This window comes from Amaranthus tricolor, chromosome 1 (genome assembly GCF_026212465.1).
Source record: "Amaranthus tricolor cultivar Red isolate AtriRed21 chromosome 1, ASM2621246v1, whole genome shotgun sequence".
Classification (NCBI taxonomy): Eukaryota; Viridiplantae; Streptophyta; class Magnoliopsida; order Caryophyllales; family Amaranthaceae; genus Amaranthus; species Amaranthus tricolor.
In genome coordinates this window covers 37,162,503-37,234,591 of record NC_080047.1, presented here as the reverse complement: position 1 = coordinate 37,234,591, position 72,089 = coordinate 37,162,503, and the positions used below count along the sequence as shown (strand labels likewise).

Here is a 72,089-nt window from a genome sequence, read left to right as displayed (position 1 = left end):
ATGAGCGAGATACGCTAGTTACGATAACATACTAATTTTATAAAGCAAGGGGAATATATATATTTGCATCTCCATTGTTGATCCATTGACCAAAACTTCATCATCATTTATCAAAACATTATATACTACTCCTTCCAACTCAATTTAATTGTCCCTTTTGGTTTATTAAGAAAATAAGGAAACCACCTAGACTCATGTACAATATTAAATATTTTTAATATATTAAGAGAATAAGGGGATAATCTATAAATATAGATTTAAAATGAAATTGGAATTATAAAAATGAACTACTAAAATAAGAAAAAAAAACAGCTAAAAAATGGAAGAAGTATCAAAAGTGAATCATATATTATATGTAAAATAACAACCTTACAAATATAATAATGTAGACATCATAACATCATGAGAAGTAATCGTTGATTTACTCAAATATTATACCCGTTTTGTTTTTGATTGGTTGGTTAATTGGTTTTACCGCTGAGAAACTGACATGTGGTGATGATGGATATGTTGTGGAATAACGATTGAGATTAATACACCAAGTGGTGGGTAGATCAATTCATCATGAGGTAGGAGAAAAAAGCTTCTCTACATTTCTCACACTTGCTAATGACATGGCATCCTGCATGATTCAGCGACTCACGCCGACTGCGCAGAAACGACGCTTTTGGAGTCGACGGTTGTTTAACTACTCCTGCCACATCAGCATTATAAGACTTTTGTGGGACCGACGTTGAAGGAATAAAATTCTTTCTTAAGAGCTTTTCACTGTTATTGAAGTTGTAGCCGCCACGTGGTGTTCTGTCATTAGGTGATGCAAATGAGAAGGAACGAGGATGATGACATGGAGTTTGTTTTTCGACTCAGATACCAAGGTTTGACGGAATCAAAGTGGTGAGAAACTGTGAAAGAGAATCGAGAAGATGCACTTGAACCGAGTTTGACGGTTGATGGGTCGGACCGGAGAGAAGCGGCTCGAGGGTAGACCAAGAAGTCTTTGTATTCTAGGGAGATTGAACTTTCGAAGTCTGATGAGGTTACTATTGTGGTTACGCTTGACAGCTCCACAAATGGACGTAATCCCTGTAAAAATAATCTATGTTAAATGTAAATATTTAATTGGTATAATTTATAATTTTATCCAAGCACAAATAGTACATATATAGAATTAAAATAATATAAGTAACTATTGAGAAGAAACTTCTTTTATACTATATGTTTAGAAATTAATAAATAATAAATTGATATAGTTAATGATATATTTTCTTATCCCATTGACATTGCATAATTAATCTCAATTATGTGAGAGCTTTTACATTACAAAAAAAATTGAGATGGACACATTCTGACGCCAAGGTCGGCTACGGGCTTTTTCCGTCTCCATCCCGTAGCCATCCTGTCCAAAACATTGGCTACGAGCGATTTTCATCTCCATCTCATCACCATTATGTCCCCAAAAGTGGCTACGGACATTTTTCGTCTCCATCCCGTCGCCATTAAAATTCAAATTCAAAGTAAGAAAATGAACGTTGGTCTATAAATTCTGATGCAATCATTTGGTTTTGTATTCGAAGTAAATTGTTTGTTCATCGGTTTAGTTTCAGTGCACATATATTTCTATTTCCACAAAAAAATTGTTCTTTTTTGATTTGAAAAATAATACTGCAACAAATTCCAGGTATAATTTTTTACTATTTAATTACTTTAATTTTTCATGTTTATTATTGTTTAAATTTAATTTGTTTTCCTACTTAGGTACATAAATATTGTTTAAATTTATTAAATAATATTTATTGATTATTATAGGTTATTTGTTATAATGGCGGATGATGACGAATATTTTTTATACAATTGAAGTTGGATGTATAAAAGACAATTTGATGATAGGGCATATAATATAAAATTCTTGTGAGGAGTAGAAGCTCTTTTGAATTTCGCTATCTATAACACCCCGTTAAATTATCAATTAAAAACAATTTTAATTATTAATAAATAATTAGTCGATTAAATATATTAAATAATTATTCGTGTATACCTTTTTTCTACACGTGTTTTGTCGCGTAAAAAGTTTATCGCGTAAAGATAACAACTAAACCGAACAATAAAGTAATTAAATAATTTTTTTTTTAAAAAAAAGGAAAATTTCAGAAAGTGGCCGGTTGCTTGGGATGAATTGAGGGGAATTGTAACTCCTCCCTAAATGCCCAATTAAGTGGTATTAAGGCTAACTAATTAAGGGAAGATTTAAGTGTGCTTAATTAGGCTTTGAAGGGTCAAAAGACATTTAAAATTCACTAAAAATATTCAGAAATCTTCTTCTCTATTTTAGATCCATTTTTTTTTTACCATTTTAAAGAAAAAGAGAAAAGTGAGAAAAAAATCTTGAGTGTTGTTTTGGGTGTTCGATTGGGCAATTTAATCCTTAATCCTTGAAAATTGTAAGTCCATGATTATTTTACAAAATTTAAATTTGTTAAAAAAATGTTGTTCATGATTTAATTATTTAACAAAATTTAATTTGTTAGAAGAATTATAATCATGTGTTAAGTTTATACAGTTTTTTTTTATGATTTATAACTCTTTAACAAAATTTAATTTGTTAGAAGAATTATATTCATGTGTTAAGTTTATACAGTTTTTTTTATGATTTATAATTCTTTAACAAAATTTAATTTATTATAAGAATTATATTCATGTGTTAAGTTTATACAGTTTTTTTTATGATTTATAATTCTTTAACAAAATTTAATTTGTTAGAAGAATTATATTATATATATATATATATATATATATATATATATATATATATATATATATATATATATATATATATATATATATATATATATATATATGATTTATAATTTAACAAAATTTAATTTGTTGGAAGAATTATATTCATGTGTTACCTTTAGATGGTTTATTATGATCCATATTCATGTTTAGTTTTCCGTGAGTTCATAACCTTTTAACAAAATTTAATTGTTAGAAGGGTTGTGTTCTTACCTTTAGATTGATAAAGTTATATATATATATATATATATATATATATATATATATATATATATATATATATATATATATATATATATATATATATATATATATATATATAATCCTAATTTTTTAACAAAATCTTAATTTGTTAGACGAGTTATGGATGAAATTAAAATTAAGTGGGGAACCATTAACCGAAAATAAAAATAATGTAAGACATACCAAAATAAAAAATGTTACATATTCAAAGTGACGTAAAAAGTAAATAAATATTGAGAGTGTAGTACAAACACCAAGTAAATAAATATTGAGTGTATTACTAACACCATTGTAGAGATTGAGGCAAAAGGACACTTATGCGACAACAAACACTTTGAAGTTTTAGAAAAAGAGTTAATAAGTCAAACTTTGGTTTTTATAGAGTTTAAAGTAAATTATTACAAATTACAAGTGATTTGAGAAGCAGCATGATTAGAACTTAGAAGTCTAACTCCGTTCCTACTAAGCCGTGGACCCTAAATAATACTCTCTCTGTTCTTTTAAGTTTGTCCAATTTAAATTTTCTACAAATTTTAGCTTGATATTATGCTGAAATGACTTATAAGATGTGTTTGGCAAATGGGAATAGAAAAGTTCAGCCTTTTAATTGAGTTGAAGCTAAAAATACTCTCCTTACTTATTACTTTCTCCATTTTTACGCAATTTAATGTGTTTGTCGAATCGTTTATATTTAAAGTTATACATAACTAAAAATTATAAAAATTTGATACTATGTTTTTGTCCAATAAAATAAGATCTCACATGACTATGTTTTTGTCGTATAATAGCCGAAATACGTAAATTAACATAAAATGATAAATAGTGCAAAAGTGAGTTTGGTGTAAGTAATATGAGACGGAGAAAGTATGTTAAGATTAAAAGGTTTAAGTCTTATAATTGAGAATTAGATCTTATCTCAGTCGAAAAAAGTATTATATTTTTTATAAAAAATCATGAAATCAAATCTCACCCTTCTCCTAGTCCTCAACCTATCTATAGTCCAAAAAAAGGCTTATATCTTAAACCTTCTTATGGACTGTAACAAAAAATTAAGGAAAGTTATCGATGGTAACTCTAAGTTTTTGCACTTTATTATGGCACTTCTAAGTTTTTTCGATTATCAATGGTATCTTCGTGTTATTGAGCGTTTTACAATCATATCCTTTTCTAATTTTTTCCGTCCAAGAACTTTTTTTTCTTTTTCATTTATTTTTCAATTTAAAACAATAAAAAAATAAAAGAAAAAGAAAAAAATTAAACGGTTTTGAACAATTCTGGACGTAAAAAATTAGAAAATGATACGGTTGTAAAACGCTCAATAACACGAGAATACCATTGATAATCGAAAAAACTTAGGGGTACCATTGATAAAGTGCAAAAATTCAAAGAAATTAATAATTTTCCAAAAATTAAATTCTTTATTCAACTAAAAAAAGGGAGAAAGCAACCCATAAGGACACCAAAGCCATAACACCAGTTACAAGTTACAACCAAGATTTTTCCAACTACTAAATCAGAAAATGGATTTTAGGACTGCCCAAAACCCAGCCCTCTTTCTGTAACAAACCAAACATGAAAATTTGACATAAATTTGTTTCATCTGAGATGCCCAAAGCCTCATTGTGGAGACTGGAGAGGGTATGTAATTTCAATAGGAACATACTTTTTTACAATTATTGTACTTCAAACAATTAGATGTTTTCATTTTTGATAGACAACAAACAATTTACACGATAAAGCTCATGCACGCTACAACGCCAGATATCATGTTTAATAGCGGGTTTTGATGATACATGAATGACTGGTTGCGGACTTACTAATCATAACGCTGAAAAACTGCGCTCCGAGACACTAGGAAGCCAATTTTTGAAGTATGCCTGGCAATCTGCTTCAGCCGGAGAGATTGCACCAAGGGGAGTAACTGATATCTGAAAACAAGCATAAACATCATTAATATAGAGAATGATAATGGAACATTGAAGAAAATGCTCACGTACGTATCCTTCTTGCAGAGATCGTATGTCCTTATCTGATTCATCAATCGAATGTTCTAACGCCTACAATAGGAACACTCTCAGTTAGCAAGTTATATAAACTTCTGAAAATTCAATAGATGATTCAAGGCAATAAGTATGAATTTGTGATGAAATTAGATGATTTTAGGTGATATGCAACACGCCTCAGCATTAACTTGCAGATATTGCATCGATAAAGGAAAGGATATCAGATTCAATTTTGTGAATTTCTCAATTATGCAAATAACGTCATGAAACACCATTAGTACATTACATCACCCCCAATATCAAGTGTCTCCTGGAATATGAAATGGTAAAATGTATGCAACATACCTTTAATCTCTCAAATATGCAACATTAGTACATGACTAGCCATGTCGCCAACTGAGCTAATGTTCTGGATGAAACTAGTGCTTAAAATTCAGCTCAGCGAATGAAATAACTATGGTTTGTTGACCCCTAAGATCATTGACCCCGAAAGTCATGTGCCATGCACCAACTTGGTGTTGAGAGAAGATGAAGAAGAGATATGAACACTCTTTGACATGGTAAGTTTTCTCTCATTTAAGAAATGAAGACAAGATAAGGAAACATACCACCCTCCTGAACAACAATTGATCCTGAGACATTGCCGATGAATTATCGTCCTGTGTTGAATCCATGTCCATTTCCATTGCTGATGTCATTTTTCCTCGTTCACCGGATGTAACTTGCTTCCACCCCATTCTGTAAATACTTTTACCCTGCGATGTCAATCTGTAACCCTGCCCAAACAAATAATGATTCATACATTGATCAAATTATTAGGCAAGTTCAATTCTCAATGAAAGCTGTAATATTCCATATTGAAGAAACTGAACAATACTGGTATTTTGTGCCATGCTAAGAAATCAGTTCCAGTGCCCTGAAGAAATAATGATTCATGTCCGACATATAACAATCAACTGATAGAATCATGGAAGTGTAAGAATCTTTCATAAACTATTGTGCAGCTAATTTAACAGTAGCAATGACCAATGTTGATCATCACTCACCACAATAACAAGTTTTGAAACGCAACACCATTTATAGACTAGTAAGATTCCTGTTTGATTTCTCAGAGAAAAATATTTTCAGATAAAGGGAAGCACAAGGAAAAGTACCGATGTAGTATAGGTAGTAGAAGAGTTTTTGCAACCACAAGCAAAGGGTATAAATTCATGGTATAAGCTGAAATAATCACATTAATTCTCGAAGAGTACTCCAGGCTGAAGTGGATGGGGGAGGGGTAGAGGGTTGTGAGCTATTCAATTGATTCCTAAACTACGGAAAAAAACTTCGTCTTGAGACAGCTATGATGCAGGGATAACAGTACGGAATACTACTTGTCTGTGCGCAATGAGAGAACCGTCACATTGCTCGATATTCTTATTGCACTTGCAAGTTACAATGCTAACTTCTGGGACAAAGTACAAACAACGAATCATCAATATTCATGAGCATATAGCATCGACAAACTCAAAATGAAACTATATACTCCCTCCGTCCCTTCTTTGTCTGTAGCCACGCATCAACGAGAATGAGATGTTGATGATGTAATTTTAATAAAGTCAACTAAAGGGTAAAGAGAGATGCAACAATGCCAAAAAAACAACAAAAACAACAATGCCAAAGCTTTAATCCTAATATGGAGTCAGGATATAAATAAAAGCAAAACAATGAGGGAAGCCGTCACTGACAAAGATTATAACTTTAACCGACCCCATCTAACACAATAAATTTCAATGATCATCAACATATATTCTCCTCCATTTATTCCTATATATTTATCATACGCTCCTAGATATCCCAATCGAAGGTCTCATTCTTCACTCATGCTATCTAGATCATCTTCGCTTACCTTTTCCTCTTATAATCTCCTTTAAATTGTTCAGATCATTGTGAAAAAAACAAGGCCACATTGCATCCCACCAGTAGTGTTACAAAGGTTTTCAAAAAACAACAAACGTATTCCGCGTTGTAAAGGTCTGAAAAAACCGTGTTTTGGTCCGTATCAAGAGATATCTCATGCTTTTGATCCATATTTAGGCGTTGTGATAACCGCATCGCTACCGCTACCGCATCACCATTTCGTTGCCACGATGGCAAACATACGACATTTTTGCACTATGCTTTGAAACACATAATTTTTCAATCTTTGCAAATGAAAAAAACAACATAGACATTTTACTCTCGAGGATGAATAAAGAATAAATGATGGTGAGATAGAAAGTGAGGGTTGATGAGACTAAGGTACAAAAAGTTCCAAATAAAGACGGAGTATTAAAAAATCAGTAAGAAATATAGAACATTGGAGCTCAGAAGACTTAAAAGAGGACGACGAAGACTGAAGAAGACTAAGAGGACAGGAGTGGAAACCAATATGAAGCATCTAGACTTACAAATTGAGATGGTAAAAAATTATAATGAATAGAGACTTGGAATCCATGTGGACAACCATCAAAACTGATATATTGTTTCACATAGCATCTTTTGTGATTAAAGTTTTGCCATTATTGTTGATAATGTTGATATAGATGGTAAAGTATTAAAATTAAAATTCTCTAAATACCAACAAAAAGTTATTTCGTATTATATGATTTTAAATATCATTTATGAAATTAGGAACTTCGATATTAATTTTGATTTCAGCTTTCCACAACTAAATGTTGGCAACAATAACGCCAAAACCTTAATTTTTGGGGTCGGCTAATTAAAGAAAAAGATCAATTCTATTGACCACCCACATGAATTATTCTTCTCTATTCATTATGATTTTATACCATCTCCACCTGTAAGTCTAAATCCTCTATATGCTTTTCTACTTCCACCCTCGAGGTCATCTTTGGTCTTCCTCACCATTTTTTCCACTACTAAATGGATTGGATCTATTATACAATCAGATTATTTTCAAATAAAATACGACAAATTAGCAGCACAAAAAAGGAATATAGAGGGATGAAAACAGTGAAACTCAAATAACAAAGATTTGGACACAATTCATTAGTTACCAGTGGTATTCTGACGAAGAAATTTTATTAGTTGGATTTCCACAAATGCACATGCATACACACACACACAAGTAATTAATAAAGAGGATTTATACAAAAAGTCTAATAAATGCGTATTGATTAGTCAATTTCCTATGTAATAGAAAACAAGTTACATAAGTCTTTGTAATGCAGAAGCAAGAAAACACAAATTCTAAGGGAAAGTAAAAAACAAAGCATTACAAATTTCCAACATAAATATGCATTTTTATCACTAAAATACATAACATCCACGTTAAGTTCTAAAGAACATGATTGCAATTTCTAGAAATATAATAGAGATTGGAAAGTATCGATAGAAAGGTTCAATGAAAAAATCATCTACTCTCCATGATAAATCCAACGTCGTTTATTAACCATTAGTTACATTAAGTACCTTGTGACACCGGATATTTGTTGGCAGATCTATATTCAAAAAGCATCTTTGTGGATAGGTTTTACTTTTTATCTCAGCTAACACAGCATTTATGATTGGTAAACACGCCTGAGCAGCTAAAGTATAATCATCAATATTACTCACACCACCAACCCTATACATAGATTGGTAAACAAATCATCAATACAAATCATACTTTTCACCGCCTATGATAAAACATGTACATATTGTCAACAAAATAAGCACATAATGTCAAGAAAATGAGAGCAAGAACCAAATACAAATAAATTTTAAATTGTTTTACTCTAGAATATGCTTCCTACTTGTATTTAAGCAACATGTGACACGGGAAGAGGGAGAAAAGGTCAATCCTTTTGTTCGAAAAGTACTAGTTACTTGTATAAGAAAGAATATATAAAGCCAAAGCATACAGTAACATAATATTGAAACCAGAATTTAAATTGTAATCAACTTATCTTCGTTATAATTTTCATTATGAGAAATCCACAAAAGCATATCTTTGATATAATTATGTTGGTGAAATGTATGTAGGATAGAAAATGGACTGCGGTCTAGTACAAATGTTGAGTATGACTCCATGGTCAGAAAATTGGATAATAGAACCAACCATGTTGAAGAAAGAATCCTCATTTCTCATTGTCTGCAAACAAAGGGCACTTACTAATGATTCAGGTTTGAATACAATTTTCCACAACAAACATGTCCTAGCAACTGAGATTCTAGACTATTGAAATTAACAATTCAACATGGATGAGTTTCCTCACAGTATAGTTCTCATATATCATTTGTCTAAGAAAAACAAGATTCATTAGATGTCATTGTATTTGTTTGATGCATATCGATTTGAAATTTTACACAAAGCTATTACTAATGCGAGACATAGTGCATATTGTGGATGGTGTAATAACACTTAACCAAACACAGATAAGTCAATACTCATAATTAATGAGTTAATAAGCTTTCTCTATTAGTACGAGAAAATTTTCACATAACACAAGAAACAAGAGTGCGATATTTCAAGTACTCACCAATCATATGAGATCGATATTGCTGGTATATTATTGAAGAATGCTTCTCGAGCCCCAGCGACCGTCCCAGAGTAAACACTGATGGTAAATTATGAGGTCAGAAAATATGATCATTACTAGGATATCAAATGGTTTAGAATTATTCCAGCCACCATTCAGTTATATCACGACAAAGATAAATTTTGGGTTTTGGGTTTAATCCAACTAATTTACCATGTCCAATCAAAGAGTCTCCTCATAAAGCATACGACAAAATCATATATTGCATCATAAACACAAATGAGAAGATGTCCAACACATTGAATCATCAAACTATAAGAAAAAAAACGTATTTCAAACTAAAGGCTTCACCTCATGTAACAAAAACAAAGACATGTAAACTAATTCTCACTGTCCAAGTCAAAACAGGATCAAAGGATATACTGAAATGGAAGGTCAACATGACATCTCGGTCTATCATAGAACAACCAATGAAAATATTATGAATATTTTGATAAATCCCTAAATTAGTAGTAGGATGTAGAAGGAAAAACCAAGTGATGGTGAAAACTGATAAGTGAAATCAATCTTCAATGGAGTGAATAAAGAACTTCATGAGCTTGTACCCATAGGACACCATCACATCAGTCACAAAAAGTGGCAATTAAAAGAATATAAGCACTAAGAAAGAAAGAGCATGTAACTAAGATTTTCACAAGCTGAAAGTGCATGTAGATTATTAATAGGTCTCTTTTAGGATTTCTAATCCCTAACTTGTACTTTTGACAGTTGCCTCTTAATAAAATTTTCTTTATATATTTTTCAGAATAAAGGTGTTCCAAAACATAACTAAAAAAAATGATGGGTCGATGGCCTATTGTTGAAAAGCATGTGGAAGAAAACACCCATGAAATCCATAATTGTGATTACAAAACACTGTCAATTCTGAGATATTATTTCTAAAGTTGGATAGAACTCACTATCATACTATAGTCTATAGGTGTATAATGTATAACCATTTCAATTTGGTTCATTTAGATTGGAGCTCATCATCATTCATACTTTCTTACTAATAATATATAACTACAAGTCTTATGTAACTTCAAAAGTGTTGGTCAATACGCCTAATAATATTCCACATAGTTTGCACAACATTTATCCCTGGTTTAGTTTTAAATAAACTATTCCCTCAGTCCTACTCATTTTGCATTAATTATCATTTTGGTTCGTCCCACTCATTTTGCATTATTTCTATTTTTGGATAATGGTCCATCACTTTCTTTTAATCTCATCCACACATTTTTACTCTCTTTTAATTACATCTACACAATTCATTGTCTCTCTTCATTTATTACCAACATACATTATTTTCTTTAATATCACTATATTTCTCTTTGATGCAGATTAAAGGAACGAAGTAGTATATGCGTGAATGATTTTCATTACTAATGTAAATTAAACTAGTCATCTGTTCTCCACTAATCTACTCAAGCCTAAATTACAAAAAATAAGATTGCAAATAATACAATAAAAGACCTCCAACTAGGGACATACTTAAAGAGTTGTCAAGATAAAGTAGAAATCAGATGGAAGAAAGAAAAAGACCAATAATATAACGAGAATTCTTCAAAAGAAACTAAGGAGTACAAAGAGCCATTGATGTTGGCCCAACATCCTCATTTTCGCTCTCTTTCGGATAAAAATGGAATGATGAGATTAGAAGATATCAACTATTAACCATGCCTATTGTGCCGACTCATGGACCAAACATGTGAGTGTTCAAGCCACTACTTAGCTTTAGGCCATGTCATGCCACCTGTTTAGAAGGATAGGCTACACGAAATGTAGATAACTCAAAATAACATAAAGGATAAAGAATATTAGATTGTATAGCCTAAAAATCCTTCAAAATGAGAAAACACTCTAACACTTTGATGTAAAAAACATGCTAGGTTCCCAACCAAACAAATAAGTAATTAAAATCTTATACTCTAATGACACCCTATATACTTGTAAAAAATAAAACAAAAATGCCAACCGAAAAAATCATTAGAACTTTCATCTTCCTTTTTAGTGACATACGCATATTCCCTAAGCCTTTCCTTATCTCCCTTCTAGATTGTATCTATGATAAATTAGAGCCTTAACTCCAATGCGTCATTGTGAAAAAATATGTTTACAATCACGTAACAATCGCAAAGAAACTTTCGCAGTCAATTCGAATGGTTTCACAAATGTCTCACAGTCATGATAAACTCAAAAACCTTTGCAACATAAATCGCAATGTTGGATGTATTTTGCACTATGCATTTAGTGTTCAAGGGTAGAGATGCACAGATTTTTCCTATCTTACCTATGTTTTCCTATAATTGTGTCCTTTTCAGTCTTGCATGTTATCTAGACAACTCTACAACCTCAAGGGTAATCTTCAATCTCTTTCACTTGAAAATTTATCTCTTAAATAAGACTATCCATGTTACTAAATATCGTGATAGTTTTCAAGGTGTTACTATGGGTACTTATATACCATTATACTCTTGCATTTACTATTTCCAAGGCAACAAAAAAATTTAAAAAGAGACTTCTTTGATCTAAGGCATAGTCCATCACTGGACCAATAACATATAGGAGAGTTATTTGGGTATGTTTCAAAAGGTTGTTAAATTAACAATTTCCAGTGATATGACTTGATAAGATAAATTCACTTAATCAGGGGTATCAATGTCGAAAAAATCAAACCTATTAATTCTAATGTGTTTATCAAATTGATAAAATTGTATTCAAATAAAAACCAACCTAGAAACATAGAGTTAATAACACAGATCTCACAAGTTTTCTCAATAAGGAAACTCCAAGCTCAAAAGGAAAAAACAAAACTCTTAAAAATAAAGTTAAAACCTAAAGCTTCGTAGAAACAAATTCTTATAACTTAACTCAAGAAACACAAAGCAATTTTTTTTATTATAAAGCCAGATAGGAAAACTAAGCATTATAAATTTTACTAAACTAATTTGACTTGTCAACTATTTTAATAGATAAAGATAAAAATTAACCCCTAAAAGAATAGTGACTCATCCTTAAGATTTTGAACTCTCTACCAAGTAGTAATAATAAACACTAAAACAGACAAAATGCATAAGTGCTTCTGGTGTCACTCAAAAAAAATCAAAACAAGGCATAATAAATCCCAACACTCGTTGAGTGATGTATAGCATCACCCACTCATTTCCATCACAAAAAAATTTAATGAGCCCTAACATCTAATGTTGATTGAAAAGTTCAATAAGTCCACTAAAAATAACCCCCTAAGGACGTTTTCAATCTTTATATTAATGTTGTTGACTTGAGACAGAAATTTAAGCCCAGTCATAAAGCACAAAGAGAAAAGTATTGTAGTACACTAAAAGATAAACCTGACACCATACACTAGAGAAGTGATTCCTCTTGATTCGTTAGGTTTCAAAATTTGATGTGGTTTAAACTTTAATATTTTGAACATAATATTGAATATTTGAAACACAACTCACATATGATAACCACAGTTACTTCCCATATTTATACCACTTAATACCTACAAGAAAACAAAAGGTAGTTAGCAATTAGTAGTATATGCAATGTATGACTAGAGCACAAAAAACATGTCAGGATAAAATGTAAAAATATATAGGCCTTCTAAGAAGTACCTGCTAAATTTATATACTTTTATTTGTGCTGCCTAGATCAGATCCCAGATAGCTTATTACATAATACTCGTTACTAGCAAGAAATTCAATAGTCCTCTAAATCATTCACTTTATATGTTTGACTCCTGTTAGGTTGTAACTCTTTCTACCTCAAAAGTCCTTTAAACTTAAGCTAGTAGAGAATTCTCCACTATCTTATAAGTCATAACAGTATTCAACCTTACCTTCCACGTTGTTTCGCTTAGTTCAAATGTTTCTGGCATCTAAAGATCCTATAAGCTTAGTCACATAGACTATTAGAATTGAGCCCTTATTTCAATCTTGGTTTTTAATCAGTTAATCTCTTTACCTTCTATGAAAATGATTCTTGTTCATGTAGATTTAGTAGTTAGGAGCGTCAAATGAAAACTTGACCCATAGCCACCACACGTTAATTTGTTTTGGTTCATATAGGTAGTAGCAGCCAACCCCATACATTAGAATTGATTGTTATGATCCTTTTACCTTCTCAATATTTTTAGCTTCTAAAATTGCCTGTCTACAAATTCTTATTGACAAACCGAGAAAGTTATTATCAAAATTTGGGAGGTCAGATCAAACAAAAAGAAGATAGAGATATAGAAATTACATTTTAGACATTCAATTCAATCAATATCAAATGATACATAAGCTAAAGAAGTCAAATTTATATGAAGATTGCTTCAAATGCAACTTACCCACCAATCAATAAAGCAATAACATCATTATACTGTAAAATTTGAACACTAGTTAGGCTCAAAAGTGAAAATTAGAGGTTGTTTGTTTGACATAGAAAGTAAATTCCCATGGGAATTGTTACCTCCTAGGAATTCATTTTCTTTAGGAAAGTTGTTTGTCTGACAAAAGGAATTTTCAATACCATAGAAATTCCAAATAACCATGGGGTGGGTATGGAAAGTTAATTCTCATGGTTATAGTATATTTTGTCACACAACAACATTCAAATTGTCAACATCATGGTTATCAAAATCGCGATCTGGATCGTAGGATCGTACGATCCTACGACCCAGATCGATGCTAGCGACTAGAATCGTGCATAGGATCGAAATCAGTCAGGATTGTGCACAGGATCGGTCAGGATCGTTGGTGGGATCGATTAGGATCGTGGGCAGGATCGTTAGGATCGACTAGGATCGTTCGTAGGATCGGTCAAAACTACTAATTTAAATTTCTTAGGGTAGTATCTTTGTTCTTTTTTGCTTACTATAGTTTATTATTATATCCTTGTCATTTCATCAAGAATAGAGAAAAAAACAACATTAAAAAAGTAAGGTATGTATGTATTTTAAAATTAAAGCAAAATTTTAAGAAAATGTATGGGTTCTTAAATGCTTTTTGAAATTGAAAATGATCAAATAATAAACATACACATAATACAACTAGTTACAAATTTGTAGGATCGTCCAATCCTACAATCCAATCCTACGATCCAATCCCACCAGTTGATTTCGATCCTACGTAGAATCCCGATCCTGACAACCTTGGTCAACATTCTAGGAATTCTAAATTCTTATAGGACTTATGTGCAAACATACGACACCTTGTTTAAATTAAAATTGATAATCCTACCAAGTTTGGAATTGATGTAAACAGAGCATCAGAGACTCCCAAAGACGAACAATCTGCTGGAGTGCCTGAATGAAATATGCACCATGATCACGAATATTTAAACTGGCTATGGGAAAATATGTTTAGTAAGCATAAAATCCTACTATGGTCTATGAATGGTGAAGCAAGAAACATGACACATGAAACTATCAAAAGAGTAGAGCAAAAATAAACTCCATCAAAATTCATATCCACTTACAATCAGCTTCAATATAATATATTCCCTTTGTCCTATGAGATTGCAACTATTTTTATCCTTACTTTGCACTCTTTCTTTTTGGCAATAATCTAGATCCTTTACTTTTAATCTCATTTTACAAACTTATTCTCTCACTATGTCTACAAATTAACACCACACCTAATAAAAAAAGAGGTGGTTTTTATGGGAACAAAGGGAGTAACTGAGTAAGTATTTTACTTTCCTCTCATCATGGACCACAAACCATTACAATTACATTCCCTCCACCTTGTCCTCCCACACCTCCAGCTTTCTTTCTCCGCCACTTCTCTCTTAGATTCATGGCATGCAGGTATGACTTTTATAATGTTGATGGTGACATTGATGAGTCAAGATTGCAACTGCGGTAAGAAGAAAATCTAGTAGTGGCAATAAGGCGAAAAATAGTCATATGGTGGTTGATGGCAGTAACAAAGGGTGAATTGGTCTAGCCTTACAACTTTGAAAGGAAAAGAATCTTTGCGTTTTTCACTTGATGGCAATATCAAGCAAATTAAAACTTGACATCAACATCAAGATTTTTTAATAATTATATAAAAATGAAACAAAATTTTTTTTTAGTTTTTAGAAAACTCACAATTATATTGAACGTGACCTAAGAAATATTTTTGAATATGGTAGTTACATGAAAAATAATATGGCGTGAAGAACTGGTAACTGAGTGAAACAAAAGAAATAAACAAACCAGAAACAGAAAAAGCTGTTGTTCCCTCAATCTCCACTTTCTTGGCAAGAATAGGATGACGCCATGTGATCCCATGGCTAACAGCCGATTTTTCCCTGTAAGTGATTTACCAGTATTACATGCACATTCAAATTCAGTAGAACACTTCTCAAACTTTACCAAATATATAATTAAGCACCACAGTAGTATTCTTTAGTCCATCCAAATCAATAGTCAAAAGATCATAACCACGAACGCCAACCAGAGGTAAAAGGTAATAAATGAGCAAATTTGTGACCTCAAAGTTGTATCAAAGTGTAAAAGACCCTTTTTTGTACCATGAAGGTAACAAAGGATGCTCATAAGCTCTACCCAATGAGGAAGTATGGAATTACTTTGGCAACAACTTACGCACCAACCACAACACAAATGCCACTCGTGACCCCATGCACTAAACATGGAAGTAAGCTTACCTCAACCTTTTTTACCAGACTAATATAAGACCCATTGATCATACTTTCTATTATATGTTTTTTAGGCACTGATAAAGTCAAAAACATAGACCATTGTTAACTCAATACAATATTAAAAGTTGTAACAACTACCTTCATTTGACTAAACAGTAGAGATTAATAGATAAGTCCCAAAAATAAACTATCAGTGTGGATCTCTGACAATTGGATAAAACAAGGAGGGACGATGGGTCGGAGAATTAAGAAAAGGAAAGGTAAACATGCCCTTAATTTTCTTAGAGGCAATTTGGTAGGCTATTTTTTCAATTCAATTTCTTCTCTTTCCTTTACCTAATTTTACTACTCAAATCCATGTCCCAAGGGACTCGAGCATTCCCTTGAACTCCTTTGTATCTTTGACCACCTTAACACTACCCCAAACATCATTTACGCCACCATTTGTAACCTTTACTGCCGCTACCCATATCACCATTCTCTTGTATGACTTTGCGAACCAATTTGGAGTTCAATTTTCTATTATTATTTCTGTTAGGAAATTAGTCCGAAATACTCTTATGTAACTGCTTTAGTTGGTTAGTCCTTTGTTTTAGCTAGTAGTGTTGTTAGAGGGTAATTTCTTCCTGTAATTAAGGGAGTCCAAAACTGTTTTCTTTAGTATAAATATTTGTTAGGTTGTAACCAGATTTTAATATACAGTAATACAAAACAAAAAAGTTTACTGTTTATCTTGGTATCAGAGCCCCATCAAAGATTCCGGTGACTGGAAAAGACAAAAAGGGGTTTCATCATTTACCCAACACTTACCTGCAATGGCAAACACAGACCAACAAATCTCAAACCCCACTGAACAACCAGTATCCATGGGTCAATCACTAGAGTTGTTTCAACAACTAAATACCCGACCTATGGAAAACTCTAATACCTCTTCCACAGTTACCATAACCGAAAAATTAAATCAAACGAATTATACGAAGTGGTCAAGGCTTATGCATTTGGCCATTAGCGGAAGAGGAAAGCTCAAACACATTGCTGCAAATCCACCAGCCACTGATGATCTAAACTTTAGCAAATAGGCCCAGAACGACTTTATAGTAATATCTTGGATTGTTGAAAATATAGAAGCGGATTTGATAAATCAATACTTGGATTATCCGACGGCTAGGGATTTGTGGAAGGGCATTGAGTCGATGTATAATAGCGGACGAGATGGGCTGCAAATTTTTGACCTAACGGTCAAAGCCAATAACATCCAGCAAGGACAAGAGCCAATTGAGAATTATTATAGCAAGCTACTATCAATTTGGAAAGAGATAGATAGAAGGATGCCTAATCCCATGAAAGATCCGTAAGATATAACCATATATAATCAAATTATACAACAAAATCGATTATACCAGTTTCTCGCCGGGATTCATGAAACCTTGGACAAAGATCGCAGAGATTTACTCAATCAAGACCCCCTTCCCATTGTTGAAATGGCGTATGCAGCAATCGACGAGAGATTGCACGACGGGGCATAATGCAATCATCTTCAAACCCTTCATCAGAGGTTGAGTCCTCAGGAATTGGACAAGGCCTTGCGTCAAAAGGGCAAGGACAAACGAGCAAACCCTTCAATCGAAAAGGTGATGCCAAATCACAACTCCTGTGCACTCACTGTGGAGGCTCACGCCATACGAAAGAGGGATGCAACAAGCTTGTTGGATACCTAAAGTGGTGACCAGATTCTCGAAAAAGAGGGACTAGAGGTGAAGCTAAGGACTTCAGTGAAACAGATTTGAGCCGAAATCATCAAAGAAAGACTAGGAGTGCAGCAGTGGGGGAGATAAAGAAAGAAGAAATGGAGGACGTGCCTACTGAAGCTTCTGGAGAAGCTTTAATGGGAGTGCAAAACTTAGACCAAGGTGATATAGAGAGTTATAATGCCGGTTCCACTAACCTAAACAGGGGGAATTATGATGGCATTATCTCTCCTTATAATGGCATCTGCTCCACTAATCAAAAAAGAAAGACAAGTTTTTCAGAAATGCTTTGTAAATCCTAATAGTGCAACCTACCATACTAACCAAATCAAAGGAAATTTTTTGGTGAAAAGTTTGATAATCGTGCCCCACTTAGCTTTGCAAATCGTGCCCCACTATTTCCGAACCCAAAATCATTATGTGCTTTATCTCTTAGTTTAGCCCAGCAAACTACTTACTCTCCACATAGATATTATCCTAATTCGAATGGGTGGATCTTCGATTGTGGAGCAACTGACACCATGACAAATAAAAAATCTGATTTCGTAACCTCGACTAAACCCCTAAAAGCATTAATTAAAACAGCTAATGGGGAAGTTGAGAGTGTCGAAGGGACAGGGACTGTTAAAATTTCTCATTATTTGTCATTCTGAAATTGTCTTTTCATACCTAATTTGTCCTACAAATTATTGTCTGTTAGCCAAATGACTAAAGAACTTAATTGCAAGATTCTTGTGTTGTGTAGGATGCTCAAATAGGAAAGATTATTGCCCGTGGTACTGAGAAAGATGGTCTCTATCATTTGGACGAGGATATTCAAAAAGGCAATACAACTCTTGCTCATGGATCATTAGAAAGTCAGGCATGGACTTGGCAATGTCGTCTAGGTCATCCTTCGTTGGCAAAAAGTCACAAACATTCATATCCTAGTAGTTTTAATAAGATTGCTAAACCTTTTGTGCTTTTTCATTCTGATGTTTGGGGTCCTGCTCCTCAATCTGCGTCTAATTAATTCTCTTATTATGTTTTGTTTATTGATGATTGTACAAGGATGTGTTGGGTCTACTTTCTTAAGCACAAATCTGAGGTATTCAGTATTTTTGTTAATTTTTACAACATGATTTGTACTCAATTTCAAACTAAGCCTCGAATTCTTTTGTCCGATAATGGTATAGAATATGTTAATACTAACATAAAATCTTTTTTCTCTCAAAATGGCCTTATACATCAAACCACTTGCCCTTACACACCCCAACAAAACGAACTTGTTGAGAGGAAAAATCGAACTTTGCTTCAAATGACTAGGGCAATGATCCTCGAATCCTCTGTACCAGATTATTTGTGGCCTAAAGCAATTGCTACGGCTACTTACTTGACCAATAGGTTGCCCACAAAGAAACTTGAGTATCAAACACCTCTTGATTCTCTTGGAGCTCATAAACTTATACTTTCTTCTCATTATCTACCAACTCGAATCTTTGGGTGTACAGTTTATATTCATTTACCTAAACAATCTAGAGATAAACTTGCGCCTCGGGCACTCAAATGTGTATTTGTAGGGCATGGAGTCCATCAGAAAGGATATAGGTGCTATGATCCTATCCACAAACGAGTCTACACCACCATGGATTGTGAGTTTGTTGAAACCGAATACTTCTATAACCACCTTAGATATCAGGGGGCGAGACCAATTGACGATCTAAGTTGGTTAACTAGTCCATTTTTGACTAATTCTGAAGATCCTCCAGAGCAAGTGGGCAATACCACTGAAGGTCCCATCGTCCGAGAACCTGATCTTTCTCATACTATTTCTGAAGGGCTGTCTGAGCATCCTGAGCCTGAGATGCCTGAAACTATACTTCCTACGGCTGAGGTGCGTAACCAGTTTGAAGATATGGTTGAAACTAACTCTAAGATACAGGTACAAGAGGAAGAATTAGTCGTTCCAGCGGCACAAAGAACAACTACCAGGTAACGAAACATGAGGATCATAAATCAAGATATCCAATAAAGTGTCCTGCTAATTCTGATCAACTCTCCTTGAATGCTAAAATCTTCAACATTGCTCTTTATTCCTTTGCAGTTCCAAACTCTGTTGAACAAGCTCTTAAAAACAAGCAATGGAAGAAAGCCTTGGAAGGGGAGATCGAAGCTCTTCAAAAAAAATGGTACGTGGGAAAGGTGCAGATTACCATCTAGAAAAAGTGTTAAAGGATGTAGATGGGTGTATACAATCAAGTATAGAGTAGATGGGACGATTGAAAGATACAAGGCTCGACTTGTTGCAACTACCTAGACATATGGGATTGATTATTCAGAAACCTTTTCCCCAGTGGCAAAAATCGATACTATAAGAGTTTTGTTCTCGGTTGCTGCTAATAGAGAGTGGCCTCTCCATCAGTTCGATGTTAAAAATGCCTTTTTACATGGTGAACTCACTAAAGAAGTCTACATGGAAGCTCCACCTGGTTTCTCTCAGGATTTTCTAGAGGGAGAAGGATGCAGATTAAAGAAAGCTTTGTATGGCTTAAAACAGTCTCTGAGAGTTTGGTTTGGAAGGTTTACATTAGCTATGAAGAAATTTGGCGACAAACAGAGTAACTCTGATCTCACTCTCTTTCTGAAACGACGAGTTAAATTAATTACATGTCTTATCATTTATGTAGATGATATGATTATTACTGGAGATGACAGAGAGGAAATTAGTCAATTGCGAGGAAGGTTGTTCCAGGAATTTGAAATGAAGGATCTTAGAGAACTTAAATATTTCTTGGGAATAGAGGTATTTTGATCAAAATTAGGTATCTTTATCTCCCAGAAAAAATATGTTCTTGACCTATTGACAGAGACTAGAATGTTAAACTGTAAGCCCATTAAGACTCCTATGATGGTAAACCACAGGTTGCAAATCAGTGAGGATGGTACTTTTGTAGACTGTAGTAGGTATCAAAAATTGGTTGGGAAGCTTATTTATATCTCTCACACACGTCCTGATAGCGCATATGCAGTAGGAGTAGTTAGTAGGTTTATGCATAAACCTCAAGAGCAACATATGGAGGCAGTTTATAGAACATTAAGGTATCTTAAGGTTACTCTAGGAAGAGGTGTGGTGTTTTATAAAAATGGGCATTTGGATCTTCAAGTCTACACAGATGCAGATTGGGCAGGAGATCGTGACAGCAGGAAGTCTACCTCAGGGTATTTTTCAATTGTGGGGGGAAATCTGGTAACTTGGAAAAGCAAGAAACAAAAGGTTGTAATGTCCAGCGCTGAGGCTGAGTTCAGAGGCATTGCAAAAGGCATCACCGAGGCTTTATGGTTACGAAAACTTTTAACTGAGCTTGGCTTTCCTCCTAAGAAGATTTGTGCTGTTTTTTGTGATAATGACGCAGACATTAGTATCTCAAAAAATCCTATACAACATGACCGAACTAAGCATGTTGAAGTAAACAGACATTTTATAAAGGATAATCTAGAGGCGAAGATAATCAGCCAACCGTTTGTGCGATCGAAGAACCAATTAGCCGATATACTGACAAAAGCAGTTGGAGCTGTTCCGTTTGAAGATACTTTGAGCAAGTTGGGTGTTAAGGATCCTACCATCCAACTTGAGGGGGAGTGTTAGGAAAATAGTCCGAAAAATACTCCTATGTAACTGCTTTAGTTGGTTAGTTCTTTGTTTTAGCTAGTAGTGTTGTTAGTGGGTAGTTTCTTCCTGTAATTAAGGGAGTCCAAAACTGTTTTCTTTGGTATAAATATTTGTTAGGTTGTAACCAGATTTTAATATACAGTAATACAAAACAAAAAAGTTTACTGTCATCATAGAGTCGTACTTTTGATCTCTATTCTAATGCTAAGTTTTGAGAATTCTCTCTTAGGACCCCTTGAGCTATTTAGGTTATATTCCAAGCACCTTGTCGGAGAAATAAAGCTAAAGGTTCTTAGAGCCCTAGATGGAATATATCAAGTATTCCAATTTATTTCTGTATTTATTTTCATATTATATCATAGTTTTTTGGATGATTCATATCATTAATGCAATATTTGATAGAGGTCTACAAATGATAATTTCTTACTTATTCTTGTTATAAAATTTAATCACCTTTTACTTGGCATATAGTTTTGCTCTTTTGGACTTATGGTGCTAAATTCCCCAACAAAAATGTTAAATGATTCTCAAAACTGACAAGTATAAGGAGGCAATTGTAAATTCCATATTGAAGCTAACTGTAACGTTATAAAAGGGAGAAAACTCACGAATCGGGAGCACAGACAGTGACATTGTAAAGATTGGTGGAAACGAGGACTCGAACCAACGCTCGCAAGCCAGGAGCGTCGATGCCATCGTCATTCGTCACCATTATCGTAGGTCGATGATCCATTTCCGATGCCTAAATTTGGTAACAATGGCAGAATTGATACTATAATTGAGACAGAAATTATGAGCCTTTTACTTTGAAGGATGGGAACTTTCGGAATAGACAGACTAGACACTACTATGAATGATCCTTGCTTTTTAAAAGCAACGGAGGAATAAAGTGGAGTATATCCTTTACCTCTAAAAAAAAGTGGAGTATATCATTGTTGTTGTGATGGAACAATACTCTGAATGCATAGATTTGTGGGATTTATAGATTTGTGGGTTTCTATCTCTTTAAATAGTAATGTATTTGTCTCCTTACAACATCTTGCACTATATATATGTGCAAGATCTTGAATGCTGAAACAATGTAATTGAAGCTAAGACAAACGGATATAAGTTTATATACTTTTCTCCTCATATTCTCCTTACCTTTTAACACGTTATCAGCACTACATCTACCCTTAATAATCAAGAAGGTAATATTTAAAAATAAAAAAAAAAAAAAAAAAAAAAAACCTAATTAAGCATTTTTTTTTCCTTCATCGGTACCCACAAATGGACCAACAATCAAATGGTGTCAACATCATCATCCAAGGTGTTTCTAACACATTTTTATATTTTATAATTGAGCATAATTCCATACCCTTCACTACAAACCCAGCAAGGACTGATTTAAATCAGCTCCGACATAATAATCCCAATAATACCAATGGTCCACCTGTACCACCAACTCGTAATTCACATGTACGACCAACTAATAATCCACCAGTTCCACCGACTAATATTCCACCGGTACGGCCAACAAATAATCCATCAACACAACCAACTAATAATGCTCCAACAACAACAGCTGAAAATAAACCCTCATCAAGTAATAAAAGAACCAAAGATGATGAGGGAGGAACAAGTACTAAACGTTGCAAGATAAATTTAAATGACCCATAAAATAATTTAATTTAATAATGTCATTTAATCTTTATGTTCGTTTTTACTTTTGCAGCCGCCTTTATGGACTGGCTAATATTATTTTGTAATGACCGCCTTTATGGACTGGTTAATTTAGCATTGTTATCGCCTTTATGGACGGTTTTATCTCTATTTATCTGATCATGTCATCATATTATGTGCATACGCATTTGGTTATTTTAGTCTATAAATTATATAATCACTTTAATAAACTCATAAAATTTAATTTCACCTTCAAATAATAATAAATAACGATTATAATTTAAGTAATATTTGATTCTATTTTGTTTAACAATATAATAATAAATTGTCTTAATTTACCTATAACACAGATTATTAGCAAGACATGACCACATTATTTCTACATAACATAAAATCTTTTTCTAAATTGTAAAATATCACCCTGGAATGAATGCCAGAGTGGTCCGAAAATTATAATTTAAGTAAATCATCAAGGGTTCGATTCTAAAACAAAAAAAAATAATAAAATTAAAAAAAAAAGTAAAAATAAAAATAAAAAAATAAAAAAAAATAATAATAATAATAACAATAAATAAATAAATAAATAAAATTTTTACCTTTTTACCGCCTATAAATAGGGACTTCTACCGTCACAAACTCACACACACCACTCACACCTTATCCCAAACATAATAAATTTTTTTTCTTCTTCATCTTCTTCTTCCTTCAACCATCCATGGCAAATAATACATCTACAAACACCCACATCAATCCAATTGCCGACAATATAAGTAAAATACTAGATGCATTTCTTATTATTATGGGTTTAATTGTATTACTCGTAGCATTAATGATCTACCTAATTATCCAAAAATAAATTATAAATCTTGCATTTGTTTAGCAATATGTATTTGTTTAGCAAAAATAAATAAATTATTCAAAAAGAGAGAATTCAATGCCCTGGAATTAACAGGAAACAATTTTATACAATGGGCTTCAGATGTCAAATTATATCTAAAAGGAAAAAGTTTATTATGCACAATAATTGAACTTAATCCCACAGACAAAGGAAAGGGTATTGAAAAAGATCCCATAAAAATTGAGGAAGATAAGGCAAAAGCTGCATCAATTTTGAGACATCATTTAACTGACAGTCTCAAACATGAATACACCAATTATGAGGACCCAAAATTACTTTGGGAAGAGCTAAATGAAAGATTTGGCCATAATAAAAGAGTACTTCTCCCAAAATCCATTGATGAATGGCGAGAGTTAAGATTTCAAGATTTCAAATCAATTAGTGATTATAATTCAGCCCTTCATCTGATAAAATCAAAATTAGTCTATTGTGGACAAATAATAACAGATGAAGAAATGATAGAAAAAACATTATCAACCTTTCACGTAAATAGCATTTTGTTATAACAACAATATCGTGAAAGGCATTTCCGAAAATATCATGAATTGCTGAAAACACTTCTTGTTGCGGAGCAAAATAATGAACTATTATTGAAAAATCACAACAGGAGACCGGTTGCGACTATGCCCTTTAATGAAACAAATATGATTGAGAGGAATGTGCGCCATCGAGGTCGTGGGAACTATTTTATAAGAGGCAAAGGTCGTGGAAAATATCACGAAAAGAGCGGCATGAATACTTTCGAACAAGGAAATTTCTATGGCCATAGTCGTGGTCGTGGTCGTGGTCATGGACTTAGTCGTGGCCATGGACGTAGCCACGTTTATGAAAGAAATATATTTCCCCCCCCCCCCCCCCCCGAAATGATAATTTTAAACAAGTCCAGAAATACAAAAGCACATGTAATAGATGTGGCATGACTATACATTGGGGGCGAACTTGTCGTACCGCCAAACATTTAGTGGATTTATATCAAGCTTCCCAGAAAAACAAAGGAAAAGGGGAAGAAGCAAATTTTGTAAATGAAGCAAGTACATCTGGGCCCACCTTAGATGTCTCCGATTTCTTTACTGAGGATGTGAACCTCCACAAACTTGATCCCCAAGAAGAAGATAATTACATCTTTTGAGATGACTAGATGCATTTTTCTGTTTATCTAACTTGTTTTTCATTTTAAGTTGTAATTCTCTACTTATGTTTTTGTATTCAGTATTCTAGCTTTATATTAATAATATTATTTTTTTTTCTTATCTTAGAAAAGAAAATGTCAGTAAATGGATCAACATTTCCTTGCCTCCTGGACAGTGGAGCAACACATACGATATTGAAAAATCGAGAATATTTTTCAAACCTAACATTGCTTGAGGCAAATGTCAATACCATATCAGGAACATCAAAATTAATCGAAGGCACTGGAAAAGCATGCATCATACTCCCTATGGGGACAAAATTAGAAATAAATGATGCACTATACTCGAGTAAATCTCGAAGAAATCTTATCAGTTTCAAGGCAATAAGACAAAATGGTTACCATATGGAAACCAAAAGTATAAATGAAAAAGAATTCTTATGCCTTACAGCAGAAAGAAATGGAACGAAAATTATCCTTGAAAGGATGCCAGCATATTCATCAGGGTTGTATCTCACCCATATCCGCCCGATTGAAATAAATATGATAAGATTAGACAATAAGGAGCTATTCACTTTATGGCATGACCGCTTAGGTCATCCTGGCACTGGGATGATGTATAAAATAATAGAAAGTTCAGTCAGGCACCCACTAAGAAATATTAAGATTCCTCAGTCGAATGAGCTCTTATGCACCTCTTGTTCTCTTGGCAAATTTATTACTAGACCATCAGTAAATAAGATTGTTAATGAATCTCCTATATTTCTTGAAAGAATTCAAGGAGATATATGTGGTCCAATTAATCCACCATGTGGACCTTTTAGGTACTTCATGGTCTTAATAGACGCTTCTACAAGATGGTCACATGTAAGCCTTCTATCAAGTAGAAACAATGCATTTGCAAAACTACTTGCACAAATCATCAAATTAAAAAATCACTTTCCTGACTATACAATAAAAAGTATTAGATTGGACAATGCTGGCGAATTCACATCTCAAACTTTTAATGATTATTGCATGTCAATTGGAATTAAAGTAGAACACCCTGTGCCACATGTTCACACACAAAATGGTCTTGCTGAATCTTTAATTAAGAGATTGCAATTAATTGCAAGACCACTGCTAATGAAATCAAACTTACCATCATCGGCCTGGGGTTATGCAATATTACATGCAGCATCATTGATTAGGCTAAGACCTACAACTTATCACAAATATTCGCCAATGCAATTAGTAGCTGGTCATGAACCAAATATTTCACATTTGAAAATCTTTGGATGCGCTGTATATGTGCCCATTGCTCCCCCTCAACGTACAAAAATGGGTCCACAAAGAAGAATGGGAATATATGTCGGTTTTGAATCTCCATCAATTATTCGATATCTTGAACCATTAACTGGATATCAATTTCAAGCTAGATTTGCTGATTGCCATTTTAATGAGACAATATTCCCATCCTTAGGGGGAGAGAATGTGGACTTACAGAAAAGAAATATGGAACTTATTTGGAAAGCAACACATTTAGAATATTTAGACCCAAAAACAAAATCATGTGAACAAGAAGTACAACGAATTGTTCACCTTCAAAGTGTTGCTAACCAATTACCTGATGCATTCATAGATACTAAGAGAGTTACAAAATCACATATACCAGCAGCAAATACTCCAGTTCGAATAGAAATTCCTGATGAAAAGGCAAAAAGTGATGAAATTGTTGTGCAAAGAAAGCGTGGAAGGCCACTTGGTTCAAAAGAGTTAAAACCAAGAAAATTGAGAAAACTAGAAGGTGCACAAAATAATATTCAAAATGAAAATGAAAATAAAGGAGAAAATCAAGACATTTCCGATAATGAAAAGGATGAAAATTATGAAATCTCAATGAATTATATTTTCTCCAAGAAAAAATGGAATCGAAAAAGGATCATTCCAAATGAATCCTTTGCTTATTCTGTAGCTATTGAAATAATAAATGATGAAAATGATCTTGAGCCAATATCGATAAATGAATGCAGAAAAAGATCTGATTGGCCAAGATGGAAAGAAGCAATTGAGGCAGAATTAAAATCATTAGAAAAAAGGGAAGTTTTTGGGCAAATTTTACAAACTCCAAACGGCATAAAACCCGTAGGCTTCAAATGGGTATTTGTAAGAAAAAGAAATGAGAAAAATGAAATTGTCAGATACAAGGCAAGACTTGTAGCTCAAGGTTTTTCTCAAATGCCAGGAGTTGATTATGAAGAAACCTATTCCCTAGTAGTTGATGCAACCACACTTAGATTTTTGGTAAGTTTAACAGTTTCTCAATCCCTACACATGAGATTGATGGATGTCGTAACTGCATATTTATATGGGTCACTCGACACAGACATCTATATGAAGGTCCCTGAAGGGCTAAACTTACCAATAAAAAATGTACCCAGAGAAATATTTTCTATAAAATTAAAGAAATCATTGTATGGGTTAAAGCAATCTGAGCGAATGTGGTATAATCGTTTGAGTGAATATCTTATGAAAGCAGGATTCAAAAACGACCAAATTAGCCCATGTGTATTCATCAAACGATCTCAAGTAGGTTTCGTAATAATTGCTGTGTATGTAGATGACTTAAATCTGATTGGAACCCCAAGAAAAATTGAGATAACAGCTAAATATTTGATGAGAGAATTTGAGATGAAGGATTTAGGGAAAACTAAATTCTGTCTTGGTCTACAAATTGAACATTTGAAAAGTGGAATATTTGTTCATCATAGCAATTATACTGAGAAAGTTTTGAAACGATTTTACATGGACAAGGCTCATCCACTAAGTTCCCCAATGGTGATACGATCACTAAATATAAAAGATGACCCATTCCGCCCACAAGAAGAAGAAGAAGAAATTTTAGGCCCGGAAGTGCCATACTTGAGCGCCATTGGTGCTTTAATGTACTTAGCAAATAATACAAGACCTGATATAGCATTTTCTGTAAATTTATTAGCTAGGTATAGTAATGCACCAACAGAAAGACATTGGAATGGGATAAAACATCTGTTTCGATACCTAAAGGGAACTGTAGACCTTAGATTATTTTTCAGGTCAGGAAATGATACCATACTCACTGGGTATGCTGATGCAGGGTATCTATCTAATCCACATACGGCCAAGTCACAAACTGGATATGTATTTACATATGCAGGAACCGCAATATCTTGGAAATCAACAAAACAAACTCTAACGGCTACATCCTCAAATCATGCAGAACTGATAGCTTTATATGAAGCCAGCCGAGAATGTGTATGGTTGAGATCCATGATCGGCCAACTCCAAAAGGATTGTGGTTTAAACGATACAACTAGGGCACCAACTACAGTGTATGAAGATAATGATGCATGTATCAACCAAGTCAGAGAAGGATACATCAAGGGAGACAGAACAAAACATTTGTCACCAAAATTATTCTTCGCACATGATCTACAGAGAGATAAAAAGATGAAAGTCCAAGAAATTCAATCCTGTGAAAACCCCGCGGATTTGTTCACAAAGTCACTACCATCAAAGCAATTCGAGTATTTGGTACGCAAGATTGGGATGTGCCATTTTCGAGACATATGTTAACTTCAGGGGGAGAAATATGCTCACTGTACTCTTTTTTCCTTTGATCAGTTTTTTTTTCCCACAGGGTTTTTCCTGATAAAGGTTTTTAATGAGACAGTTTTAGGATTATGAATGTCATAATAAAATTTCCACATATATGTAATGCATTCAAGAGGGAGTGTTGTGATGGAACAATACCCTGAATGCATAGATTTGTGGGATTCATAGATTTGTGGGTTTCTATCTCTTTGAATAGTAATGTATTTGTCTCCTTACAACATCTTGCACTATATATATGTGCAAGATCTTGCACTATATTACTTTTCACCTCATATTCTCCCTACCTTTTAACAATTCTCAATTAATTTATCATAAATTTTTTTGAGAGATCACCCTAAGCAGGTTGGTCTTAGAAAATTTTTTTTATGCATTAAAAATATTGTAAGTAGACATTTAGAAATTGAAAGTACTGTAAGTAAGCATTTTAAGTACTTTTTCAGTGGGCATTGAATATATTGTAAGTACGCATTAAGAATAATGTAAGTAGACATTAAGAATACAGTCATATAGTAAGTGGACATTAAGAATTAACGAAATGGCTGGAAGATGTCTCTCAAAAGACCGGCCGTTAATTTATTCTTAAATCCTTACCTCTTGTATCGGGTATTCGGGTTTCTTTCAAGTACAATTCTTGTAATTAACATAGAGATTAAGAAAAGTGAATAAGAGGTAAAAAGTATACTTTTATTTATGTTAGTGTCTCGTTTTTTTATTGGTTCAAGTCATTTTAAATGTTTTAATTTATTTGGGTATGTTAATTTTACTAAGAGTAATTTGCAAAAAAACACCTTATAAAACCATTTTTTGTAAAAAAAAACACCTTTTAAATTTTTTTTTGTAAAAAAAACACCTTTTAAAAGACTTTTTATTGAAAAAACACTTTAAATCAGTTTTCGGTGACTTTTGTCAACTTTCAGGCGTTGACTTTTGAGCTCAAATGGCATAGTCAACGCCTGAAGGTTGACAAAAGTCACCGGAAACTGATTTAAGGTGTTTTTTTAATAAAAAGTCTCTTAAAAGGTGTTTTTTTTACAAAAAAAAAAATTTTTAAGTGTTTTTTAAAAAAAACTGGTTTTATAAGGTGTTTCTTTGCAAATTTTCCTTTTACTAATTTATTATCCATACGAAATTTGACTTTTTTTTCCACCTTTACACTTACGAACCTCACTTTACTACTATCTAAATCAAAGAAATCCTATATTTTTTCTCTTTCACATATGGATTCATTTGACAACCTAAAAAATAGTTAAAAGTCAAATTGACACTAGAGTGACTAGGAGAGAGTACTTTATAAGGGAATAGGAGTAATAATTAATACGTGTAGACTAGAAGAAAGGATAATTAAATGTCTAGATTAGAAATAAATAAAGTGTACTCCTGTTGGCATTTAGAGCCAATTAGGATATATCCTATGTACTATAATTATAGTGGGACATATATAGAATTAATCTAATAGTTCAAAGTATTTTAGAAAACAATAGTAAAGTGAACAAAAGTGTGGTCACGCAACACAACCATATATTGACATCGTTCAGCGCGTTGACGCTAACGCTTTAAGAGGCAATAACCTATTTGTACACCGGGACCTTTGTTTCATGACTATAGTTTTGTCGAATCAAAACTTTATTTCGTGAAGCTTTGTGTCTTACGTCAATAGAAGTTTATTTCATTATATAATTGAATAATTATTAGTTATTGAAGGAATATAGGTTGGATAACTTGTAACATTATTCTATAGATAGAGTTGCATGAATACTCATATTATTGGATTGAAGCAAAACTCAATTTTTTGAAAACAAGATTTTCGTATTGTCTTTCTCTCGTGCTTCAATTGGCGAAGAATTTTATAAACTCTTTAACTAGTTGTTGATTTTATTATCTTCCTCAAACACACATATTTATTTAGTGTAATTGTTTTGTAATGAGTGATTATTGAGATTTATTGTATTTGTTTGTGAATTTTCAGATCTCAAACACAAGTCTCTTTTGGGGTTAAATGTAATATCCCAAATTTAGCTTGAAAAAGAATTGATAAACTACTCATATCAACAAGGTGCATATTTTTTTCTAGGGAGTCCATTTGCTAAGAACTCTACAGTTAAGCGTGCTTGGTGGGGAGCAATCTTAGGATGGGTGACCTCCTGGGAAGTGTTCCCGGTTGCGCACGAGTAAGGTCAAAGTGCGCTGGAAAGACTTGTGTTAGTTTGTGGGGCCAGTCTACAGTCTCCATGAGTAGTCACCAGCGGTCCGAGGGGCCGGAGTGTTACATTAAATATAACAAAAGGAAAGTTTGCATATCGTCACCTTCAATTTATATCAAGTTTCAAGTAACTTAACTGTCGCAAACAAAGCTTCACATTGTTCATCAATAAGCGTTCATCTAAAGTTAGAAGTTCTTTCATTGACATACACAAAAGCGTTTACAATATATAGCCAGTGGTGGAGGAAAGGGGGTGTCACGATAGTCAAGGGGCATCACTTAAATTTAAAAAAAAAATAGTAGAAGTATACTTGTCAGCAGCTATACTAACCAAACAGGTCAACGTGTTCATCACCCTTATACTTAAATGACAATAAATATAAGAGTTTTATTTCCCTCGCATTTCACTTTACGTGATTTAATATATTTTAATAATTAGCATGAACACACAAACAAGCAATCAAACATAATATATTTTATTTCATGATCATTAATTTTTTCAACAATATATATCTCAAAAATATCAAATCGTAATCTCATTCGCCAAATCACCATTGTTTAACCTCAATTTGTGGCAACAAGAATTAATATTATTAATATTTCTCTTTTAAATTCAACAACATTTTAAATTCGTCATTAAAATAATAATATAAATTTCATCAAAATAATACTCCTAATATTATAAAGTAAATATGTACAAAATAGTAGTAAATATAATTAAGAATTAAATACATAAGTATAGTATCATACAAATTCACGCATTTCATTTAAACACGTCAATTATCACTTGGCACACAATACTAATTTGATAACTCTAGAATATAAATGTACTCTCCTATAAACTTTCATTTACGAACTTGAATGTACGCTCCTATCAACATTCATTTACGAACTTGACGTCTGAAGTATATTTGTTGTTTATAATTTGTAGATCAAAAATGTCTAAAAATTGAAAATTCTATAAAGGAGAAAAAGAAATTGATAATGGATGTAAAAAATTTTTAATGAGAGAAAAAAAAATTAGAAGGAAAATAGAGAAAAGTGAAAGTGGTGAAAGAATTAAAGACAAAAAATAATTTAATTTATAGTTGTAAAATAGGATAGTTAATAGATTTAAATGGAAAGAGCGGGAAGGATCGCATGAATATTAATGAGTGAGGGAAGTTTTTAGATTTAAATAGTAATTGTGTACTTTGATTTTTATTTTTTTTCAAATTTAATTAATTCTTTTTTTTTTATTAAAACCAAATTTCCTTTTTAAAAATCAACTTTTTGTTGATTTTGGGTTTATTTTGTTGCTTCTTAAATTTAGAAAAAATTTTAGGAGAAGAAAGTTGTCATCTTCAATCTGATTGTAAGTAATCATACGACTTCTCCAAGGAAGGCACCAGTTATTCCCCAATTTCTGCTTCATCATTCTATTCTTAATCGATTTAGCTTCTCCAGTTCGACCCTTCTCTTTTCTTCTTGATACGCTAACATTTCTCAATTTATTTTCAAGACAATCTTCCTAAACTTCATTATGCTCCATTCACCGATTCTCTTCCAATAGTGGGTACAGAGATAATTTTGAATGAAATAAGTTTCCTAATAATCAAATGTAACTAATAAAATATAAAATATAAAGATTAATTCATTCCGTTGTATTAGGTAATTATAGAGTTTGGCTAAAAACAAACTTTGATGTGTACATTAATTAAATTAGTATACATTTATTATAATCGGGTCCTATAAGATAACACATATATGTTACTGATTGGATAAAACAATACCAATTGTATAAAATGCTCTTTGGACTATTTAGTATAGGAGTTATTAAGAATTAAAACACAAATTAATTCATTTGATTATTATATATAAATGTGATATGTAACCATCAAAAGATTATATAAAGAGGTGTTGTATTTGCGTACAAATAGTTGCACTTTACTCATCATTTTTTATAAGTTTGTGTGTTATTTCTCTCTACTTTTCTCCATCAAAAAAGTAATAAGAATATTAGTTTTTCTTATTTCGTACTAGCATACGTGGTAATCCAATTGGTACTTGTGGACCAATACTAGAGGAACGACACTTGATGTTCTGATCATCCACTACTATCATACATACCTTTTAACTTATGAAAATCACGCAATACAACGAAGGTGATTCTTACATATATTATATTCGTATTATTATATACTTGAGATCTTGTTTTAAATATTAAGAAATATATTTCTACCAATTCTGCTATTACACATCTATATTCTTACAGATTTAAGAATGTAACTACATCGGCAGACACACCTATTGTTAGGGTAACATTTAATTGTTTATTTATTTAATAAATATCACTGTAAAGTTGCTTAACTACCCTTTGACTTATCAATTAACCTTGAATCATAGTCAAGGGGGTTTTATGACATCTTGTTCAGTATACTTAACCAACAAGTATCTACTACCCTAAAGTAACTACCTACTCATCACGGTAACTAACCATATCCTCCTTTCAACTACCATGATACCTATGAAATCCAATCTACTCCCGGCAATAACCGCTTCTTGATCCTTATAAATAGAAGCTGTCATCCCCATTTACAACCCTAAGTAAAAAATACCATACCGAAACCCTACCAAAATCCCTACTCACCATCATCTTCATCAACCTACCAAAATACAAACAACCACTATCCTGATATCTATACTTTTGCATTTAATTTTTTATCGTTCATTCATGGATCTCTCATCTTCGATCTGACTTGAGCGTCGGAGGGGTTTTTCGGGAGATTACCCCGGGCAAGGCTAATGTGTTGTGTTGCAGGACTTCAGGTCACTCCTACGGAAGGTTTACATCTCACTTCCACTTCGTTGACCGTTGACTCTGATAACATTTCCACTTCAGGTATTTTAAGTGTCTCTTTTACTTTCTCGTTTCATAACCGAAATACCTATGATATTTTTACCTTAATTGATAGTGGGTAACAAAATAAACGCATATTTTAACCCGAGCATGTACAAAGGAGGTAGCACTCATACTCCCCGACTCATTTCAACATCTCTAATAGACAATGAAGAGACTAAAGAGTAGAGACTAGACAGACAAATATTCATAGAAACAACAAGTAGTCAAGAAATAGGCATCCTCCATGATCCAACCCCCAATATCTGACCCAAAGTTTTAATTGAAAGTAGGGTCAGAGACAGACAGAGAGAGTGCAAAGGCTTGTGAGGTATATTGGCATATTACCCAGTTGTCCTTTGTTTGTCTCCTGTATCTTTGAAAACTAATTCTAAGAACCTTGTCCTTTTGATCATCTTTTCTCAAACTCATCCATTTTCTTCCTTTCTTTTCCACTTCTCCATTCTTTCTCTATCTATTCCCTTAATTATCTTCACTAATTTTCTCTTAATTTTTGTCAAATAGACATTCTTATACCATCATTTTTGTCAACCCCATATAGAAATTAAACACCTTTTCAACTACTTTTAAACCATTCATAAATCTTATCCTTATCTTACAAAATAGATATGAGTTCTATGATTGATCATGATTCAGATGATTCGCCTGATTATGCTGAGATTGATCCCACTGGTAGATATGGAAGAGTAAGCTTTTTTTTTTTTATTTTTTTTTATTTTTTTTATTTTTTTAATTACTCCTTTAATTCAACTATACATTTCAATTAATCAAATTTAACCTTTCTTTGTAGTATCATGAAATTCTGGGAAAAGGGTCTTCTAAGATAGTGTAAGCAAAGCTAATCCATTCATTTTTTTTGATTTATTTTTTCTGGGTATTTTGAATTTGTCAATAAAATTGACTTAATTTTGCTAATTTTCATTTGGGTATTTTGTATTTTGCTGTAGGTATAGGGGTTTTGATGAATATGAAGGAATTGAAGTGGCTTGGAATCAAGTTAAACTTACTGATTTTCTGCAAAGACCTGAAGATCTTGAAAGGCTTTACAGTGAAATTCATCTGCTCAAAACCTTGAAACACAAAAATATTATGAAATTCTATACCTCATGGGTTGACATTACTAATAGAAACATCAATTTTGTCACTGAAATGTTCACCTCTGGTACTCTTAGGCAGTAAGTCTTCTTTTTTGCAATTTCAGTTCTTCAATTTATCTCAACTTCATTCATATCTTAATCCAATTATTATAAAAGATTCGAGCTTTCGAGAATAATGAGATCGAAAAAAGCGAATTAGGGTCGGTTTTAGGCTATTTTGGGTAAATTTTGAGAATCGAATTTAAAAAGCGAATTATATTACACCGATCATGAGTTTGCCTAATTGAAGGCTTTCCTACATCTGTAACAGGGGTTTAATTCTCACGACGTATAAAAACCAATTTCCGTTGCCCTTTTGCCTACAGGAATTGTCCTTACTTTGGAATCAAAAAAAAGAAGAAAAGATTCCAGCTTTAAGAGTTGACTACTAGGCTTTATGATGTGTTTTGATTTGTTTATTTGGTAAAAAGTTGTATGATTAATTTTATATGATATAGGTATAGGCTGAAGCATAAAAAGGTTAACATTAGAGCAGTAAAACATTGGTGTAGGCAGATCCTTGAAGGGCTTCTGTACCTCCATAGTCATGACCCACCAGTAATACATAGAGATCTAAAATGTGACAACATTTTCATTAATGGCAACCAAGGGGAAGTCAAGATCGGAGATCTTGGCTTAGCCGCGATTCTCAGGAAATCTCATGCTGCCCGTTGTGTTGGTAAGTTTGAGCTGTCGATTTTAATCATTGAAATTCTTATTGATGGTAACTCAAAATAGTTTGATCAATGCAATAATGCCCTATTTTTAATCTTAGTTTTATAATTAATTCTCATATTGTAGTAGCTCTATTATTGAATCATATAGTAGTACATTCTGTACAATGATTATTTATTTGATAATTGCCTACTTGGAGTATTCTGGGGTGTCAATTAATCATTCAGATTCATTGTAATTGATGGAAATCAATTATTTGTCTGATTTTAATGCTTGTTAAGATATGTATTGCTATGTTTCCTAATTCAGGTACGCCAGAATTCATGGCGCCAGAGGTTTATGCCGAAGAATACAATGAATTGGTTGACATCTATTCGTTTGGGATGTGTGTACTTGAAATGGTTACGTTTGAATATCCTTACAGTGAATGCACACACCCTGCTCAAATTTACAAGAAAGTTGTTTCTGTAAGCGGACAATAACACCCTCGTTTATTTACTTGTATGAATTACTGAATCATTGCCTTTTGGGGTAAAATTGACCGCAGTCCTCTGACACTCTCTTTCAAGGGGGTACGGGTATGGATTGCCGTCACTTTCCCTCACCCAAACTCCGTCTTCGAGCGGGATATTGGGTTGATAATGATGATGATGAATCACTGCATCCTCACCTTTTCGGGGTGAAATTGACCGCAGTCCTTTGGCACTCTCTTTCAAGGGGTACCGGTATGGATTGTTCGTCACCTTCTCTTGCCCAGACCCTGTCTTCGAGCGGGATATTGGTTTGATGATGATGATGATGATGAATCACAGCATCCTCAACTAGTTTAATTGATTTGAAAATTTTGTATTAGGGGAAAAAACCAGAATCTCTTTTTAAGGTGAAGGATCCGGAAGTGCGCCTCTTTGTTGAGAAATGCTTAGCAACTGTGTCTGATAGATTGTCGGCAAAGGAGCTACTAGACGACCCGTTTTTGCAAAATGATGACGAAGGATATGATTTGAGGCCAATCAAGGATGATAGATTGTTTGATAATATCAGTAAAGTTGTGCCATTACCTTGCCAAAATGACAGCATTTTGATAAATAACAGTTGCTTTGAGTATGCTGGCTACGAACCGGATCATGAGCATGAGTACCAAACACTAGAATCAGCTGCCAATGAAATTGAGCTATTCACTTTCCTTGACGATGATGATTTGACCGATATGGACATCAGCATCAAGGGGAAGAGAAGAGCAAATGGCGATATCTTCTTACGACTCAGAATTACCGACAAAGAAGGTACTAATTTTGGTAATCACCTTTTGCTATATTAAAGAGTGATTTTAAGACGCTAATATTGGAAAGATTACTCAGATCGAAGAATTAGAAAGAGGTTTACTAACATATATACTTGATGGGCTAATCCTCCTATTACCAATTAGTTTTAGGGTGAAACCTCATCGGGTCTATGTTTAGCCAGATCTCCACTTATGCGGGTTTTTTGTGTACAAACCCAATAACAAATTTATCTGCTAAAATAGTACTATTTTTTGGTTTTTGGTTTCAGGGAGAGTGCGGAATATTTACTTTCCTTTTGACATCGAGACCGACACTGCGTTAAGTGTAACAACTGAAATGGTTTGCGAACTAAGTATTAAAGAGGAAGATGTGCAACGAATAGCAGATATGATCGATAGTGAGATTGCTTCCCTAGTCCCTGATTGGAAGCAAAGTTCGGCAGTAGAAGAAGCATCCGAGTGCTCTAGCATCAAAGACGATAATGACTCTGTGGCTCGTGTTTCTTTAGCAGATTATCTTACCTTGGGCAGCCCAAGCCCAAAGCCGCGTAATATCCAACTCCTCCGTTGCTCTAGTCATGGATCGACTTCTATGAGGGGACGTTTTGAAGAGATAACTTTTTCATCCGAGGCTGATGGGAAAGATTCTGGTGTGATACTGAATACCGAGCCATATGGTCATCATCATCGTCGACCAAGCTTGAACTTCCACTTTGGTGAAACATGCGAGTCACATGACCTTTCGAATTTAGAAAATGAAACGACGATCTCGAAAAATATTTGTCGGACTCAAACGCCGTATAACTCTCCTGCTAGCTCCGTTGTAGACGATAAAGAGTATGAGGACGAGGCACGAAAGGAGCTGATATGGCTGAAGTCAAAGTACCAATTGCAGTTGAAAGAACTGATTGATCCGCACTCGAGTGCAGATATGAAGCCCCGATTCTCCACCGCAGAAAAGGAATACAATCGATTAAAATGGAATAAGAAGATACCTTTGCCTCCCCTTGGACGAGGATTAAAAGCCCGCGATCTTAAAAACGCATTGGAAAAGTGTTTTACGCCTCAATTCGCTACCCAATCTTTTAGGAGGAAATGCAGCAATTTGCAGACCCGAAAGCTTCAAAGCGAGTGTTGCAGCCCCGAGAATATAGCGACTGCTAATAGCTTTTACCCAGGAGCTGTGCTTCCTCATTCCCTTCAAAGAACAACATCTCTACCTGTTGATGCTATAGATTTCTAAATGATTTATCAATAATTACTTCTTTTTACTTAGTTTTTACAGTTCAGTCTTGTATGTACAATATTTGTCTCGAGTATACTCTAAAGTACATGCATCTCCCCTCCCAATTGTAGGGGAGAGATTCAATTATATATTTGAATTGTGAATATGTGATAGTAAGATATGGGAAGCTATAAGCACTCGTACATTGATGAGATTCATTTCCTTGATTGTTAATTCTATGCAAAGTCGAGAGGTTCTGTCTCGATATAGAGTCAGAGTCATTAACTCAATATCTCGCACAAGTTAGGGTACGGAGAGGAGAATAGCGGACAGATCATACACGTGCCCCTTCCAAGGAGAGGGTAAGGAGAAATGCGTGCATTCAATTTATCGCGTAAAAAATAATCCTGTCTCAATATCCAAAGTTCAAATGACAGAGCTACATAAGGTCCCCTAACTTATAAATATGTGTAGATGACTACATGCCACTGAGTTTAGTTGATGAGTTATGAAGTGATGACAAATTTTGTGTTTATGACTTCTCTACTGAGGTGTTTACGGGAAGATTTGGATGGAAAATTGTTCGAACTTGTTTACAAAAAATTATTTTAAACATCACGGTGATGAGAATGAGAGCGGGACACTATGAAAATCTCTAGAAATTCCCTTCGTGAGGTTCTCTTCATGAAAATCTCAGGAAGTTAATTGATTTTTATCCGATCAGGCGAGATGTGCCTGGATGGTTAGGCAGCTGCTTCTTCACTCTTTTTCTTCGTTTCGTCTTTTGCACTTGATCCAAGACTCTTATAATGGCCTTTTGAGACTCTAATGAGGGTGTGTTTCCTCCTTATGATGGTCGGAGCCAAAAGGCATGCATTTCTATGAGAATACATGCAATATTTAGCCTAAGATGACTTTTTGACACAAAACTAAGTGAAAGCATAGAGGAATAACACAAAAGGGGTGAAAATCATGTCTATAATGGGAAAAGTACATTGAAAATAGTGATATAATGAGCATGGATCAATTACTTTATAAATATTTTTTGGCTATTTTTAGAATATTTTGCTATTTTTTACACATAAAAATTTAAACTCATTCTGGTTTCTTACTTTTATCAAACTTATTTTTTAAAGTTTGAAAAAAAAATCATTTTGGAAATATGGTTGGATATTCAAAAGTCTAAGTTAATTAACAATAAATTATGCAAGTTAGTTGTAATTGAGAATTGTAAATATTAGTACATTCAACAATATAAACAAAGTTTTTTTGGGATATTCCACGTAGTGACCCTGAGTTTTTAGCTTTTTCACAAATATTTTTTAAATCCACGTGGTGACCTTGAGCATTCAAATTTTTCATGAGGCAGACAAAATGTAAGTTTTTGGTTATATTAATATTAATTACTTATTTCGATTGGATTTCGAAATATGTGATCAATTAGGGTAATTACGATGTTTATTTTCTTGAAAAAAAAATGTCATTACATAGGTAAAAGAAGCGTTAAGTTAACAAAAAAAAATTCTCTTTTGTCTACCACGTGGAAAAGTTGAAATGTCAAGGTCACCATGTGAATTAAAAAACGTTTGTTTATCACGTGGAAAAGCCGAAAGTTCAAGATTACCACATGAAACTTCACAAGTTTTTTTATACAAAAAATTATATATTAAATAAAAAATAAAATAATAAAAAAATCAGATATTCGATTGTGCAAATTCCTCAATTCGAATTCGATATCTGGTATCCGGTTTATGAACCAGATATCGGATATTCCGAATCGGATAATCCAAATCGGATATTTTTTGACACCCCTACCAAGCTTGCAATTCATTAATAATTTTGCCTATCCGTAATAAATCTTGTTGAATATTCTACTTCATCACCACATTTATCCTCCATATTTTCCTGTATATATTCTATAAAAATAAAAATAAATTAAATAAAAAAAAGTTCAAAAAAATTGCAAGTCGCACTATGTGACATAGCCTAGATCAAGTTGCACGTAACTCTTATTTTTTTTTACTACAAATTTCTTTTTGAAAGAAATTTTACTACAAACTTTAAATCAATATTTATCATGGCATTTTTAGGGTTAAATTCATTGTCTATATATAGTTTCAATATTTAATTTTAGTTGATAGTGTTTAATTTAAGGAGAAGTTACTTGTTATGGGGTCAAATAAATAAACCCGTAATTTATTTAGTCAAACCCTAACCACCCAACTCGGTCCAATAACTTCTTAAAATAACTACCCATTACTCACCATAATCTACCACTCACCCATCATCCCCATGATTCCCACATTTATTCACCATTTAACCTCCATTCTACCATGATAAATACATGTCGCGTACATCATTTGCACGGGACTAAGCTTTTATATTGCTATCGTTACACCACAATAAATATTCACCCTCCTACGTACAATCTATACTGAACCAAATATTCCTTCAATTGATCTGAACTCATCCTACAATCCGTTAATCTTGTATTCATTCATTATCATATATTCATTACTTTCTGTCTCCCGATCTGACTTGAGCGTCGGAGGGGTTTTCCGGAAAATCACCCCCGGACAAGGCTAACGTTGTATTGCAGGATTTGAGGTCTCATCAGCGGAAGGATCATAAACATTTTCAGCATATTGATGGTTGTTCCCGATTACACCTATCTCCAGATATTTTAAGTGTCTTTTACAATTCATCGTTTCATGACCGAAACATTACTGAAATTAAATAACGAAATGAGGTAAGAGCAATTTAGAAAATTAACTTAAATTAAATATATGAAGAAAAAAGATATATACAGCTCTTAGGGTTATATATAAGAAAGAATTTTGTTTTTATTTATGTAATTTAATATTATTTTTGTTTTGTAAACATAAGAATTTAATTATAATTTATTAGTTTAGCATTTATTCATTCTTGGGAAGTTAATATGATTAAATAAAATACAAGCTCTCTCTTGAGAGATCGTCTTTTCTAAAGAAGGCTCTCAAGAGTCCAACCCACTTTCCTTCTTTAGTAAATATCTTAATTAAAAAAAACTGTTGTTTTTTTTAAAAAAAAAATATAAAAAACTGCTTTCTTTTTGGAAGATGAAAAATTTTCTGATTAACTGCATATTCCCAAGCAAAATAAAACATCGTTTAGTAATAAATCAGATTTTTTAATTTTTTTTAAAATTAAGGTTCATTAATGGTGGAGAATAGTGATGTTGAAGATGACAATTATGGCTAATTTTTATGATTTGGGGTTATAACATAATATATTTGGTGTTATAACGTAATATATTTGAGATTATAACATAATATATTTGGGGTAATAACTCAATATATTTGGAATTAAAAGTTAATATATTTGAGGTTTTATAACATAATATATTTGTTTGTATTATTATAATATCAATTTTGTAGTATTATATCACAAATATATACCGCTATAAATCCAAATCTATTATGTTATAACTGCAATTATATATTTTGTAACCCCAATTATATTATGTTATAACTTTAAATATATTATGTTATAATTACAAATATATTATGTTATAACTCCTAATATATTATATTATAACCACAAGAGGAATCTGCATATTTGGCCTACATCGTGCAAAGCAAAAATCTCGCTGATACAAATAGAGATGATTGTTGGGCCTGCATTAGTGGGAGGAGTTTTATTTTGCGTTTTTTAATTTCTTTATCCTTACGTAACCTCATGTACATATATAAAAAAAAAGAGTATTTGGACAGAAGCATGAGTTAAGTTTCCTTAGCTTAGTTCATTCTTATTGTTCTTTGTTGATTTTGTGATTTACATGATGGTGTGCTTCGTTATTATCATTCTCATGTTGATGGTTGGGAAGCCAAGAAGCTTGAAACGTGTGTATTTGTCTTGATGATGCTTTTAGTAGCTTTGCATATTCATCTTGTTAGTTATATACTTTCTCTGTTTTCAAATGTTCTTCCCATTTATTATTTTCATAGATCCTAATATAAAGTTTAAATTCAAAGAATTTTAATTATGAGCTTTTAAAAATTCTAAAAAGTTATATTTAGAAATTATATATTGAGACGGATCAAACAAGATCTCACATGCATATGTTTTTTTTCTTATAGATCGATGAGAAATTCTAGTCAAAGTTTGACAATAAAATGTGAAAATTCTATTTGAGAAGAAGATATTAAAACGAAGATAGTAGTAATGAACTAGATCTTATCATGAGGCTTACACTCCTATTTAGTGTTGCTTGTTTAGGACACCAATGCCAAGAACAGGGGTGGAGCCATGTTGTAAGCAATGGGGTCTAATGACTCCACTTGAATTTGCAGTGAAGTTTATTCAACTTTAATAATAAAAATGGCAGATTTTATAATTCACAAAAGATGGAATTTAGTCAATGAAGACTATAAAAAAATAACTATTTTAAATGATTTCATCCAGTGTTTTGCTTAACATTTTATACATTGCATTTTTAACTTATGTAACCTTTTCTCACCAAACAGTAATTAAATAAATTGTATATAGCATATTTGGGGGTTTTACCCATAAATGTAAATTTTTTGTAGGAATTGTTGTATGCAGCTTTCCTAAACTAGCCCACATATATGTGATCCGTTTTAAGGCTTACGTGATCACGCATATGTGATCACTTTTAAAGTCTATGTTATCACTTTTTACTAATATAAGTGATGAATTTTACAGCCCGTTTGATTAACAATACTAATTGGTGATAATAGGAATGATTTGTAGTGTAAATTTTCATTATTTGTATAATGAAAGTTTGATCATAAAGAACTTTTGTTTACTATTTTCATTACCACCTCATCTTACATATTCAAATGGTAAGGTAATGGAATGAATTACGTGAAGAAAATAAGTATGTTAAAGGATAGGCATGACCATTAAGTTTGTCAAGAGATATTCCTATCAAAATTACGTTAATTTTATCATTACTAATCCCACCATTTAGTGTGATTGTTAAACAAGTCGTTAAAGCTTATGTGATCATTTTTAAGGCATATGTGATTACTTTTAAGACCTATGTGATCACTTTTAAGGCCTATGTGATTATTTTTAATTTCCTGTGTAATCACTTTTTAGAGCTTATGTGATTACTTTAAAGCATCTGTGATCACTTTTAAGGCTTATACAATCACTTTTAAAGCATGTTTGATCACTTTGACTATTCTATGTGATCATTTTTAAGGTATATATGATCATTTTTAATTTAGTCCACCACCACTACAAAACACAATCTTCATAAGCTTTAAAAGTGATCACATAAGCTTTAAAAATAATCACTTATGCTTTAAAAGTGATCACATAAGCTTTAAAAGTGATCATATAAGTTTTAAAAGTGAGCACATAGGTCATTCAAAGTGATTATACAGGCCTTAAAAGTGTTCATATAGGCCTTAAAAGTGAACACATAAACCTTAAAAAAATGATCACATAAGCTTTAAAAGTGATCACATATAAAATAGTGTTCTAATTTTAGAACGGTACTAAACAAAAATTTATAAATTTTTTGTTGAATTGATTCATTGATATGATTTTCATAAACTTGGATGCAAAACAATCGTGGGGAATGAGGATATGAGCTAGTAATTGCGCCCAACAATAATGGAGACATAGAAATTAATATAATCCGTATTTCTACTAGTCTAATGGAGTATTTTGCCAAAGAGTTACTTCTATATTCTAGTCTTAATAAGTACTCCAATTCCAAATGACAAGTGTGTGTTAGTAAGGAAGCTATAGTCTCAAGAACTCTCAATGCATAAATGATTATTTTTTGAGGATTCATAGAATATGAGATGTTTATGGGTGATACATGATGGTGAAAGAATTTCTCATGTCCTAACTTTATCTTTATGTCTTTATCCAATAGTTTTATACTTTTCTTAATTGAACACCCATTCTCAATCGGAAACAAATAACCTCTTTGCCTCTAGTTGCAATTTATGCACACCCATTCTCAATTTGCCTCTAATTTTATCCCCTATCTTTGTAGATTCGATGTAATTTTGTCGAATTGGGTAAATGTGATCAACATTACTAAAGTATCAAGGTGTCGGTCCTCTTACACCTTATGTTGGAAAACCGAACAATAGTCAACTTCACTGCTCCAACTGTGATGACTATCGATTTTGTGTTGATCGTACTCATAATAAGAAAAGTTCCCTATTCACAGTTTGATAGTATATTTGGAATTCGTTATGGTAATATGATTATATACATTAAAAAACTCCTTAAGAGACTTGATGTTTACTTCAGTAGCAAATTTAAGTCCAAACCAGTACAAGCCACGACTCGAGATATGAAGATTATTTTTTAAAATAAACATTATTATTATCATTATTATACCTGGTATATCATGTTCATGAGAAGACAACATAATATACCCTTATCATTGGAGATTGTGGCTAATAATACCATTGGCTCGAAAAAGATCTATAAAAAAACATAGGAGAAAAAAAACCACGCAAGGCAACACAAATATACAAACAAAATAAAAACCCATGAAAATGAAAAAGATAGGTTTTTTGTGACAACATTGGTTGAGTGATGGCGCCAAGAGACACATACCTTCCATTTCCTACTCAGTGAGATGACGATTACTTTGTTGGACATCGCTATACTATCACGACTTCCCATTGAAAGGCATGTTGTGTGCACAGTTGGTCGCCAACTGTTAGTAATCGTTAGGTTGACTTTCTTTGATTCAACTTAAGTAATCGTCTGCTGTTAACAGCGACCATCCCTCAAGTTTTACCAAAATCCAATTATGATGTAAATACTTGCAACTTACAAGCATCAGACTTAACACATATTATTATCTCCAGCGATAAGATAAATAAGAACATCCCTCCCAATCCCATTCACAGCTGAAATCACTTGGATTGCAACTCGCCATCGATCATCGAATTTTTTGCTGCTTAATTTCCATTTTTTCTATGTTGAGTAATTTGTTTACTTCTATTATTGCTAATAGGGTGTGTAATTTATACTTCTCCTATTCTGTTTACTTATCTCATTTTCTTATTGGGTAAGTTCATCTTAGTTGTCCCATTTTCTTTTTTGGCATTGGTTTTTTTACCAAATCATCCTTATTTTCCATGTGTTATTATAAAAATACCCTCACTTACCTAACTAATCTAATCTACTTAATTTACTAATCCCAATTAACCCCTTAATTATTCCCTCCCTTTTAAATCTTACCCTACCCCCCACCCCCCCTTATTACTTCACTGACCTAAAAAACCCTAACTTTCAAAGTTCTTCATCTTCCTCCTAAGTGCCCTTCATCTTCATCCTTAAGGATGAAGTTCTTCATCTTCCTCCTTTATGACGGACCAACTATAACCCTAATTTTTTGATTGTTACTCATTTCTCCTCTCTCTCTCTCTCTCTCTCTCTCTCCTCTGATTTGGGTTCTTTGATCTGGGTTTGTACGATTATTGAGTCACCAAGTTCGTGTCTTTCTTGGTTTTTTCATTTGAAGAATGTGATTTCGTGGGTCTTCCAAATCCTTGGTTTGACTACTACAATTATGTCCCTTCTTCTCCTACCATTTCTGTAAAAACGGATCCTAATTAGGGAACGAATTTGAATTTAGAGGATGAAGAAAGATAGGGTTTGTTCGATATTCAACTAGATACTAGATCTACTAGATATTGAAGATCTTTTCCCTTCTTCAGATGAAGAATTACTCGCTGATGATGATGTTTAGTTTGATTTTGATGTTCATGGACCCTTTTCTCGTATATGGATATACCTTTCCTTCTAACAATTTCGTATTTTTGTTGTTTGGTTGTACGCATGTTTGTGGGTCTGTGATGATTTTGAGACCTCCCCTTTTTCTATGATTTTTTTAGGGCAAAAATACGATTCTTAGCTATTGTAACCCTAACATTGCTTCTTCTGCCACCAATCTTGGATTTTAAGTTCATAATGCCACCAAACTTAAAGTTTTGGAGGCAATGTTCTCACCAGATTTAGCAGACAAGTGATGTAATTTATGGATACTCTATGATGAGAACAAATTGTTCTCTGAGAGACATTTCAATTGATTTTATTTTTAAGCCATCAATAATTTGTTAATACTTTGATATCCATTATTATGTTTAGTGTTAAACAACTTAATGAGATCTAATACATGATGTTTATACCTAACCAATTTTTTACCTAAATTTTTCCAAAAGTGAGTATTCACAAGTAACCTAAAAGTATACTCTTGTTTGTGATATGTACGTTGTTTGCCCATCTAATATGCAAAAGTGTTGATTCTATGCTTGTGTTGTTTATTCTGTTGGTTCATTTGGTGTCTGATCTGCTAGTACTGCCTCTGTGTTTGTTCAAATGTTGGTTCATTTGATGCTTGGATTGTTTGTTCATTTGTTGGTAATTCTGATGCTTGTGTTGGTACTGTTTTTGCTGTTGTTTGGTGAAAATATTTTTCATCATTGATGCCTAAGTAAAATAAGATGACTTCAAACATGGTTTTTTCAACCTTTGTATCCAAGTAACGCCCTCCTTACACTCAAATAATCTGGAAGTCTTCCTTCCCTTATAAGTTTGGTCTTATTCATGTGTGGAATAGTATATATACCACCCAAAATTTTTATCACCTCAATTTTACATGCTTGTAATGTGATCCAAACAAATTTCAAAGCATTTGGTTATAAAGACTCAAATGTAGATTTTACAGCCTTCACCAATTGTGAATAATTGTATGCTGATTTTTGATGTTGCCATGCTTGTATAGATCTAAAAAAAGCCTAAGTCCAAGACATTCATGTCTGGAGAAATAGGGGGCTATTGGACTAAATGAAAGCTAAACCCCTCTAATGTTGCTGCCTCCCTAAAGCCTAAATTATCATCTAAAATGTGTGGCTTATCATTGGCTTGTTGAATGTATATTGTCTTGCTTGCTCCTTCTAGCCATTTGCTTCTTATTGATAGTAATATCTTTTAAACAATCAATCACTAAGAAACAATCCTATCCCTCATGTGATTCTTAGTGATTGATTGTATGAGTTTGGTCTCTGTCTCTCCCCTCTTGCTGTTCTTTGAGCTCCTCTGAGCTGGTACGTGAGATATAAAAGGAAAGATTCATATCTTTCCATCAAAGATTAGTTGACCATCATTTGAAAATATTGGTTTGGCCACTGCATATATGAACATGATTTTGGGCACTTATCATTTTGATTGAATTTCGCTATGTGGCTCTACCTCCCCAAGTGTGAGATAATATGTTTGTTGTGTCCTAATATGGTAAAATAGCTTCTCATCTTATGAAACTATGTTTGACATGTTATTAAACTTAAAATTGTTTCTTTCATCATCTTAAATGCAACTTGAAAGACAAAATATTAACCTCTCAAGGTTGTTTTTGTCATTTAGTAATGGTTTAATTGCATTGGTGTGTTTTCGAATGAACTTCTTCTTCTTCTTCTATCTCCATATTATGCTTTGACTAACACCCATAGCCCTTGCTACTGCTGTTTGAAGCTTTTTCAAAGCCTTTAAACTTAAAGATGATTTCTGACCTTAATTTCTTTCCAATCCTTTTACTATTCACATTTATTGGAAACGAATTTTGTTGTTGTTGCTTAACTTGTCCCCATATTCTTGATATGATCTTCCAGTTGAGTTTGTGCTTATTTGACATTTCACCCATTACTTCATGTGTTGGCTTCCCTTTATTGTCGATAGACAAAAATAACTCATGCATTATTTGTTTCCTACTATAATTATCTAATTCTTTTGATCTTTCCATTTTAATTGAACTTGAACTAATAAATAATGTTTGTTGATGGAGTTAATAAATGCGGTTGTCCCTTATATAAAGGGAGTCTTCTAGTGCTTCTGTTTTGTGGCGCCATTAAGTTGGTTCTATTTTGCCATTCTGAAATTTTGGTGAATAACTTGTTCATTGATAATTGTTGGTTTTGTTTTATGCTGGTTTATGTTGTGGTTCCAAATTTGAAATTTCGGATATTTGTATGTTGTTTGGGTTGTTGGTTTTGTGAAAATTTGTTCTTTATTTGGGAAAAGTTTTCAAATTTAGATGGCTTTATTTTAAAATAAAATTTGTTGTGTTCTTTAAAAGATTTAATATCCACATGCGCATGTGGCGTGAAGGTTGTCAACTTCTCATTATCGATTGTCAACCAAAAAATGTTGAAGAAATCAAGAAAGAATCGAAGAATTAGTTTAATTTAATTTTTTTAATGTGTACCCATTATAATTTTTGTAATTTAGGTGAAGAATATTTGTAATTTAAGGTAGAAAATATAATTTAGTAATTTTAATGGGATGGAAAAAAAATTTCAAATTTTGCTTTCAAATTTGATTGAATTGAAAAAGAGCTACTTTAATTATGAAAAAGGAGGAAAAGGTTAGCAATGAATCCAATCTTTTAACATATCCCAATATCAATTGCAAATTTTGAAAAAAAAAACAAAAAATAAATGGAAAAGGAGGTTAGTCGCATGGATCGTGCGATTGGACGGAGTCGCGTTTCACGCGACTGAACCGCAGTCCACTCGCGCGTTTTGTGCGATCCAGCCGCAATCTAGTTGCGTGCATCCCTTTATTTGCAAAAATGAGACAAAGGTTGCATTTTTATTGAATAAATGAAACGTTGACCCTTTATTTAGAGATAGCCAAAAGGTTGGTTTTTAGAAACAATTTTTTCTGATATTAAATGCACAAATTCAAAAAAACAAAAAAAAAGGGAAATGGGGAGGGGGTCGCGCGACCAGACCGCGGCTGGGTCGCTCAAAACACGCGAGTGAACCGCGGTTAATACGCGACCGAGCCGCGGTCCACTCGCGTGTTTTGTAACCCAGTCGCGGTCTGGTCGCGCACAACCCCCTTTCCTTTTATATTTTTAACTACTACTTATTACGTGATATCCTCACTATCCTTAAAATGTATACCTAACTCAAATGTGACAAGTAAAGAATATAGCAAGGAGTATTTCTTTGTATAGACCTTTAGAGTTTTGTAGTTATAGAATTGTTTGTAGGGTTTTTTTTGAGTTTGACTTATTTTTAATGGAATGTTATTGAAATACTTTGGGTTGAATTTATGATTTTTAGTGTTTGTAGAGTTAGGGTATTTGTTTTGGGGGAAAAGGTTGAAACTGATGGCATTTGAAATGGTGAGTCACATAAATAGGCATACAACAGCCTTAAAGCTTCGAAATTAACGTTTTGCTAACGTTTTATGTGCAAAAAGGTCACGGTGGAACAATTTGGTAAACCTCAGGTTTACCGCATGGATTTTTTAAAAGTTTTGGTTATAACGTGGAAAGCCTCAAATTTCAGGTTTACCACGTGAAATTTCCCAAAAATAAATAAAATAATACTTTTAAATATTAAGGTCAATTTTTTTTCTCTTGTATTAAGAGTAGTAGCAAGTAGTTGCGAAATACACAGTTGTACTAGTATAGTAGGACGAAGTAATGGTAATAATAAAAAAAGAGAAATTCCATGAGGTAACCAAAACTTTTTAAAAACTCACGCGGTAACACTGAGGTTTGACAAAATGTTCCACGTGACCTTTTTGCACCAAAAACGTTAACAAACGTTAAAGTCGAAGGTTGAAGGTTGTTATATTCCTTTTTATTTGGCTATCCATTACAAATTTCATCAGCTTTCACCATTTTTTCCCAAATCATAAACTCTGACTCTACCTTTTTTCATTTAAATTACATTTTTTACTCAAATTTCAAACCCTATTTTTTTTCAATTTTTCATCTACTATAAAATTAAAATTCCATTGTGCTTAAAATAAAGTTTTTTCGAAATATTTATTCAAATTCACTTGGAAGTAACAACGAAGTGATTTGAATTAATGCAAAAAAATGTAAATTTTATTCCCCCAAGGAGAACCTAAACTTACTTACATCCAATTTTACTTGAAGCAATTACATTTCTTTGCTCTAATTTGAAGAAGTATTTTGAAAAAAAATTCATTTTAAGCACAATGGAATCTTAATTTTATAGTAAACGAATAATTGAAAAAAGTAGGATTTGAATTTGGAAGAAAAATGTAATTTGGAAAAATATGTTAAAAGCTGATGAAATTTATAATTGATAGCTTTAGGCTTTGACTTTAACATTTGCTAATGTATTTGATGCAAAAAAATCACAGTGGAACATTTTGGCATACCTCTAAATTACCTCTTGGATTTTTAAAAAAATTTTAATTATTAAAAACACCCAAAACTTCAGAATTGCCACAGATTTCCTTAAAAATAATATAATAAGTAAGATGAAAAAAAAAGGAAAATAACAATAAAAAAACCTAAGGCTACACGTATAAGCCTTACTCTTCAACTCTCTTCCTATTCATCCTCCCCTTATCTCTCCATATGCTTTCTCTGACCCAAAAAGGGAGACCCAAATCAAGTACCTCACCAACTCAATCCCACCCGCGCATCCATGCCACCACCACTGCCATCGCATGCCTGAGCCACACCACCATCCATAACAACAAGCAACTGCCTACCAACTGGGCACCAGCTCCTGCGGCCAAGCCTCACCGACGACCAACTGCTGCCTCCCAAGCAGCTACGCGACACCAGCGCAACATTCCATCCCGTCAGCCAGTTACCCGTCTTGCTGCTAACCTTCGCTCTTTTATTCATTTAACCTCATCTTTATTCTATAACTTGTGTTCCTCCGTTTAAATGGTACTCTTTCTTTTACCTTATCTCAGTTTATTGTTCTTATTTTGATTTTTTTTCCATGTTCATTTCAATAACTCTAAGTTCCGTGAATTCCTCTGTTTTTGATGAAACCCCTAGTTGTTCTTCAATTTCTTTAATCCCAAATCAAATTAGGGCTTTACTAAATTGAAGACTTTTAATTGTTTCTTCAATTCCATTGACATCAAATTAAGTTAAGGTTAGTAAAATTGATGTCCTTTCACTATTTTGCAACTTGACTACTAAGTCTAATTAAGCTAGTTTCGATACAGCCATTGGAATTTTGCTCAATCACCAGATATAGAAAAGCTGCTCCTTCGTTATTCGCTATCTCGATCAAAGTTCATCTTGAGGTACACTCCCACCAAATTGAATTTCAAGCCTTTGAATTTAAATGCTATATTTATTTATTTCCTAATTTATTTTGAGAGAAGTCTTACTTTTTGGAACAAGTTTGCAGCGGAAGATCGATTATGATCAACTTGTTCACTCGCACAACAAATCAGACAATTTAGAACAGACGTTTTCTTGATCAGATTGTCTGTTTGGGTTTGATTTCTAAGTAATCTTGAATGACTACTTATCCCTGGAAAAGACACTGATTCCCCTTAGGAATGCAAGGCCTAATTCCTCACAATTCTCTCGATGATCAACGTGATCTTGGAGAAGTATGAATCTCTCACGGATTGAATACACTCAACCTTTGCAAGACAGAAATAACAAAACAGAAACAATACTTGTTCTCTGAATGCTCAATTAACTTTGATGAAAGTTCATGATTGATTGATTGAAAACTGAAAAAACTCCCTTTACAAAGTGGAGGAGAGCCTTATTTATAGAATTGGCTTCCATTTCTAAAGGCTATACAATCAAGAAAAGGCGCCTAAAATCCTAACAACTGTTCCTTATTACTATGTATGCATATTTGGGAACACCAAGCTGTACCTTATTATTTGGGAACACCGAGCTGCTCCTTATTCTTCCTCTTCCAGATACAGAACTAATATAGAACTATGCATGCTGAAGACCTGGTGGCTGTTCCCATAATTGTTCCACTTTTTAAGAGAATTATACTACATTGTTGGGTTTTTAGTTATGAAATTGATGATTGAAATTGAAAATTGAAATGTAATTAGTCTTATTTCCATTTAGGTTTATTGAGAATGTTTTGAAGAAATAGGGAATGAAATTGAATTGCTCTTGAGATAGTGATACATAATTGGAGATTTTAGTTTTGACTTGAGAACATGAAAGCTAATTGGAATAAGGATTTGCAGTAGACGAAGTTGATCATCAATTGGGATCATAAATATGAGTTTGAACATAAGTTGATACTAAGAAGAATTGTATGAATGTGAATTTAAATAGGAGTAGTAAGAAGCTACCAAAGTATGCATCAATACATTGATGTATGTATTGGGATATTAAAGATAGGTCGTGATATTAGAAATAAAATCTATTATGATGAATCGGAGTATGGATTTAAGGTTGATTAATTGTATATGAATTTGATTTTGTAGGCTTATTTTACTTCTGTGATATGCGTTGGATATAAAATTGGAAATGCGAGTTCAATTCTAAATTGAATAGGTGGAATTGATCTTGGTTACTTTGGGCTATGATTTAAGTTCATTTAATTTGAATTGTTAAGGCAATTTGTGTATATAGCTCATGAGCTGTATCATTTAGTTGGAAGTAAGAGTTGAGTTTGTTCAATAAGGAATTTTGAGTCAATTTGAGCGTGGGTGTTATAATTGGAATTATGGAGTTGGCTGGAATTAGGTATGTACTTAGACATGAGATTAATTGTGTTGAGTGATTCTTGGAGTTAGAACTATGTTAAGCGGTTGGAAATGATTACGAAATATATTTTGAGTGATTAAATTAAATAATAGTTATATGCGTACATTGTTCATATGTATTATTCTATTAACAAGTATCTTTTTGTTATTATTAGTTGTATGTGAAATATGAGAAAGAATAAAAGAAACAGTGAATAAAGAACTAAGAACTAACGATATTTGAGATAAAGGGTATTGGGTAAGTAGAATGTGTGAGGAAATCATTTGAATACTAAAGACTTAAATTATAAAGAATTTATAAACAAGTATGAAGCAATATCGTTATAAAAATTAAAATTAAGTTATGAATAAAGAACTCAAGAAAACAATGTTGTTCTTTGAGTCATGATTAAAAGATACAAACAAATGTAGAACTACAAGAAAGCGAAGGATTTCACAAAAGACAATAAGAAAAGTCTAAGGTCGGTGCTGCAGGGGAATACTAACTTTATTTTTTCGGCCAGTCGGCTTTCCGGTGGAATAGAATGTGTCGGTCCACCTATTTGGACAGAATCCAATCAAGGGCGGTGGCATTGTTTATGACCCCGTTGAGAGTGGATGTTCATGTAATCTTTCCACTTTAGGAGATATTGTATTCTTAATAGAAAAAAATGTGTCCTTGTGATCTCTTCAAATTCCTCCCCTCTGTTTTTGTTATCCAAATAAGAAATTCTCCATCCTTTTTCCTTCAATTTCTCTTTATCCAAACACAGTGTAAAAGTGGGCAATTGAACTGCAGTAGTAACTTGAGATCTAGTGAGGTTAGTAGATGATATTGGTTAGATTAGAAGAAGGTGAAAGGCTAGAAAAATATTGTAGAACATATTTTCATTTATGTACATCACTTGTTTTATTTCTGGAAACGCCACTAGACGTAGACAACTAGTATAATTAAAACGTTGGTGAACGTAAGTTTTCTTTTTGAAATATGAGAATTCGACGTTGACAATTAGTATGAATTAAAACGTTGTTAAATATATTTTTTTATTTAAATTGTTGACATTTTTTTATTTTTTTGAATCTGACACTGCTTCTTATCACTTTGTCCAATCTGGAGATAGTAACAACAAAAAAGATCACCGTTAACAACTGCCACAGGGTACAATGACTGGAGCTTTAACACCTGCTTACCCAATTTTAATCCAAAGGCTCCGGCACAATACCCAGAACCGGATTCATATCAACTGTATGGAAACTGATACATTCGCATACCTTCCGTTTCGAGGTAACAGAAATCAGGCAGTGCGAATGATGGTTACCCGTAGACAGTTAAACACTACATTTTCATTGGTGGCAATAGTGACAATCTATCAGGGGATGATATCAGAACCAGTTACAGCAGTGGAAAAAGCAGATGATAAACAAGAGGATGAGGGTGTGTTGGACACAATAAAGTCATTGTTTGATCCCAATGAGAAAACAAAGTCAGGTAAAGTGTTGCCTAAGGCTTACTTGAAATCAGCAAGGGAAGTTATAAAGAATCTTCGAGAGTCTTTAAAGGAAGATCCAAAAGATAATGCCAAATTTAGACGAACTGCTGATTCTGCAAAAGAATCTATTAGGGAATATTTGATCAACTGGAGAGGCCAGCCAGCTCTAACCAAGGAGGTATGTGGTTGCTTTATGAATAGATACATTACATTACTGAATGCAGAAATCAGGTTTTGATTGCTGCTAAATTGATGATTCTTTTTGGATGAACTTTTATTACAACACTTTGCTTTGTTAGATACATTTTCTGAAGCTTTTAGGGGTGTACATTCAGATCATTGGTCAAGTTTTCTGGGTCACACTCCCTCCATCTCATTAAGTGTTCCATTTCCTATTTAGAAAGCTATCTGTTAGCCCTAGCTACATTTTCGTTAAATTTGTGCTGAAGGAAATGTCTGTGCTGAGATGAAGGGAGTTTTATTTCAGGTCGTACATGAGTTGGTATGTTAATACGATATCTTTTATATGCTCGAGAATATTATCCGGACATCTCTGGATTGGTTAAAAATTTGACCCACTTCAACACCTCAATAAGTTTGGGTACCCATATGTCTATTGATCTCTGATTCGGTATATGATTGGCCTCTGTACAAATTGTATGCTCTCGGAATCTATCAATCTGGTCTCTGTTTCAGCATACAATTGATCAGGAATGAATGAAAAAACATGTTATTGGCATGAAAATTGAGGATATGCTCGTAATTTAATACAGAAGTGCATTATGATAATTCTATGCAGCTTTGGACCTAATTGATCTAATTAGATATTGTCTTAAGTTGTGTTCGAAAACAAGCAATAGTTCCCAAAACAACATTAGTCAATTCATAGAATTATTCTGCAGCTGTTTTAAGCCTTGGTAGTTGGTGCATCTTAAAGGCAAAAGCGTTCATTTTACTTGGACATTCACTTCAAGCTTTAATGTTGCAGGAATCTTACATAGAGCTGGAGAAAGTAATAAGATCCCTTGCCAGCTTTTATGCAAAGGCAGGTCCATCAGCTTCACTCAGTGATGAAGTCAAGACAGAGATCTTGCATGATTTAGATATTGCTGAACAATTTTTGTAGCTGCACATATTTTGCCTTGTATAGAATTGGTCTCAGACTCTTTGTACACACTACTCTTTACTGAAAGAGCTGTAACCCTAATCTCCTATTGCACATCTGCAGATTCTCATTGTTCGAACATTCAGTCAGTAATTAAATAGGTTGATTATACAGGTAGTTACAGCATAATTGGCTGTGTTCTTCCTTTGTACTGTATCAATTGCTGTGCAATGTGTTTCTGGCTTTTGAGTTGATCCAGAAAGAGTTAAGTCCAGGCATTCAATAAGAAAATGTAGCTTAATACAATTTCAAAATCCCCTTTGATGTCAAAACAGAGACAATTCAAAGAATCATCTTGTTTCATACCAAATACATTGTTTCAAGTACAGCAGCAAGATTGTGCAACTGTATTAACATGTTCTGATTTACAAAACTTTCTGGGATTACAACAGAATCAAGTATTGTGTGTCTTAAAATATGAACAGATTTCTTTATCATATTCTTTGCCTTCAAACGCCCATCATCAACAAATTTTACATCCAAAAAATTATTAGTTTGCTGATGCTCGCTGATGAAGTGTCTTTTGGAGGATAAGCACACTGGAATTTATTTTTGCGTACATCTCCTATGATGCTTTTGTCATCACGAACGCGAAAGAACCCCTTTTGAACTGGTCATACAAAAAAATACAACTGACACTTACTCTTCTATCGACAATCCTAATCAAAGTGCATAGATACTGCATACTATTGAGCCTCTTGGCAACAGATTAGTTCTGGTACCACTGAAATTGAAGGTGACAGGGAGACTTGAAATGAATTGGAAGAACATATTTGGGGACTCAGGTATAAATTTTTAGACATAAGAAAATATGATAAGGCAGCTATATTTTATTTGCACGCATATTACAAACCTGGGCACTGTCCCTGCACGACGATGGTCATACTCTGTAGCCTGCCTAAGAGCCCTGGCAAAGGCCTTGAAAGTTGCCTCAATGATGTGGTGAGAATTTTTCCCAGCAAGCTGCTTTGAGAAAAACAAAGTTACTATAACCCTTCAGCCTTTGCTCAATGAAATGAAATTTGAAAATAAAATAGACTTTAGAGCAAAGGACTAACATAACCTGCCTCAAATTTTACTAAAAGAAATGATAAAGATGAATGACAAATAATAAGACAGGAGTGTTCATTTAAATCGTATGATGAAACCACTCTTTCTCAACCAATAATTTAGGAAGTTAATTCTGAGTTCAGACACAAACAATTCAATATTTATGCATTACCCGTGTCCAAACAATAGTATGTATGATCATCATCTAATCTGCAGCAAATATAAGCAATTAAGTAAACAAACCTGCCGAATGTGAAGTGTCATGCCCGAAGTATTCACCAAAGACTGGAAAAAGTGCTCCACGAGCTAAATAGAGAGATCCAATAAGTTATATGTTTCAAATCAATTCATTAATGCAAGAAAGCTCAAAAGAATTTCATACAGCCAGCCAAAACCAAACACACTCAACACTTCTATGTCGTATTGGGCCACTCATCTTTATTTGATCAAGTCACTTCAGTTTAGATAAGAAAAGAAAAGACTCAGGTCGTATAAGTAACATTAAGTATGTGTTAGATATTATAGAAATGTCAACATTTAAAATGCACCAATTAAACAATTAATCAAAAATATATGCAGCATAGCAATAATGAAAGCAACGAATATAAGAAAGCCATTTTGCAAAAAGTTTCACTATAGAAATACTAACTCACAAAATCAAAATCATAATCATAGCAGATGAACGATAAATTCAGAATGAACGACAACTGTTATTAAAAAAACTCAAGGACTTTAAAAGATGAATACCAACTCAAAGAACTTCAGAAGATTACTGTGATTAGAAGATAGCAGATGAAATACTAACTTGCCAAAAACTCAAATGAGATACAAGTTCTAGCAGTTTCGAAAGTCTTGAGACTTAAACCTACTTTAATTCCCATGCATGTTAGCAAACAATGCCTATACTTCCGACCTAACTGTCTAAAATACAAGTATCGACTTTCTGATATAATAATTAATTGAAAAGCTTTCACAAGAACATATTTAAAAGTAACCTGGGAGTCATATGTCCCCACTCTCTCAGTCGGTATTTGTAGATCATAGCTCAAGTGGGGTCTTCCGGATAAATCCTGAAGAAGAAATAAACACGTGAGAGATAAGATCATAAAAGCAAAAAAGGAAAAAAAATTTAAAAAAGAGGCAACCTACAGGAAATTGAAGCTACAAAATGGAAACATAATTCGTACTCATTGACTGACATTATGTCATCACCATTCCCAGGAGAAATTTTGTTCTATTGAGATTGGCTTTGCTATTATAATTTATAGATACGGAAATTCCCAAGTATGATCCCAACTAACTTCGGTCTGCTCAAGATGATTCCAAGCATGGTTTATCTCAAATAATTCTAACTAAAAAGGTTGCCTTCTTACAATGATATTGCAACATGTTGAAAATAATTTAGCAGGTCATGAGGCCACATCACAATTTGTAACTACCCAACTTTTCGAAGACGAGAAATTTTTCTCTTTCAATACCAAAAATGAACAGAGAAGTAGAGGCCACATCACAATTTGTAATTAGTATCAAGTAAGTACTCTTACATTGGAGTTTTTCATGTTTATTTTTCTAGTAGATATAAAATTGTACTTTTGTTTCCTACATTCCCGAAACTTAAGTTATCATTTCTTGTTTCCATTTTCGTTTCTCACATCGGATCTAATTTTGTTCAGTGCAACATTGACCACCACCACCACATCGGTCCGAAGAAGAGCATGATAAAGCCTTTCTTACACTTGATGTGGAAGGAGCTATCAAGGAATTGGTAAAGAAGAAAGATTTTTTAAGGTAGACTTGAAATTCCTACTCCCAAAAAGTTGGAGTTGAATAAGCAAAAGCATATATATATATGGTGGAAATAGGCAGCACTTAAGATGTGCACCTTTTATGTGATAGGCTAGGATGTGGGAAAGTGGATGTCATGAAATTAGGAAACTTAACATGTTATGTTTACAAGAGAAAAATGGGTTAGAGATAGGGCCAAAACGATAGTAGGTGAAGTATAGGAATATAAATTGTGATGCTAGGGACAATATAGAAATTTCGAAATGGAGTTGGTGTCATTATGGATAAACAAACATCTAAGAATGATATAGAGGTATGCAAGAAGAATGATAGGATTATAAGAATGAAATATGTATGTGGTAAAGCGAAGCTCAATGATATAGTGCAAAATACTGAATGAGAAGCTCTATATTAGAGGTGATTTGAATGGGCACGTAGGAGTATGTCGCAGTAGCTACGAAAACTTTCATAGAGGTTCTTTCTATGGAACTAAGAATACAGAGGGGAGTATCATCCAACCGATATGGAAAATAGAAAGTTGAAGCTTTTGAGACTTAAAAAGAGAGGGAGGAAGAAAGATGACCCGGAGGATGAGTAGAAAAATATATGAAAGATCTAGACTTAGAAAATCGGAATGAATGGAGAATAAGAATCCATGTGGGTGATCATTGAAAAATGATATATTCGTATATGTAGCGAACCTCAGGCTCTGGCATTGATTGAAATTCAATCAAATATAGTCAAATGTCTAATTGCAGTCTTGGATGTATCTCACTCGGTCTTAATTTTAAATTGCCAATTGTATGAGATTGTTTTTCTCAAAACCTAGCATTGAAGGTGTTGCAAGTTTAGATCTATATATGAGAAATAGAGTATATATCATGAGAGGAAATGAGAAGAGCTTATTATAATACCACTTTTATAGTCCATAACAAATAAATGATAAATTGAGGCATTTTCTCCCAATTTAAGGAGGCCGTGAAAGAATAAAAATATCCTTGAATTATAAGATGAGCCAATGTGTGCATAAGAAGGCTCTTCACATTTATGTGTAAGTAACCCTAAATTTTGCTCAAAAACATGAAATATGTGTCATTTATTTTGAAATTTCCCAATGTGGTACATGAAGCTTAGTTTTGAATAGGGTTGGAAAAGATTCTCAAAAAGAGTTAACTCATTTACATCTTCCTTTTATTTCGTTCGCTTCAAGGTTAATTTTCAACACTACGTAACATCATCTTCAACCAACCTATATGCCTATACTACAAAACTTATAATCAGCACATACTAGAAAAGGCAGCAACATCTTTCATTACCCCAATGCCATTAAGTGGCTCCCACCTTAGGTGGGATTTGAGGGTTGGATGTACGTAGCCTAAGTACCTAACCCCTATTAGAAAATACACTAACAAAGTGGTTGGATCTGAATGACCCTTGAGAGGAAACATCAAGTGCAACTTAACATAAAAACAAGTGCACATGATTTAAAGAGTCATCTTCTTATAGGTCATCATAATTCAAAATCAAATAATTATAAATCTTTGGCCCCATGAAGTAAAGGAATTTATTGCGAATGTAGTAAGTGGTAACAACACATGTAATACTAAATAATAAACAAATAAAAATACAAATATTATAACCTATCTAGTCTCAAACTGATTGCTACGGTTTATTCAAGTCCAAGTCAAACTTAATTGCACTATTAGAATGCATATAGCTTCCATAAACATTGACTTCATAAGGAATCACAATTTTAAAGGGTTTTTTTTCAAAGCTTTCTAGGCTATGCCTCTACATATCTATTGCATATATCTATTGCATCTCAATTCATGGCCTATAGGGTGAGGGCACATGATTAACACTAATTTTGATTTCCATGAGTTAGTTATATATAATTGCCAACACTAACACTTGGAAGTGTCTCCTTCCATCATTGCACTAAGGCAAAATTAGTGTTAATTGTTGCATAATTAAAAAAGAAACAATCTATTATCAACTATAAGTCATTGCCAAACCAAACTCAATGTGAATTTTCTGGCTTGCTAGATCACCAAGTCTAAGCTCACAATATCAATAAGACAGTATATACATTATGTTAGGATAAGAGGAAATGGGGGAAAGGAAGGGAGAAAATGGAGGATTGCATTACGCTCATTTGGATATTAATAGAAAAAGGGAGGTAAATGGAGGACGGGGACTTGGAAGAAAAAGATCCTTGACATTATAAACAAAACAAATCCTTGGAACAATGGTAAGATTTGAAAGGAAAAACACATTAATTTTCCCTCCCTTCCTTTCATTTCCCTCCCCTTCCTTCCCCTTCCATTTTTTCCTTCCAAAATGTTATCCAAACATAGTGTTAGTGAAGTTGGATTCATCCACAGCCCAAGGCATAGTCTGCTAGCTCCACATTTATAGAAATACACAAGATACTAAAAGCACATTAGCTCCAACATACCAGTGAGACATGAATCAGAGCTTCATCCAGAGGAGCAGAGAAGTCACCAAATCTATTAATTCCTTTTCTATCACCAAGGGCTTGCAGCAAAGCCTACATCAAGAAAACAAAATGTAAAAAAATCAAACTGGAATTTCACTTAAATCTTGTTGAACCAGTCAGCAACTTAATCGAAACAGATTATTTTACCAGGTTCCGATTGTGACCATCTAATAAAGTAATCCATAATTAATCAAGCATAACTAATTGGCTAGCATCACTAACTATAATAAGTACCTAGTATAAAAAAATGATTTAATCAATGGAAGGCAGGAAAATGATTAATACGCAGAATAAACTTAATCCGTATTAAAATATTTGCATACCGTTCCAAGGGCAAGTGCAACATCTTCATTAGTGTGATGATCATCAATATGAATATCACCAGTAGCTCTCACATGTACATCAAACAGACCATGTGAAGCTAATTGCTACATACACAAAACCAATATCAGAAACGTTGGGAACCAACCCACTTAAAAAAAACACATGACAAAGAGAGCGAGTGAAGTTACTAACATCTAACATATGATCCAAGAAAGGGACTGAAGTGCTGCTATCAGTAATGCCCACACCATCCAGGTTTATCTCCACAGACACATTTGTCTCCTTAGTTACTCTCTTTACTTTGCCTATTCGACCTACTCGTAAAATGCACAAATTCAACTTTTCTTCAAAAAACGTCAAATAAATTATTAAAACTTGTTACTGAAATGCTTTGATTTCTACGCCCAAAAGAAATGCAGTGATTCAGCAACTAAATTCAATATCAATATACCAGTGACTTGAGGGGCAGAAGCAGTAGTAGGACCGTTGACATCAGACGATGAAGCTCGAGTAGAGGTGATGGAGTTCATCAATCTGAGATTGTTGGATTTTCGTTCAATTGAGAAAGATAATTCAGCAGGGAAAGGATTGAGATTGATCGAAGAAACCCTAACATTGGGGTTTAACAGCTGCGGACTACCAGGAATCCAGAGCGCCATGAAAAACAACAAAGACCACCCGAACCCAAAATAGAAAGTGTCACCGATTTTTTTGTATTTAAAAGTATTATCTCTCTATACAATATACTAAAACAAAACATCGCTGACATAAGCAACTTAAAAAATTAATAAATTGTCAATCTTTTCATGAGATTTTTTCCCTCCTTCAACCAAACATGATGTCATTGAACAATGATGACTATAAGAATCTTAAATGTTAAGCATGTTTATAAGATAATTAATTTGACCATCATCTAAAACTTTTGAGACTATAACATTTACTATTAAATTTGAAAAACAATGTAACAAAAATAGTAGCATATAACAAAGATGCACAAATTATTATCTTTGATATTTAATTTACAAAGCACCATTGATTTATATTTATTTAAAAAAAACATTCATTCATTTACAAATTAATTATATTACTTTTAAATATACATTAAAAAAATTCACTAAAATGCTAATTATATTATAGATAAAATTTACAATGGCCCACTGCTTTATCATTATTATACTGATAACTATAAAATAAAGTTTGAATTTTATTTTTCATGAATGTAATAAAATGTGTATTAAGAAATAATTTATATTAATGTAATATTATGTTGGACTTATTCAATTTATTTGTTTTTTACACCAAAATGAAAAAAAATCCGTGCATCGCACGAGGATTATCTAGTTACTTATTAATATTTTCCCTTATTATTGTTTTTTCAAAAAAAATACTCATTATGCATCAAAGGGAAAAATAATTTCCTGAATACAGTCCACGTAGGACGGCCTATTTTTTTAAAATGTAGTCAACTAAAACCGCTTTCTAATATAGCGGGTTATGTGTTTAAGTAGAACCGCTTCTTGGGATAGCGGTTTAATGCTTGGGTTTTTTCCAACTTACATCAAATTAGTGTACATTAAACGTTTCACAACCTGCATTAAAATAATTAAACACTCCATGTTACATAGCAAATAAACCAACAATCACCTCTAATACTCAAAACATCATCCACCATTGTTTCAAATAAATAAAGAGGATGAATGTACACATTAATTATGAAAATAACGCATATATATTTCATAACGACCATCAAGAATAATACATAAGTTGAATATGTACAATAGTTATCCCAAGTCAAGTAATCTAGATTCCCTGACCCCGTTTGCTGCATGCACCGGTTGTAGAGGTATGTGTTGACTCATCATCCTTTGTGATGACATCAAGAGTAGGTGCTCGTTGATGACTAGCACACTGATATGTCAAGATCCGATTAGGAGGCGATGGATGTGGAGGAGTGGACACAGGCAATGGGGGAACAAATGGCGACATAGCTACTGTAGATGATGATGGAGATCCCGAAGATCGACCTCGACAAGATGAACAACCAGATCCTTTTGAAGAACCTCATGAAGAACTACCTCTGTGACAGAACCTCTAGTAGAAGGAGTGTGCAATGTGTCATCATCAATGGCAGTGGGATGGGTGGGAATTAGGTAATCATACCCCGTCTGACTTAAGACCTCCGTCAACGTCGTGTTGATGGAGCCCAAGGTCTGAGTACATAGGCGATACCCCACACCAACAGGAAATGCAGAGGCCCCGTGTATTGCGTCACTACACTGTACAAAAACCGATCTTTTGCGCTCAACCTGCATATAAATAATAAATTTTATAACAATTACATGTACAGAATAATATTTTTGAATGTTGAAAGAAAACTTACCAATATTGTGGCAGTGGGATGATAGTGCGATGCTGGCTGTGCAAATGTTGGGTTTGTGATGCGCAATATCGTGATATGCCTATACCACGCCATATACATACCCAAGCTATGACCGGTGCAGTTCTCTCCTTGCACCATAACGCTTTCTCGATCATTCCATGCATCTACGTGTGATCGATGTCGAACCAGGAAGTTCTTTTCGGCAGTCCTCCGATCAATAGCATGTAGTGTAGCCTGAGTGTCATAAGCATCCGAAATAGGCTGCTCCAAACCAAACTGGTGCATTTCACGATCCAACACATGAAACTCCACGATGTCAAAGCAAATGAGGGGACATCGGGATCGCCATATTACCTGGCTATCTCTACATATGTCAGGCAAAGCCTTCATCTTAGCCATCGTGTATGGCTGCCATGTCATTTGTCAAAGAAATCAATAAGCTTAGTAATTTTTCACAATTGATTCAAAAGTAACAAAATTATTAAATACTACATCACCTGATCGTCCCTTTGTCGATTGAGGGGGTCCCGGTAGTAGACTTAAGTATGTGGAGGGTGTGACCAGGAAAGATGTACTCAAAGCCAGCTGTGAACAAATGGATTCTATGAGAACGATGCTTGAAATGATCTAATTTGAAATAAAATAAGAAAATCAATGTTATTACCTTACTGCTAAAAGATCCCTACCACGTTGATGCTTTGAACCCAAGACCGGGATCTAAATCATTTGCCTCATCAAACTGAACGTGTCTCCCTTGGGGTCGAACCATTCGAATTACTGGCCTCTCTATATGTATATGCTCCCATGACCATATCTGTAAGCGTAATAAGCACCCCCCTATGTCCTTGGTACCCTTGCGGGATGCCCTACACAGATTACAATACAAGTACGCGAGGATCGCGCTCCCCCAACTGTGCTCTACTACGCGTCGTAAGTCTCACAATAAAGGGAGGTAGATCAATTGTACAGAGTCCCCGCTTTTGTCTGGGAATAAGATGCAACCAAACAAATACAAAATATATGCGCAAGCATGCCTATCAATAGTAGCATCATCAGCATCTGGCCCCAGCATAAACATGACCATTTTCTAACCTTTTTCTCCCTAAACCTCTTCTTTTTGCAAAGTATTCATTGACACGATAAAATGTCATCCTAACCAATGAAGTGATTAGGAGACACCAAGCCCCCTTCATTACCATTGAACTCTTCAGACATGTTTGTAGTTTTCACTCCATATCGATGGCCACCATAATGGAGTAATGTCCATTGGCGCTCAGGAATGGAACCCTCGACCAAGTACTTATATGCATCCTTATTGTACTCTTTAAGGCGATCCATGTAGAAATTATACTTCCGAATTTTTGTTTGTTCGGAAGCTTTTCCAAATAAGTTTTTTACTACTACATTCTCGAACTTCTTTTGAACATTGGAAACAAGATGTCATTTACAAAACCGATGGAATGCATATTGCTCTTCCCACCTTTTCCAACCCCGTTCATTGCATGCAAAATTCCCTTGTGCCGATAAGATATGACACATAATCCATCTCGTTTGGTTATATATTTCTTTATACAATCCAAAAACCAACTCCAAGTGTCGTTACTTTCTCCCTCCACAATGGCGAATGCATGTGGAAACAACTGAGAGTTTGCATCTATTGCCATGGCTATCATAAGTGTGACTTTGTACTTGTCGTACAAATGTGTTCCATCTATGGAGATAAGGGGACGACAATGAGGAAAACCCTTAATTCATAGTCCAAAAGCCCAAAAAACTCTCTGAAAAATGACTCTTATAGGATCTATTGTTGGTTTGATTTCCCAATGCACAATTGTACCTCTATTAGATTGCATTAGAGTCTGCATGTACCTTGGAAGCTCCTTAAAAAACTTATCCCAATCCCTAAATACCTTTGTGATTGCCTTATTTTTGGCCAACCAAGCTCTCTTGTATGTTATAACGAAGCCGTAATTAGTATTAACAAAATTAACTACTGACGTCACCTTGAAAGCTGGATAAACTCTTATCATATCTACAATGAGATCAACAACTAAATCAAAAGTAAGGAGCGAATAATCATCACTATAATGCCCTGAGTAATCTTGTTTATGCTCCTTATATCACACAATCTTAAATGAACCAGTGGCGGTGATGATTGCTCGCATCCTCCATTCAAAACCTTTCTCCTCCGCATTAGTACATTGTATAACATACTTTGTAGGCTCAGACTCAATTACATGGAAGTTTCTACTGTTAGTGTAACACCCCGACCCCTCGGACCGCTGGTGACTACTCTTGGAGACGGTAGACTAGCCCCACAAACCAACACAAGTCTTTCCAGCGCACTTTGGCCTCACTCGTGCGCACCCGGGAAAACTTCCTAGGAGGTCACCCATCCTAAGATTGCTCTCCACCAAGCACGCTTAACTGTGGAGTTCTTAGCAAATGAGCTCCCTAGAAAAAAAGATGCACTTTGTTGATATGAGTGGTCTATCAATCCTTTTTCAAGCTAAATCTGGGGTATTACAGTTAGATATTGTCTATGCTTTAACATTCTTCTTAAGGTGTTCCAATGAGTTAAACTCTTGCTCTATCCTAAACTCACCATTGTTAGTCATGGAGTTATCTTTATTCCAGGTCATCCATGCATCAATCCATCTTTGATCAACCTCATCGATTCAAAGCCAGTCTTGAGATGGAGCACCATCCTAATCGTCGCATCTAGAGCTTCTCTTTTTTCATCATCCTCTTCTGGATCAGAATCAATATGCTCATCCTCCTGATCTAGAGAGTCAACCTCATTGGCATTAATACTACCCAAGTGAGTTGGAGAACTAAACTCATCAATATGTTCATTCACGTAATTTGGGTTTGTTAACATGTCTATAAACGTTTCATGGCGCACACTAGGACCCGATTCTGGAAGTTCCATGCTAGTTATGATTTCCCTCGCATTATCTAAATTTGCAACCATTTCGACATAAACCTCCATTACCGTTCCAAGGGCTTGTGATGCCGCATAATCAAGAGCACTTATGCTTTCATCATTCGCAACCGGGATTAACACATTTTTCCCGGTCATTGGAAATTTCATCTCCATTTTTAATTCATAAGAGTTATGATCACAACCAATAACATCATATACTTTGCTAAGAAACACCTCAAAAGTCGTATGTTGACGATGGATAAACATAACTGCACTCAATCCTCCATTATACACCATATCAACTCCCTTATGACTAATTTTCCCACACCAATACACAATAATAGGATAATGACCCATGTTCTGCACACACAAGCATGTTACTAATATGATACAACACACACTTTTGGTTTTATACAAGCATGAATAAGTGTAATATCAATGTGTATCATTGATTGAATTACTTGAAGTATAACAACTCTAATACAATGAGTCAATTCAATTACAACAAAACTAATAACATAAATATATACTAGACACATTAAATTAACCCAACAAAGTGATGAACTTCTCATTGAAGCATTTCAACAAACATTTTATGTGCATACAAACTACATAATGTAATTGAACTCTAAAGGTATAAAACTAAGCTTAAACTAAGTAAATTAACATAATGCCACAACTAATAATTCATTACAAAACAACAAGCACAATCATAATCATAAAAATAAAATTGCAAACTTGAAAAAAAAAATTAGGGTTAATGTTTACCTTTAATTGATGAAGAAATGGAGAAGTAATCCAGAACTAAGAATAAAATGTAGATTTGTGAAATTTAAATATGAGATTTTGAAAATGAAACTTTTGAGATAAAAAAATCTAATCCCTTGTTTGTTATGTTATTAACTTGAATGAGACTTAAGTGAAAAATATAAGAATCAAAATCTCTACTCAAATAACACCCAACCCCAATATATTTTTCTTGGGGACTTTCTCAACTTATCCCATTTCCTATTTTCATACCCTTTAAACAAACAAATACTTGAAATTTTTTAAGGCCAAAGTCCTATGCCAAACAACCAAGAACATTTCTTAATTCTGGTGAACATTTTTTGCAGGAGTTACTCTAAAAAATGAAGAGAATATAACATTAAAAAACAAATTTTTAATTGATTGGATCGAATTCCGATTGTTTTTTTAAATTCAAATTCAAATTCATGAAAGATATCGAAGAACATTTCTTAATTCTGGTGAACATTTTTTGTAGGAATTACTCTAAAGAATGAAGAGAATATAACATTAAAAAATAAATTTTTAATTGATTAGATCGAATTCCGATTGTTTTTTTAAATTTAAATTCAAATTTATGAAAGATACCCAAGAACATTTCTTAATTCTGATGAACATTTTTTGTAGGAATTACTCTAAAAAATGAAGAGAATATAACATTAAAAAATAAATTTTTAATTGATTGGATCAAATTCTGTTTGTTTTTTTAAATTTAAATTCAAATTCATGAAAGATTCGGTTAGAAATCAAATATTATCATTTGCGTATAAATTTCAATGACTTTTAGTCAAAGAGGGTAAAGTATTAGATTTTTTTAGGGAGAAAGGGCTTAAGAACATTGTGAAAGTGTTAAAGTAAAATGATAAAAATTTAATATTTTTAAGTGTTCTTTAAGTAAAATGATAAAAATTTAATATATTAATAATTCTTGCATTGAGATGAATCAAAATCCCACTTAACTATATTTTAATTTATAGATTAAATATAAAATACTATAAATTAAAAATAATAAGTCAATAGTGATAAAAAAATAAATGAGTCTTTTGACTTGTAGGAGCTTCACTATGTAAATAATCGTGATTTAATGTAAATAATCGTGATTTAACTCCAATCGTATGTGGCATTATGTCATAGACTCATCATTTTTATAACTTTGTTCTCTTTTTTTCTTTTAATCATTTTATTTTTGTTTTTTTATAAGGCAAAATGTTAAAAAACTACCTAGTATATACCCCATTTTGTAAATAACTACCTTAAATAAAAATTTTTGCAAAAAACTACCTTACATAATACAATTGTTTGCAAAACACTACCTTATAACGGATTTTGGCATTTGACCGGTATATTTAACCGTTGACCAGCACGTGCCAGGCACGTGGTACTTTAATTAACCTAACTCTTCTTCATTTCACTTCAGAGCATTCGAAAATCCATTCCTTCTTCCTCCCATTTGCAGCGATAAACCCTAATTTTCTTTCTTTCCTCTTTCTTTCATTCACCTTGCATTCGAATCCCTAATTTATTCAAAGATCATCATTTTCTTCCAATTAATTAGTTATGTCTTCTTGTTCTTCAAGCGAAAATTCTTCACCTGAAAAATGTGGGTGTGGAGTTCCCTTTGCAAGGAGGGTTTCATGGACCAAGGAAAATCCAAGAAGAAGGTTTAACACTTGCGTTTTTTATGATCCTGATACAAAATGGAGGGGATGCAAAAAGTTTAAATGGGTTGATGAACCTGAAATGGCTGTTTGGCAAAGAGAAGTCACTAACAAGCTTGTGGAGGAGAAGCGACAATTGGCAACCGAAATCAAGATTTTGACATCAAGGGTTTCTTGCTTGGAACATGAAAAGGAACAAGCACTTTCAGAAATTAAAAGGATTAAGAAGAAATGGATGAATGAGAGGAAGCATGGAAATCAGATTACAAGCTTTGTATTAGGGTTTTCCTTTTGTTTTTTTTTTTGGTGTTTCTTGTATTAATCAAGGCTAGTAATTAAAGTTTAAGACCTATTTAAGAATAATTGTAAGAGTGATTTGGGTATTGTAACTTGATCATGATGAATGAATGAATTAAGCTTTTATTTTTTCCATTTAATTTCTTTGCAGGTACTGTAAATACACTTGTGTTTATGTAATGTGTGTTGTGTTTGCTGTGTGTGCTGTGTTGTGCTTGCTGTGTATATTTTGTTTGTTGTGGTTGATAGAATTACAATTATATCAAAATCTTGGTGTGTTTGCTATGTTTGCTGCATCTCCCAAACTTAAATTGTAGTTAATGTGGTGTCAGTAAACACATTTGGTTTTGGTGTGTTTGCTGTGTTTGCAGCACCCAAACTTAAAATGTAATTGCTGTGGTTGCTGTAAACACTTTTGGTGTTGGTGTCTTTGCTGTGTACTTCAGAGTGCACATTTGGCTCAGGTGCACACAGAACTTAACCAATCATTTTAAGTACAGCATTCAGTACTTCAGAGTACAACCAATCAACACAGTGCATAATTAACTAACACAGTGAGGTCATTGTAATTAACTAACAGAGTATATTCTGAATGAATCAACTTAATTAAACAAACAGAGTACAGCAACTTGCTAAAATACAGTAACTGGCTAAACTGAACATTGGCTAAATTTGTTCTTCAACTTAATCAAGAATGTTCTTCAGCTTTCATTTTCAGCACTGGCTAAATTGAACACAATAACTAATTGAACACAACTTTCATTTGCTAAAATACAGTTCAACATAGTACATTCTTAGTTCATACACATTACAACCTCAAACTCATACACTTATACTAATTCAACACATTACATTCAAAAGTAAATTACTCTTCACAAGTCTATATTTGACTGTTTTGATCCATTACACATGAAGTAGATGCAGCATTTTGCGTTTGTTGTTGACCACTGGAGCTAGGCACATCATTTGTTGTAGATTGTTGAGTAGAAGAAGATCCCATTTTAGGCCTTCCACCCTTTGACTTGGTTTTTGTTGGTGGTGATTTGGGTGGATTCTTGCAGCCTTTTTTGTAGTGACTAGGTCACCACAATTACCACATCTCCGTTGCTTGAATTCTTTAACAGCACATACAGGCTTCTTACCTCCTTTACCTTCATCAACTTCCTTCTTTCTTTTCCTCTTGTTAGGCCTTCCAGGCATCTTTCGATATGGTGGAGGAAGTGGTTTGGCTAAAGTAGTTGTTGGCCACATTTTGTGTCCTGGCATACCATAAAACTTTGGACTATATGTCTTTCGATACGTTTCTACAAGATACGCCTCGTGGACAAAGTCGTTGGCATCTAATTTTCTAAGAACAATACAAGCAACGGCATGTTTGCAAGGAATCCCTATAAGGTCCCAACTTCCACAATGGCAAGTCCTATTGGCCAAGTTTACAACGTAAGAGTCGTCAATATCATCCACCTCAAACTCACACACATCCACTGGGATTACCCTTAAACCATATATTTCCTTTGCATTTTTTTCAATCATTTTGGTGATATTTAATTGTTACTAATTAGTTTGACATTATCTCAGATATTTAATTGTATACTTGATTCCATACCTTGTTGTAGGATCTGGCTGCTCTCCAAAAGTGTTGTTTGAACAACTCTCCAGGGAACTTGATAATGTCAAGCATATATACTCTTCACTAGCATCACCATATATCATTTTCATTGCAATTCTTTTAGCCATATAACACTTAGAATACTTCACTTCACAACCTAACTCTCTATTAACCCATTTCTTAAATGCCTTTGATTCCCAAGTTGGATTGTCCCTGCAATCATCTATGTATTTCTCAGCTAAATACAAAGCAGTGACTTTCTTATTTTGTTGTTGGTGACCACATGTGTGCTTGGGAAAATAACTCCTTATTTGAAGTGTCTCCTCATCTTTCAATTTCACGGCATGAACCTTAAAATAACACTTCTTCTCCTTCCCACAAACACAATTCACAATTCTAGCTTTCGATTTCATGCAATCGTATCTGTTGTAGCAATACACACTGATCCTATTTGTACCATTATGCAGGTAATAATAATTGTAACCACATTCAATAGCATGGTACCTTAGTGCTTTTCTAAACACATATGTCGAAGAAAACTTAAGGCCTAAAGACAAATTAATCTTACCCTTGAAATCAACCTCAGGATTGAATGTAGGATAGCTGCATATACCTTCCTCATCATCATTCAATGCACCCAAATCATAATCATCAGACTGCGGTTCATCATCATTAAAGTATATGTCTCTATTGTTTTGTTCATCAACCTCCTTATCTACTATCAACCTAATTTCCTCATCATCTATAAACACATCATCAAGACCATAAACTACATTTTCCGCAAACAAATCAGAATCATCCTCATATTCATCTTCATTACCACATCTATAACCATCATCACTACTATCCTCGACCTCATCAGCATCACCATCTACATTTGCTAAAACCAACTCAGAATTTTCAATCACCACCTCATCTACCCTTACATTACCCACCTCAGTTGCCAACTCAGATTGCTTCTTTTTCGAATCACTGGCTTTTTTACGGATTGTCAATTTCTTCATCTTATTGATTTAGCTAATTTTAAGAACCCTAATACAATATTCACATACAACAACAATCAATTTACAAATTACAAGATATGAAACAACAAATTCAATAGAAAAATCGCTGCAAAAGGAAGCAAATCTGAAAAACGAAATAAATTTTAAATTATACCTAAAATACAACAATGAAGTACAAAACCATAATTAAGTAGTAGTACATACCGGATTTGCTTAGAAATTTCAATGAGATGAAGTTACGAGGTGCATGGG

The 72,089-nt window shown here is 33.4% G+C and overlaps 4 protein-coding genes across 15 annotated transcripts; 2 read left to right on the top strand and 2 right to left on the bottom strand.

Annotated features, from left to right (window-relative positions):
• Nucleotides 1-4,615: 4,615 nt before the first annotated feature.
• On the bottom strand, nucleotides 4,616-22,539 carry LOC130816020 (uncharacterized). Of its 3 annotated transcripts, XM_057682591.1 has the most exons (9): nucleotides 22,228-22,539; nucleotides 15,777-15,871; nucleotides 14,815-14,879; nucleotides 13,051-13,094; nucleotides 9,545-9,622; nucleotides 8,496-8,649; nucleotides 5,648-5,815; nucleotides 5,034-5,093; nucleotides 4,616-4,964 (listed from the first exon to the last, which is right to left on the bottom strand). In XM_057682591.1, the coding sequence occupies exons 1-9, from the start codon at nucleotides 22,350-22,352 to the stop codon at nucleotides 4,857-4,859; spliced, it is 897 nt and encodes a 298-aa protein (XP_057538574.1). In that variant the 5' UTR covers nucleotides 22,353-22,539; the 3' UTR covers nucleotides 4,616-4,856. The 3 variants fall into 3 exon arrangements, with proteins under 3 accessions (XP_057538574.1, XP_057538588.1, XP_057538581.1); XM_057682605.1 differs by lacking the exon at nucleotides 13,051-13,094 and having other exon boundaries at nucleotides 22,228-22,275; XM_057682598.1 differs by lacking the exon at nucleotides 14,815-14,879 and having other exon boundaries at nucleotides 22,228-22,260.
• An 11,633-nt stretch (nucleotides 22,540-34,172) lies between these two features.
• Nucleotides 34,173-38,595, top strand: LOC130816011 (probable serine/threonine-protein kinase WNK9). Its single transcript, XM_057682582.1, has 7 exons — nucleotides 34,173-34,726; nucleotides 34,831-34,868; nucleotides 34,988-35,215; nucleotides 35,635-35,855; nucleotides 36,161-36,318; nucleotides 36,705-37,134; nucleotides 37,403-38,595. The coding sequence occupies exons 1-7, from the start codon at nucleotides 34,649-34,651 to the stop codon at nucleotides 38,374-38,376; spliced, it is 2,127 nt and encodes a 708-aa protein (XP_057538565.1). The 5' UTR covers nucleotides 34,173-34,648; the 3' UTR covers nucleotides 38,377-38,595.
• Nucleotides 38,596-50,706: 12,111 nt separating this feature from the next.
• On the top strand, nucleotides 50,707-55,662 carry LOC130815962 (photosystem II D1 precursor processing protein PSB27-H2, chloroplastic). Of its 9 annotated transcripts, none has more exons than XM_057682572.1 (5): nucleotides 50,708-51,067; nucleotides 51,182-51,281; nucleotides 51,355-51,435; nucleotides 54,022-54,531; nucleotides 55,342-55,662. In XM_057682572.1, the coding sequence occupies exons 4-5, from the start codon at nucleotides 54,028-54,030 to the stop codon at nucleotides 55,477-55,479; spliced, it is 642 nt and encodes a 213-aa protein (XP_057538555.1). In that variant the 5' UTR covers nucleotides 50,708-51,067; nucleotides 51,182-51,281; nucleotides 51,355-51,435; nucleotides 54,022-54,027; the 3' UTR covers nucleotides 55,480-55,662. The 9 variants fall into 9 exon arrangements, with proteins under 9 accessions (XP_057538500.1, XP_057538555.1, XP_057538532.1 ...); XM_057682549.1 differs by having other exon boundaries at nucleotides 53,985-54,531; XM_057682541.1 differs by having other exon boundaries at nucleotides 50,709-51,067; nucleotides 53,981-54,531.
• A 46-nt stretch (nucleotides 55,663-55,708) lies between these two features.
• Nucleotides 55,709-61,876, bottom strand: LOC130815949 (imidazoleglycerol-phosphate dehydratase, chloroplastic-like). 2 transcript variants are annotated; one of them, XM_057682507.1, is made up of 8 exons: nucleotides 61,629-61,876; nucleotides 61,370-61,491; nucleotides 61,177-61,281; nucleotides 60,812-60,904; nucleotides 57,564-57,638; nucleotides 56,812-56,874; nucleotides 56,372-56,481; nucleotides 55,709-56,128 (listed from the first exon to the last, which is right to left on the bottom strand). In XM_057682507.1, the coding sequence occupies exons 1-8, from the start codon at nucleotides 61,834-61,836 to the stop codon at nucleotides 56,101-56,103; spliced, it is 804 nt and encodes a 267-aa protein (XP_057538490.1). In that variant the 5' UTR covers nucleotides 61,837-61,876; the 3' UTR covers nucleotides 55,709-56,100. The 2 variants fall into 2 exon arrangements, with proteins under 2 accessions (XP_057538490.1, XP_057538481.1); XM_057682498.1 differs by having other exon boundaries at nucleotides 55,737-56,242.
• Between the last annotated feature and the right edge of the window lie 10,213 nt (nucleotides 61,877-72,089).

Coding starts and splice junctions, on each gene's coding strand:
- LOC130815962 (XM_057682517.1), top strand. Junction 51,436..54,021: donor CGATCAAAGTTCATCTTGAG/GTACACTCCCAC, acceptor CAACTGCCACAG/GGTACAATGACTGGAGCTTT. Junction 54,532..55,341: donor AGCCAGCTCTAACCAAGGAG/GTATGTGGTTGC, acceptor TTAATGTTGCAG/GAATCTTACATAGAGCTGGA.
- LOC130815949 (XM_057682498.1), bottom strand. CDS start 61,836: ATGGCGCTCTGGATTCCTGGTAGTCCGCAGCTGTTAAACCCCAATGTT. Junction 56,875..57,563: donor TGGGGACATATGACTCCCAG/GTTACTTTTAAA, acceptor CTCTCTATTTAG/CTCGTGGAGCACTTTTTCCA. Junction 56,243..56,371: donor CGTGCAGGGACAGTGCCCAG/GTTTGTAATATG, acceptor CTTCAATTTCAG/TGGTACCAGAACTAATCTGT.
- LOC130816011 (XM_057682582.1), top strand. CDS start 34,649: ATGAGTTCTATGATTGATCATGATTCAGATGATTCGCCTGATTATGCT. Junction 35,856..36,160: donor TCATGCTGCCCGTTGTGTTG/GTAAGTTTGAGC, acceptor TTCCTAATTCAG/GTACGCCAGAATTCATGGCG. Junction 37,135..37,402: donor CAGAATTACCGACAAAGAAG/GTACTAATTTTG, acceptor TTTTGGTTTCAG/GGAGAGTGCGGAATATTTAC.
- LOC130816020 (XM_057682591.1), bottom strand. CDS start 22,352: ATGGATCATCGACCTACGATAATGGTGACGAATGACGATGGCATCGAC. Junction 14,880..15,776: donor AACAGCTTTTTCTGTTTCTG/GTTTGTTTATTT, acceptor TATTTCATTCAG/GCACTCCAGCAGATTGTTCG. Junction 9,623..13,050: donor AGTAACTGTGGTTATCATAT/GTGAGTTGTGTT, acceptor ATTTACCATCAG/TGTTTACTCTGGGACGGTCG.